At 43.6% G+C, this 60,948-nt stretch overlaps 2 protein-coding genes across 2 annotated transcripts; one reads left to right on the top strand and one right to left on the bottom strand.

Annotated features, from left to right (window-relative positions):
- Positions 1 to 233: 233 nt before the first annotated feature.
- On the top strand, positions 234 to 15,793 carry LOC142466614 (protein-glutamine gamma-glutamyltransferase E-like). Its single transcript, XM_075571833.1, has 13 exons — positions 234 to 393; positions 1,579 to 1,767; positions 2,156 to 2,371; positions 4,393 to 4,511; positions 5,275 to 5,403; positions 9,409 to 9,583; positions 9,963 to 10,098; positions 10,648 to 10,751; positions 12,077 to 12,319; positions 12,400 to 12,714; positions 13,614 to 13,771; positions 14,530 to 14,663; positions 15,255 to 15,793. Exons 1-13 carry the CDS (start codon positions 387 to 389, stop codon positions 15,409 to 15,411), a joined length of 2,082 nt encoding a protein of 693 aa, XP_075427948.1. The 5' UTR covers positions 234 to 386; the 3' UTR covers positions 15,412 to 15,793.
- A 9,445-nt stretch (positions 15,794 to 25,238) lies between these two features.
- LOC142466613 (protein-glutamine gamma-glutamyltransferase E-like) lies at positions 25,239 to 45,638 on the bottom strand. Its single transcript, XM_075571832.1, has 13 exons — positions 45,526 to 45,638; positions 38,484 to 38,657; positions 37,222 to 37,470; positions 36,986 to 37,104; positions 36,625 to 36,753; positions 33,979 to 34,156; positions 33,302 to 33,437; positions 32,079 to 32,182; positions 31,389 to 31,631; positions 30,652 to 30,978; positions 30,195 to 30,355; positions 29,618 to 29,751; positions 25,239 to 28,193 (listed from the first exon to the last, which is right to left on the bottom strand). The coding sequence occupies exons 1-13, from the start codon at positions 45,530 to 45,532 to the stop codon at positions 28,043 to 28,045; spliced, it is 2,112 nt and encodes a 703-aa protein (XP_075427947.1). The 5' UTR covers positions 45,533 to 45,638; the 3' UTR covers positions 25,239 to 28,042.
- Positions 45,639 to 60,948: the final 15,310 nt, after the last annotated feature.

Raw genomic sequence — 60,948 nt, 5'->3', positions numbered from 1 at the left:
TCTACTGTAAGAACAGCGAACAGCCCGGCATGTAATGTGCTCTCATGGCTGTGATTTACTAATCCCAACCCTCTCTATTGAAGCCCTGGCAGTTAACCCTTCCAGAGCCAGAAGCTCTGAAGAAGAGCTGACAGCTTTCTAAAATCACCTACTCCCTGTTTTGTGCAAGGCTGTTGCTGGCCACAGCAGGTGTGAGAAACCTCCTCAGACGCTCTGGAAGAATAGTCTAAAGTCAATAAAAGTGGAATGGATCCACCCAACTCATTAAGAGTAACAGTAATTAAAACGCTAGGGGAGGCCACTTCCCTATAAATGCTGCCTGCAAATTACTGCAGGTCTCACTGAGAGCGGTCAGAAGCACGGAAACCCCACGGCAGGCAGAAATCATGGCAGGTGAGTATGAGAGACCCTGTGGCATAGTCCACATGGTGTCGGGTTAACACTTTATGTGCTGGGTAGTGCGTTTCAGGCACTGCAGGGGTTGGGTTGTGAATGAGTGCTTTAGGCTTACGTCTGTACACACTGCCCTTTAACAGAACGATAACAGCCAATCAGCAACGGAGATTCAGCATACAGTCATTTTTTAGTGATTCACTCATACTTGTTTTAAACAAACCTTGTATATATAAGCCCTCGCAGTGCAGCAGCTGGCTACACACCCCTCCAGGTTTATGGTTCCTGTAGTTACACTGACCTCTGGGGGGTGATGCCTCTCCTATCCTTGCCAGTGAGGTCTTGATCCTCCTAAGTGTGACCTCTTACTGGGCATCATCTTTCTCTCATGTAAATCTTTGCTCAGGGTGAGTAGTGTGACGCCTAAAAACATGTCCTAGCAGCTCCTCTATATATAATATAATATGCACATTCGCCCCGGTCAGATCTGCGTAAACATTAGCATGCACTCCCAGCAAGGTCCACTCCTACAGATCCCCAAATGGCATGAGATGTCTCACGTTAGTCCTTACGGAAGTGCGGAAATTGGGCTGTGAGAATCGGATTACGGTATGGGGGTCTCTGAGACACATCATGGTATGCCACGACTGACCTGGTGACGAAAGGGTTAATCGGCGTCTGTGAACAGGTTGCAAGGAATGTCTGGGGAGGATGGGGAAAGGGAGATACTGTAGTGAGGGATACTAGAATGTGTACCAAGAGAGAAGGGTCACTGGTAGCAACTTCAGGGTATTAGACAGAAGTAGTGGGTGAAAAGCTGTTTTTCTCTTTAGTTTGGCATCATATTTTTCCATAGTCCTTATATGGGCATTACATTAGCTTAGCTGTATAACAATTGTGTGATATATCCGGTGGCTAAGATATATGCAATCTGTTTAGTGTTGGAGGGTCAGACCAAGCCATGGAGACAGACTCATTTGGTCTGTTTGCAATTGCTTGTAATAAAGAAATCATTACTTGTTTATTCTACTCATTTTTGGGCAATGGATTTATGGTTCACACTACCACAGTCTTGAAGTGAGATGGTAATTCAGGCAGAGAGGAATGAAACCCCCGCCCCCCCGGGGGCTGTCACCTCTGGTGTCAGACACCGAGGATCCTTCACAACACCTTCCTCTGTCGCAGCTCTGCAAGTCACTTCCTCGGATCTCCAACTGAACGCCAATAAGACGGCCCACAACTGTAGCTCGTACCTGGGCCGGGACCTCATTCTGCGCCGGGGTCAAGAGTTCACCATCACGCTGACCTTCAACACATCTGTGACGGCCGGAGACAAGTTGCAGTTCGCCGTTAAACTCGTAACAGCAAGTGCAGGTAAAATGATGTACAGGTAAAAATTCACCTGGGGTAACACTCATCAAACGAAACTTACACACTGATAACGGGGTCAACCTGGTCTGTAACTGCTACATACATCTATAATATATATTATCTCTAACTGTGCATGCTATGTCTTGTATATAATGTATACCCTGTTCACTTATGTAACGGTATTTGTAACCATGTATTATTTGTCATCATAACTCTGTGCCCAGGACATACTTGAAAACGAGAGGTAACTCTCAGTGTATTACTTCCTGGTAAAACATGTAATAAATAAATACATAAACAGAATGTCACACACACGTACAGCTGTCACCGAAATTTACACAATCCCAAACTGTGAGCCTGACACAAATATAACACTTTGTCATACTGTCAGGTTCTTCCCTCCTGGAGTATAACTTCTCAGATTCCTCCGCTCTGCCAAGTAACAGCTGGGCAGCCAAGAGGGGGGAAAACGGATCCAACTCCATGACTGTGACCTTCACCACCCCGTCCAATGCGGTGATCGGACGTTATAACCTTCAGGTGCAGACGAGCGGAGGCAGCAGACGCATCGGGGATTTCTACCTGCTCTTTAACCCTTGGGCCAGAGGTACAACACACAAGTGACAAAGCACTACTCGCAACAACGTGCACATACAGTGTGTGCAAACTGGAATACAGCCGTGTGCACCGTATGTAAACCTGTCATTGATTAAAACCCCTCACATGAGGTGTGTATGTGCGTTTTAAACGTGTATACTGCCATGATGCACTACTCATCCCCAATACTTACAAAAAAAGAGGAGTGGGGATAGGGAGTGATCAAGCTAAACCATACTAATTAAGAAATAAATAAATGCATCCGATAATTATAAAGTGGGTGCAAACTTTGAACTGAAAGTGAATCAGTAAAGTGAGAAATACAGAGATGATTGTATCCCAAAGAAAATTCACTTAAATGCACACCACTAATTTAAAATATAACCGTTATTATTATTACTTAAAACATATATTACCGAGTGTTTATGTAACGGTGTTTAAAAAGAAATTAAACAGTGCACCAAATATCCCCTCATATATATAACCACTCAAACACATGGATAGTTGTATGGTGGTGGGGACTAACGGTACAGATCAGCAAAGGTGGAGTAACCCACCAAAGCCAGTGAGTTAACACAGTCAATCTGGTTATAGTAATAATAGGAGAGGAACTAGTTAATAAATCACAGTTGGTAGTTGCCTACTCACAAATGAACCACTGTACCGCAGTATAAAGAATACTTAGTGTATAGTTCAATAGTGCCTGGAGGGAATGCTAGTAGATGCATAGGGTATCAAATTGATCTAGCATTACCCACACCTCACTCTATATAAATACAGTAGTATGTATGTATATATATATTATTATTTATTATAGTAGAGTAGGATAGCACAGCACAAAGTGCCACAGAAACCCACTGCAGTGGGCCTCCAATAACACAGAGTTGATATATACAGGCAGTCCTCGGTTACCCAACACAATGCGTTACTCAAAATGGCGTTGTAAAGCGAAACGTTGTAAAGCGAAACACGTTTTCCCATAGGAACACTGTTTAAATGAAAGGTTCCGTTCCTGAAGGCATTTTTAATGCTAAAATACACAAAATATCTTATGCAGGCAATAAGATATGCAGCACACACATAAATTATATAGTGTATATACTGTATTATAAATATAATATAACATAATAAATAATATATTATATAGTATAATATAATATTATATAGTATAATATTATATATATACACGCTCTTACGACGCTTTGCAACGTTGTTTATGTGAATGTGTATATATATATATATATACACACACATACACACACACATAAACAACGTTGCAAAGCATCGTAAGAGTGTTGGATAAGCCATTTTGGCGTTGTAAAAATGAATATAGGTATGCATTGCATAGCGTTGGATAAGCCATTCGTTGTAAAGCGAAGTGTTGTAAAACGAGGACTGCCTGTACTATGGTCAGTTGACAATATACACTGAGTGTGGTATCAGCACAACGAGCCCCAAGAAGGCACGATATTAGACTACAGTAGCACTTGGGAGAGACCAGGTATATTCCCCTCACTATTAGAATACCTAAGAGTACTTAATTAAATACATATATAGACTGTGTCACTGATATTGCTGATAAGAACACTAAACTAAAACAGCTCCATAACGGAGACTGATGACATCATCACGTGCCCAACGCACGGTTCCCTCCAGCTACAGAGCTTCTTCAGGGACAATTTTCCCCCCATACTTACACACAAGGTAAAGAGCCATAAATTACATCGCATTATACAGATATTGTCAATTTGGTTTGTATGAAAATTATGCCATTTGGATTTTTGCTGGTAATTTCCATCAACCTTTGTCACTTTGTTGTTTAGCCCATTTTAAGATTACGTTAAGTATATCACAAAGGAGCATCTTCCTTTTAGTAACATAGACATTGTGGCAGCATTTAAGTGGTGGAGTTTCTGGGGATGTGTCGTTGGCCGCAGGCTCAGTGGGGGTGCATGTCATCCCGGGGGGGGGGGGGAGGGGGGGAGAGCCCTGGTTGTTTTGCTAACACTCAGCTCTGCTTTTGGATTACAGGGGACGTTGTATACTTAGAAGACAAGGCACAGAGAGAAGAATATGTGCTTTCAGAATTTGGTCTCATCTACTTGGGAGAAGAGTATAATCCAGGAGCCACACCCTGGGACTATGGCCAGGTAACTAAATAAAGAGACTAAAGTGATGAAAACTCTTCCACTGGGATTCCCCAAAGTGCGATACGGCTTATTGCACCGTCAACCCACATTAACTGCAATGCAATAACCCGTCTAGAAGGTTAGTGAATCTCTCCATGGTGCCATTGTAAAGAAGTACCATAAACCCCATAAACCCCATGGGGAACACAACTTGCACACGCATCAAAACATAACGGCACTCAATATCGGGTCATGGGAAACGGTCCAGGAATCCCGTCTCTAACAGTGATACTGTAGCTCTGGAAGCTTCTTGTAATGCAGAGAACAGGCTATTTATAAGTGACGCAGAGATGGTGTACCAATTATCCTCTGCTCCCTGCATTAGGAGGTGGGAACCCCAACTTTCCCTCCATATATGTTTTATCATTTAATCTCATTAATAATCTGTCGCATCTTTAACAATCCCTGATCATGTCTGTATTTTGAATTATTTCATTATTTTGTTAAGGTTTTAACCCCCAGTTTGGTTCTATTGGGGGCTACTGTACAACATTATCAAATTAGGATACTGTATGTGTACTAAACTGTGCTATGCCACAAGACAACTTGTGATGCTGTAACACCTTTGCACTCGTCAATGGGCTCTAAGGTGTCTTTCAGTATCGGAATTGGTTCTTTGGCAATAACAAGGTTGGGATTCATATTGTCCTACATCTAAGTGCCGCGGACTCCCCTATGGACTGACCTCTGCATCCCACACTTCTTTCTGCTCTTCCTCTTGCAGTTTCAAGACAACATCCTTAATATTAGCCTTGCCCTCCTGGATTCAACCCTGAGCTTCCGACGTAACCCATCCGAGGACGTGAGGAGACGGAACGACCCTATACATGTGTGCAGAGTCCTGAGTGCCATAGTGAGTGCCCGTGGGGAAGACATGGTCAGAGTTTCAGAGCTGTACAGTTTGAGCACACAAGGGGCGGGGTGGGAGAGTGAGCTACTGGAGAAAGGAGCTGATGGATAAAAAGTAACACGGGTCTTAGTCCTCTGATATAACCCCAAAGTTCACTGAGAAATGTTGTAGATCAGAGCAGGGCGGCTAAAGTTCAGTCCTCAAAAAAAAAAAATAGGAGAAATATGTATATGTATATGTATATGTATATGTCACCACTATTAAGGTTATGGTGGGTAAAAAAAGTGACTAAAACCCTCCACAGTAAAGCATAAAACAACTGTAAATATTCCTGTATATTCATTTGCATGTCTTAGACAGGTCTGCAACCCTGTCTTTCACCATTATGACCCAGCAAACAGCACTTCCAGTGCAGCAAGGGATTCTGGGAAATGACATGCAAATGAGCACACAGTGCCACTTTTTATCTAATGCTCACATTACATGAGCAACCCTTAGCCAATGCATGCTGCTTTAAACACAGCTTTTAAGCAAGGACTTGGGAGATGCAAAGTCAGTTAACCAACTCACAGACATGTTTCAACCTTGATGGGTATCATCAGTGTGAGGTTGGCTTGCTGACATTTGCTCAAATGAGATAAGAGTAGGTAATCACCACCACTATTAAGGTTATGGTGGGTAAAAAAAGTGACTAAAACCCTCCACAGTAAAGCATAAAGCAACTGTAAATATTCCTGTATAAGTGGCACTGTGTGCTCATTTGCATGTCATTTCCCAGAATCCCTTGCTGCAGTGGAAGTGCTGTTTGCTGGGTGATAATGGTGAAAGACATGCAAATGAATATACAGGAATATTTACAGTTGCTATATATATATATATATATATATATATATATATATATATATATATATATATATATATATATATATTTATTTATTTATCACTAGACCTAATGAGACACAGAGTTACTTTTGTGTCTTTTAGTGGAGTTACTATGCATTGATTAGAGGCACAGGTGTAGTGTATATATGTGAGATGGGGTTGTGTTGGATACAGGGTGAGAAAGCTTGGTAGAAAAGGTAGCATGTGCAGTGTGTGCTGTGTGTGCTGCATGGGCAGTGTGTGCAGTGTGTGCTGCGAAATAAAATTACACATAAATAGTAGCATTCTTCATTACATGGGATATAGGAACTGTCACTGACACAGGAAAGAGAAAAGTTTGTGTGTAATGATTATTTAGTCTCTGTGGCATATTAGTGTAATATGCTTATCTGATTGGGTGTATGTAAACATTAATTATAGACAAGTAACAGAGAAATGTACTATTAATTATAGACATACTGTATCTAGCAAACCCTATTAATTTATGTGTCATTCTGCTGGCACTATTTCAGCACATACTAAGTATGGGAATTAGGATCGAGATAAGAATTGCGCAAGCAAAATGATTTTCTTGACTCCAAATTACCACCACTTAAATACAGCAGCAGCAGCAACAGCCATGCACCTGTGCAGTTATGCTCCCCATGGTGCCTGCTGGGTAATATTAGTGTAAACACGCCTGCTTGCTTATTTAATGCAACACATCTCTGCCATGATGCACAATCGAGTTTTCGTGCTGCTGAACTTCTGGGAAATTGTTAATAATAAGGAGGGAAAGAAGTATAGTGTAGTAACAAAGAAGGTCAAGGGTGGAGGTGGTATGTTACCTTTTATTGGACCAACATATAGTTGATATGTTACATGGCTAGGGTGACCAGACGTCCTGTTTTAGCCGGGACAGTCCAGGTTTTAAGCCCTGTGTCCTGACTTTTTGGGCCACTCTCTCGGTTTTCTATTGGCACCAGTCGCGCATGCGTGATGGGCACTTGCTGGCTGCTCATGCACATACGCGACTGACAAGTGCAGATCACGCATGCGCATAAGCGACCAGCAAACACTCATCACGCATGCGCAGTTGGTGCTCACCGTTTTCACATGCGCTGTCGGCGCTCGCAACGGCGTGAAATGTGTCCCGGTTTTTGCCAGGACAAATAATATGGTCACCCTATACATGGCAGAAATACAGAAACCCAATATTATATACAGTGTGTGTAAGAGGGATACCTGGTTGCAATGGATGTAGAGAGGAAGTGGGAAATAAGATAAGGTAGAAACTGGTGGCCTGGTGGTGCTGCCTTAATAATAAGGTTATCCTAAGGCCCAAATCTCAGACTGCCTTGTAATGGTCCTCGTGTCTCTGTCTCACAAGGTTGAGTTACCCAGACATGAACATGCAACCATCAGCTGTACACAGAGGCCGAGCCACCTCCCAGGATAGTATTAGTACACTTCCCACATACTCCTGTGTGTGCACACTACTTGGGGCCTTGATAATTTCCCGTGTACAGTACTTCCTGATAAACAGGCAATAAGAGCAATCAGTGACCGTGTTACCTGTCACAATGTAGCCACGAGAAGGTAACATTGTGTCTGGAGTATGGCCACCAGGAGGTTATGCTTTTTGTTCGGTGCTGTGGTTTTATATCCTGCCTTGATCTGGGAGTTTGTGTCGTGAAAGTTATGGTCTCATTTGCAGGACCAGGTGATGAAGAGATTAAATTAACAATGCATGCTGGCAAATTGTGTAACATTTTTTTAAAAATATATACAGTATAAAGCAATGAAGCAGGGGGGTCTCTGGAGCTAAACCCCATTCATTTCAGCTCCGGGGACCCCCTACGCCCGGAGATACTTACCTCCGTAGTAAGTGCCGGTAGTCGCTTTGCTTGGCTAGCTGGGCTTGCAAGTTTGAGAGCGGCTAGCGGCACCTACTACGGAGATAAGTATCGCCGGAAGCCTAAAGCCCACGGAGCTGAAATTACCAGGGTCCGGCTCCGGTGATCCCTTGTTTCAATGCTATATTTAAAAAAAATTCAAATTCGCAAAGAAATTCAACAGCATGGATAACTGCTTTAAGGAAATAATAATATGTTCTTCTATAGCGCTGCTGGTTTTACGTAGCGCTTTACATAGACATTTTGCAGGCACAGGTCCCTGCCCCGTGGAGCTTACAATCTATGTTTTTGGTGCCTGGGGCACAGGGAGATAGGGTGACTTGCCCAAGGTCACAAGGAGCCGACACCGGGAATTGTACCAGGTTCTCCTGCTTGAAACTCAGTGCCACTCAGTGCCAGTCAGTGTCTTTACTCACTGAGCCACTCACTCTCCTGCTTCACACTCAATGCCACTCAGTGCCAGTCAGTGTCTTTACTCACTGAGCCGCTCCTTCTCCCACAGATAGATTTTGTATTCTCTGGAACAACTCGCTCTAACTGTTTATACTGGAATGACGGCAGGAACACGGATGTGTTATTGTGGGGGAGGTAATGTGATGCTCTGCAAACTTCCAAGAGTAGTCCGACAAGTTCCCCATGTTCCTATTATTATTATTAATTTAGGCATCCTATTATGATATTTGTCACCACAGGAATTAAACTAATTGGCATATATTATTAGTTATGTACAACCTGCAGCAGTGTGACTGATCAGTATGTATTCTGGCATCAATGAATAGGTGTACAAAGGTGGCAGATAGTATAGTTGACCCAAAGGTTACAAAGGAGTTTGTTACATTTGATATGTGTACGGTTCGGGAGTTTGCGGTGCTTTGATAGATTCAATCCGATAGGTGCTGGTCGACAGTTATTGCATATTTTAGAATTCCTGATTAACCTGCGAATGAAATAATTCCCCTCTCCCAGACCCCAGGTCTTACAACTGTCACTGGACAGTGACGCGTGACTCTCAGGATACAGGACTGTTGCACGGCACATTGAGGGCCTCCTTGGGTATAAGACCTTACATAAATTCAGGTGGTTTGCTGTGTAATTTGGGTGGCTGTGAGTATTTATGGACGACCGTGGTACGTGACATTGTCATCTAACTTCAGATTGTAATGCCTGTCGATCTTGTGTCTCTCTCTTCCATCTCTCTCTCTCTCGCTCACTCTCTCTCGCTCTCTCTCAGATAAACAGTAAAGATGATCGCGGTGTGGTGCTGGGGAGCTGGATTGGAGAATACTCTGAAGGCACCAACCCAAACGCCTGGACGGGCAGCGCCAAAATCCTGAGGAGTTGGTTTGAGCAGAAGCAGCCGGTGAAATACGGACAGTGCTGGGTCTTTGCGGGTGTTGTCTGCACAGGTGATTGGGAAGTTCTAGCTAAGCGTTGCTCTCCATGTGGCTATAGCTCTCTCTAAACCATGGATGTGCAACTCCAGTCCTCAAGAGCCACCAGCAGGGCAGGTCCGTAGGATATCCCTGCTTCAGCACAGGTGGCTCAGCCTTTGACTGCACCACCTGTGCTGAAGCAGGGATATCCTGAAGACCTGACCTGCTCGTGGCCCTGGAGGACCGGAGTTGCCCACCCCTGCTTTGAGCCCTGGTGGTCTTCTTATACGATGGTCTCTTCCCTTTTTGTAGACACGCCTTTGGGTTTCATTGATCTTAATTCTCCTCGTTTCACTTTAAATGCATCTAACCAAACAACAAAATGGGAAGTTGAACTCCTCTCTCCCTTCAGTTGGCCGAGCGCTGGGGTTACCTTGTCGAGTGATTACTAACTTCCACTCTGCCCACGACACGGACCGCAACCTGAGCATCGAGAGTTACTATGATGAGTCGGGAGAGACCGTGAACAGAAGTGATGACAGCGTCTGGTAACTATGGAAAGCTTGTGAAATGATGAGTTAATATGGCATTTCAGCATTTAACTACAAAGCTATGTAGCCTCTCCCTTCTCACCTGTCACTCAGGCTCACCTGTTTATCATGATTACAAAGCCCATAAAGCACTCATCCCGGTGGGTGTGGATGAATCCTGTTGTATGATGATTATTTTCACGGACCGGCTGACAGTGACATCTAGTGGTGAAATAAGTCTGGGGCACATCACTCGGCCATCTTTAATGGTGCAACCAACCTCTAAAAACACCACCCCAGAGTTCGAACAGAAAAAGAGGTCTCTGGTCACCCAGAAACGGTATACTTATTATACCTGTCTCACTAACTATAATATTCAGGGATTTTATAGGACCCATTAAAAAATAGGGGATTAACGTGAAATAGCTACTATTATACAAACTCCTAAATATGCACTGGTCCGGTACGCGCTACTCATCACGTAATGGGCTTCCACCAGACAGACATAGAGGACGTTCCCATAGACACATTATATTTATTAAGCCGGCATTATCTTACCCAACGCAGGAATTTCCATTGCTGGAATGAGAGCTGGTTCCTCCGGCCTGATCTTGGAGATTTGTATAATGGATGGCAGATCTGGGACGCAACCCCACAGGAGATGAGTGATGGTAACAGACGAAACCCAAACTGAAGGCATCACATGATCAGATCAGTTCTTGACCCTTGTCCCTTCGACTCTTAACCCTTCCGCTTAATAACCCCACCCGCCCCCAAATAAACACAGACCCCTTTGTCGGGTATAAATGGCCACAGCCTAGACCGGGTCAGCAAGAAGCCCCCAACCAGTGACCCGACTCATGTTTTGTCGGGTCTCCCTTATGATTAAACCCCTAGGCCCACCACCCCTGGCCCTGACCCAAGAGCGCATCCCGTGGGACTCCTCACATCCCACCAGATTAACCACCTGGGCATAACTGACCAGTCCGCACCCCTCTAGCTGTGGCAACCATATTACACCACTGACACCTTTAACCCGACCCCTTCTTTCTTTTCATCTTATCAAAAATTATAACATGTTGCAAGACAATCATAATCCTAATCCTAAACATAACATTACACATCGACCTGAAACCCTAAAAGGGGGTGTGCGGCTGGGCGAGATCCTTTTGGGAAGGTGGTCAGGAGATGAGAGAGGTTAGTCACAAGGCAACAGCCCCTCACATTAACCTCTCCCTCCTCCTCCCCTCTCCCCAACGCATCACTCCATGGCCTATTGGGCCAAGGGTCATGCTTCCCTCTTTCCCTAATAGGTCAGAGTTTTCTTATAGAGTATTAGGCACAAGTCTAACACTGAGATAATGCAGCATTGCAATGTAACATATGTAGACCAGTTATACACACACACACATATATATATATACATCTCAACCACGTTATAGCGCGATCCGTTACAGCGCGAAACAGCTTATAACGCGATGCAAGCGTGGCGCCCAATTTTCATATTTATGAATACTTTACAACACGATTATCGGTATCTTAAATACTTTATTGTACAATGTATACAATTGTACATTATTTCTAACGCGATCCGCTTATAACGCGATTTGATTCTTTGGACCCCAAGCACAGCGTTATAAGGGGGGTGAGATATATATATATATATATAAAACCAGAGCAGATGTGTACAATATATAAATAGATATACTGCATGTATACATATGTATTCCATGTCCCAAATATCCTGTCACTCACAGTTTGACCGATATCTCCACACCATGTTTCCAGAGAAAGTTTCTTGGAAGAGCAATAATCTATTGTTTTTATATATTCTTACTTCTGGTGCGTGCATTAAACTATGGGATTCAATATATATTACGCACGCCCATATATACGCACACACAGTGTATTCACGTACATATACACGTACACACAAATACTGTATATTTACATACGTGCTACATGCCGACATACAAACTCTATTTTGTCCTGTTAGGTATCTTCCAGCTAGGCCCCACCTCCCAGCGCGCCGTAAAGGAAGGAGACATTAATAAATTATACGATACTCAGTTTGTGTACTCGGAGGTGAACGCGGATGTCATCAATTTAATTGAGCACCCTGACGGAAGGACCACGAGAGGAGCCACTTATAGTGGGACTGTCGGCAAACTGCTCTGCACAAAGGCGGTGGGCAGCAACACTATGAACGACGTCACATTGGAATACAAGTATGAAGAAGGTAACGCCTTGGGCGCCAGTGGGGAGCATGTGTGACGAATACTTAACTTGTGGTTGAATTCCATGTCACCTCTTCCTCAGGTACATCCAGAGAGAGAGAGATGTATAACAAGGCTCTGCGGTTTACGAGTGGAAGTACTGGCTTTGTGTCCATGTCAGCTGCTGCTCGATCAGCCACGACTCCAAGCCGTGCCCCTGATGTGTCTGGGAAGATAGCAGTCGTTGGAACCCCCACAGTTGGTAAAGATATCAGTGTGATACTGACCCTCGAGAACCTGACCTCACAGGACAAGAACGTCACGGCCAATCTGAACGCATCCGCCATCGTGTACAACAGAGCTGTGAGGCGACCCATTCTGACCCAGTCCCTGTCTGTGGCTCTAGGTCCCAAGAAAGGTATCTGTCCATGTACTAAGCATAACGATTCCCAAATCGGACACAACATATTACTGGGGCAATGAGGGCCTGTTAGGAATATTATTCACGGTTGCAGCCACTATGATCACAAAATTTAAAAAAATATCATCTCGAGCTGCAATGCATTGCATACAATATTAGCACACGCGGTATAAGCACACGCGGTATAAGCACACGCGGTATAAGCACACGTGGTATAAGCACACACAGTATAAGCACACATGGTATTAGTACATACAGTATTAGCGCATACATTATTAGTACATACAATATCAGTACATGCGGTATAAGCACACGCGGTATTAGTACATACAGTATTAGCACACAAAGTATTAGCGCATACAATATTAGTACATACAGTATTAGTACATACAGTATTAGTACATACAGTATTAGTACATACAGTATTAGTACACAATACACAGTATTAGTACACAGTGATTTGTTGACATACTCATCTACTAATTGAGCCAACTCCAGTCCTCAAAGGTGGCAAAATTAGTGGCTCAGTCTTGAACTGCGCCACCTGTGCTGAAGCAGGGATATCCTGAAAAACTCACCAGTTGGTGGCCCTTGAGGACTAGAGTTGTCCCCCCTCCCCCTCTCTTTACATTCTTGTAAAGCTGCCCACATGTTACGCCCCACAGTCCTATACAAGTAATGCGTCCTCCGGGGAGACTTCCGGCCCGGCCGCAATGGCAAAGCCTGTGTTAGGCAAAGTACTGCGAGTTACAGTAGATGGTTTGCACAGCTCTCCGTGAGATGTTTCTTCATGGGAAGGAGGGAGGATTACTTTAGCAAAGGTTACTTTTGGCCCCGCTGCTTTGTATCCTATCACAAGCTCTCAGTTTCTCTTATCATATGTGTGTTCTTTCCAGCAAAACAGGTCCCACTTCAGATTACTTATTCGCAGTATGAAAAGGCATTGACCACTGACAACCTGATCCACGTGACCAGTGTGTGCCACGTGGAGAATTGGGGGGAGCTGTTCGTGGAAACAAACATCACTCTGCAGAAACCACCCATCCAAATCCAGGTCACCATCTCTCTAACCTGTCACTTCTGCACGACACGCGTTGGGTCTTCTCTTAGTCTTCAGATGGGTGTGGTCCTCTTCCATCCCCTGCAGATCTCAACCTTTCTGTGGGAGATAGGCAGCCTTGTTAGGATTACATTGATTTCATTAATGTTCTCTGAATCTCTGCATGACCTGACCTTCTTCCAATCCCATCCTGCTTCTGTTCTAGGTCTCCCTTTTATTCTTCCAATCCTATCCTCCTTCTGTTCTAGGTCTCGCCTTTATTCTTCTAATCCCATTCTGCTTCTGTTCTAGGTCTCGCTTTTAATCCTCCAATCCCATTCTGCTTCTGTTCTAGGTATCACTTTTATTCGTTCACGCACACCTGCTTCTGTTCTAGGTCTCTGTGTTATTGTTTCACGCACAGCTGCTTCTGTTCTAGATCTCTGTTTTATTCTTTCACGCACACACCTGCTTCTGATCTAGGTCTCAGTTTTATTCTTTCACACGCACCTGCTTCTGTTCTATGTCTCGGTTTAATACTTTCACACACACCGGTTTCTTTTCTAGGTCTCAGTTTTATTCTTTCACGCACACCGGCTTCTGTTCTAGGTATCAGTTTTATTCTTTCACGCACTGCTGCTTCTGTTCTAGGTCTCAGTTTTATTCTTTTACACACACACCTGCTTGTGTCCGACTCTCTCCTTACACTATTAGTTTTCTTTTTTCTCATTCCATTCTCGTGATTTCCCCCACATATTGTTTTAATCTCTCAGGCTCTCGGACCAGCTGTCCTAGGAAAGCCGGTCACCGTGGTAGTCATATTCACCAATCCTCTGTCTGAACCTGTGACCAATTGTTTCCTGACCGCAGAGGGCAGCGGTTTAACGAAGGAAGGAATCCACAAAGAGTAAGTGTGATAATCACTCGATGTGCACACGGCATCATATACACGTGACTTATAATCACCATATGTGCACATGGCATCATATACATGTGACTTATAATCACCTGATGTGCACACGGCATCATATACACGTGCCTTATAATCACCCGATGTGCACACGACATCATATACACGTGACTTATAATCACCCGATGTGCACACGGCATCATATACACGTGAGTTATAATCACCCTATGTGCACACGGCATCATTTACACGTGACTCATAATCACCCGATGTGCACACGGTATCATATACACGTGAGTTATAATCACACGATGTGCACATGCGACTTATAATCATCCGATGTGCACATGGCATCATATACACGTTGTTTATAATCACTCGATGTGCACACAGCATCATGTACACGTGACTCATAATCACCCGATGTGCATAAGAGACTTATAATCATCCGATGTGCACACAGCATCATATACACGTGACTTATAAGCACCCAATATGCACACGCATCATATACACTCTGATCCGCGACTGCCCCGTTGCCATACAATTATGTATACTCGCATAATAACCGTTTCTATATTCCTGCAGTGTGGGAGCCCTACAACCTCAGCAGAAGATCAGTGTTACCTTGGACATCCTGCCCTATGTCACGGGGGTGAAATACTTGTTGGTCAACCTCACGTGCAACAAGTTCAATGACATCAAGGGATTTCTGGTTGTCACCGTGGGCAAGGCGTCCTCCTAACTCCTTATTAGTTCTTGTATAAACTGAGCTCTGGGAGGTTGTATTGGGGCAGCCACTGGAAGGAACATTTAAAGTCAGGTGTTAATAAATAAATCAAAAGAGGTTACTGTATGTAGTCGAGTTCACTTTGCAGCAGGAAGATGCTCACATGAGCAATTCCTAATTAGCTCTAACTGTCTGCTCAAGGTCAGAGACCAAAGGTCAGAGACCCAAGGTCAGAGACTCAACGTCTCTCTCTCCAGTGGCTGCTCTGATGGCCCAACTTCCCGAGCGCTCAGTCCGAAACACAGCATGTTTAACAAGGAGCAGGCACTTCGGAGAGTGCAAGCGCTCGCTAGGGTAGCGATCAAACAGCGCGCCAATAAAAGGATTTATTTTCCAATCTGTCGCGGTCTTTTTCAAGGGCTGAGCAGGTTATTTACTGATGTTTTCAAGATGCAAAACTAGACCAAACCCCCAAAAGAAAGTAACATTTAATGCTGTTCCGTTTGATCGCGGTGGCGGGACTCTTACCTGTGTTCTTATTGTAGTTCCTCAAGTGCCCACCGCGCTGTAGCGCGTCGACACTGCTACATTTTGGCCTGAAAAGTACATTTGAGATTTCGGACTGCAGTCACGCGACGTCAGCTGGTTCAGCCAATGAGGGCGAACCAACTTCGTGACATGTCCGTGACGCGTTCGCCACGCCCCCGATTCACCTCCCCAATCTCCTGCCGCCTAGTGCACACCTCGCGGGGGCTGCAGGAGTGCGCGCGGTGGTGCTCACGGTAGCCCGCGCTCACGATGTCACCATGAGTTCGGCCTAAGAAGTCAAACCAGTATTTAGTACTTATGATCACAGAAATGGTCCAAAGAGGAAGGTGGGGCTCAAAAAGTACATTTCAACATTTAAAAAAAGGCTTTCTCCAATATCAAGGCAAAAATAGAAGGTCTCCCATAGGATTATCATATGTACTGTATAGATAGTGGTAATTTGTCATAAGAGTAGAAGACAGCGCCTACCTTGTTCCTTCAACTGTAAAAAGACACAGCAGCCAAAAAAAACCAGTGTCATATATTTCTTCCAAGTCTTCAAATAATCCACTTTGCCCTTATAGGAATATATAGTGAAAGATCCAACAGTTTCTGTGATGAGCAGAGATTCTTTCTTTCTTATTCCATCCATCCAGGGCAGATCCTCCAGCGTGCGAATCTGCAGAGGGAAGAGTGCCAGGAGGGCCCCCTTTACTCACGGGACAGGACTCCCAGCTGCTTCCCCCCCCGCCCCCCATCAGCGGGCCAGGATCTGATCATAAGTAAAAAATAAAAAGAGGTTGCGGTGCACCACAAATAAATAAAGCAGAGAAAGGGTGACTACCAAAAAGATGTTATTTACTGGTAGGTGATGGCAAAAAGGTACAAAAATAGGACCACCTACGCGTTTCGTACCTTTAAAGCGCTTTATCAAGGTGCAGTCCTAAACAATGCATTTGGGGCAAATCTAACACGTGGCCAGATCCGCAGAGGGGGACTACAGGAGGGTGTCTGTGGAGGCAAGTGGAAGGGAGTTCCCACTGACAGGCACTTCCGCGGGCACCCTCCACAGGCCTCTAAGAGGCTCCCATAATTCTCCAAGGCGGCAGGTAGGCACAGGGCTTCTCTCTCCTTCCCTGCTCTAAATCCCTTCCTCTCTCTTTCCTCCCCTCTCTTCCCCCCTCTCCTTCCTCCCTCTCTCCTTTCTCCCCTCTCCCTCTCCTCACACTCCTCTCTCCCCCCTCCCAGGTCCATAACTACCCCCTCCAGGCTCTTATCTCATTCGCCCACCCTCAGGAATCCCCCAGTGCGCCATGGTGTAGGATGATTAATGAGGTGGGGGGATAACCAGCGGGGCAAGATATTAATTGGGGGGGGGGGGGCAGGGAGCGGGCTGCTCCTTTAATTTGTCCTGGGTCATAAGATTTCTGTTTGCACCCTTTATCACATCAATACATTTAACTGAAGACCAGACAGCTTTATAGGAGGATTTCTGACTCCTTGACTACAAAGTGGGAAATCTACCTGGCAATATGGTATTAAATGTTTCAGTGTAGCAGATGGCAGTGGCGATTAAACCCAATCAAAATACAAATACCAGGAAGCATATAGGGGATGTGTCTCCCGAGATCACCAATCAACAAAACATCCTTCATCCTAATTGTTAGAGATGTGTGCAGAGGTACATATAATGGAGACCGATTTGGGTCAAATTGTATCTTGGCTTTATTGCGCCTGTTCCTTTATCCGGGCAAAACATACAAAACCCACAAAATAACAACCCCCCCCCCCCCCCCTTTGTAAGGGCTAATTACTTCCCCAGAACCTATCTGCAAGACTGGGGGGATATTCCCATTACTAGCCTATCACCCCAAAGTCTCAGGAAGTACCTTAAGCAGGTGGCACTCCATGTCAGTCTCTGGCAGGTTCCTGGGAACTCTGTGTCCAGGAAATATAGGTCTCTGGGTGTCTTGATCTCAGCACTGCCTTTGTGCTCAAGACAGTGTCTGTGTGCAGGCTTCTCTGCTTTCCGGTGTCAGCCCAAATGTAAGCTAAGGAATCTCTCTCCTGTTTCTCACATCAGGCTTTTTCTAAGAGTCCTAATCAGCCAAGTGGAGCCTGGTTGATTGCCTGTGTGCAATTAACCAGCACATTGCTGGATTTAGAGGCAGTTTCTCTCAAACAGTGATAAGTCCCCGTTACACTAATCTCTTTATTACCTCCGCAAAAACCACCACAAATGTAAATCAGCTGGTGCGATAATGTGTCATATCAATGTGAAGTAATGGACATCTATAACTGATTTAAGGCACATGCGTCTAGCAGTCAATGTATACAACAAAAATGCCAAACGCTACATCCAATGTGACAAAATACAAACTGCAATACTTCAGTGCTGATATTCTCATGAGTAAGGGTCATTTAGTGAAACCCTTAGGCCAAAGCTTTATAAGCCTGCGGCCACGTCACGGCATGACCACTCTGCAGGTCCTAACACTACCTGGTCAAATCCTCATGTGCCTCTCTGTGAGGGAAGTGTCCACATTGGGTCTGTCATAACAGGAACATGAAAAATAACTGCAACTTGGAAAGTGGGGCGAGTGAGCTTAAACCCTGGGGAGGTGGGAGAGCGGCCACAAACCTCCAAGCAACTGGTGCCAGTTGCAAATCAATTTCAATAAACACAAAATATCCCAGCAAGTTCAAGAACCCCAAAACCCACCACATCATTTATAAAGCATATGTATTGTGTCAGACAGGAGAGCTACTGGGCGTGGCCAAATGCATACAACAAAAAACAAAAATGCCCAACGCTACATGAAATGTGACAAAATACATGCGGCAATTCTTCAGTGCAGATATATGTGTGGAGGATCGTAATTTCAGATTTCAGACCCTTGCTCAGTGCAGAAGGGGATTGTGGGTAAGAAAGGCCTTTAGCACAATAAGATATGCATTTCATTATTGTTGGTTAACCGTAGAAACTGCTGTATAGTCAGTTCACTTATCTAATTATAAACTGTCTTTCTTATGCTAGTTGCATTACTGTTATGCTTTCCCATTGTAATGACGATGAACGGGATGACGTCAGGCAGGGCATATGCCCTTGGAATGAGAATAAACATTTGCTCCTGTTAGATTGTTTAATTTTGTATAGCTCCACTTGCAAAACATACTGTATACCAATCTGTATAGGGAATAACAGTTTAATTGCTGGAACCCGAAGTATACGTCACATGTTGTAAGACATTGTGAAATCATGCATGCACGCCTCTTTGCGAATTTTTAAAAGTAGATGTTTAAGAATAAAGCTGCAGTGCTGGTTTGTATTCAAGTGTTTGACTATTCTATGTACTCTTGTTGTAGCTGCACAATATGTAATAAAAGTCTCCTGGACAGGTTGTCACCCATAAGTCTTAGGTCGAGTCCATGGCGCAGGCGTGCACGCATGTGTGTGACGGAACGCATGGCATCACGTGACTGTCAGTTGAATGATCTGTGGACTACAGATCCTCGCAACGGGGAGGCGTGTCGGAGGCATGGCTGATGACGTCACAGAGCTGGTTCCTCCTCATTGGGCGAAGCGCTCACCTCACCCGGCCGTCACGAGACAAATTTAAAAAAATCTTGTCTCACGAAAAACGTGCACGTGCGTGCGCTCTATTAATGTTCCCATAGACTCAATGTGTTTGATCGCGCCACTCGCGCTGTCTCGAAGCATGGACACAGCCTTAGAGTGGGGTTTTTTTTCTTCCACGGATGTTTGGGGTAACCTAAGTATCGCTGACCTTGCATGTTTTTCCCCACAGCTTTATCTATATAGTAGGGTCAGGGCTTACACAAGGAATTGACAAGGGGAAAAAATGCAAATGAACACGATGAAACCCCCACACAAAAATTAAACTAGGAGGTCTCTGAAGATCAGATTTTGTTGCAAATCGCTCCACGTATTCGTTTTTAACAGGGGATTATATTTCATTCAGAAAAAAAATGATAAAGATGTGCGCTCCGTAACCATACACTGGTTTGGTGATGGGTTACCCTGTAAATGTGGGATGAGTGTTAGACACAACTTGTGTGCTTGATAACAGTTCCTAGAGTTAAACCTTAATAGATAATGATCTATCTAAACACAATTATGGCTGTGTGACATGAACAATATAAACCGTGCGGTGTTATTGCAATGTGTATCTAACACAGCGGCTTCTTAAAAATTTGTGGATTCGAAAGACACAGTTGATTAAACAGGGGTTGTATTAATGCCCCAGAGTGTCCAATGTAGCAGTACTTGTGTGTGTACTGCTGGATAGTGAGTCCAGTCCATGGTGAATAATTTGCTGTGTAAGGCTGCTCCAAGATGAAGGATAATTAATCCTATAGTGAAAATAGCAAAAACGAACTGGAAATGGGGCGCTTTTGAAGCAAATAATGTATGTTATTTACTGTATGTCTGGATATAATTTGACATGCTGAATAATAACATGGAAAACAAAAAAACGGCCTAAAGGGCAGAACATGGAAATATCCCAACTATTGTTTTAATAAGATTTTAAAAAAACTGTGTGAATCTAAAATAAAAATAGTCCCAAACCTAACACAAACAGAGAAAACAGCCTTGGATGAACTCAAGAACAACTAAAGTCTAGGTATAAGGCAGGCAGACAAAGGCGGAGGTGTTGTGGTACATGACAACAGGCTATATGAAGGAAGCAATCATCTAGAGATTAATGAAAATCCAATTTTTGATTACCAGGATACCCTCAAAAAACTACTCAAGGACGGTCTAGACAAAAATATTTTAAATAAATCAGAATTTCTATTTTTAAATATCCCTCATCCCTGAATGCCAATTTTCTATCATGTGCCAAAAATACACAAAAGTCTGATAGATCCACCAGGGAGACAGATTGTCTCCGGCATTGGCTCCATCAAAGCAAACCTATCTGAATTTATAGATTCATTCCTACAAACCCATGTAAAATGTTTTAAATCATATCTGAGAGACACAGGACACATTAGAATTGGTTCAAAACTTTCCATGGTCAGAAGACCTAATTTGGGTAACCTGTGATGTGTAGGCCCTGTACACATGTATAGAGCATGAAAACGGGATCACAGCTGTAAGATACTTTCTAGAAAAATACTTTTTAATGTGCCCAGACCAGATTAGTTTTATCATAAACTGCATTAGATTCATTTTAACCCACAACTATTTAAACTTTGAAGGCAAAATTTTATCTACAAGTGTGCGCGTCAGCAATGGGTACAAAATTCGCTCCCAGCTTTGCACATTTGTTTATGGGATACTGGGAGGAATACAACTTAGGGCACAATAACATATTTTTAGAGAAAATATTATTTTATCGAAGGTTCATAGACGATCTCATTTTTATCTGGAAGGGAGGTGAGGAACTTTTAAAGAAATGTATTTTATTTTTAAACACCAATGAGATGAATCTCAAATTTGCAGTTAAATATGAAGCCAAAACAATAGATTATCTAGATCTAATTAATTTTAATGAGGATGTAAACATTTGCACCAAAACATATTTTTGTGTATATATTAAATATATATATATTAATATATTATTAACTGTGGATGCAAATAGCTATTTACATTCTAAGAGTAACCATCCCAAACGTTGGAAAAACAACATCCCGTACGGACAGTTACTGAGACTACGTAGGAACTGCACGAAAGATCAGGACTTTGAGCAGCAGTCACTTTTACTGAAGAAAAAGGGTACACCGATGACGAAGTTGAGGAAGCATTAAGTAGAGTATGCAAACTAAATAGAGGTGCACTGATCAATAAAGACAAGAGAGGAGAAGAAACTAAGGGAGAAAGGTTAGGAAGGAATTGTCTATTTATAACAAAATATAATAGGTCAGCTAATAGTATCAAAAAAATGATCCAAACACATAGGGGAATACTACTAAATTACACAATCCTAAAGGAGGAGCTAGAAGATAGAACCTCAATACATTTTAGTAGAGCTAGATCCCTCAAAAATGTCATTGCACCCAGCGCACTTCGGAAAGAACGAGCTAGTTTAGAAACCAAAAATGGCACAAGGGAGACGTGGCTCCCTGTTCGTCCGATAGGCTGCTACAAATGTGGAAGAGATGGATGCCTCACATGTAAGCACATTTGGAACAGGGTGATCGAATTCAGATCTAAGGTTGCAGAGGAGACATTTAATTTGAAACATTTCATAAACTGCAACACGACACATGTGGTATATCTCCTTACATTTACGTTGCGGCCTACGATACTGTATGTAGGTCGCACAAAAAAGATGCTCCAAGAAAGGTTTCTGGAGCACCGACGGGTTATTGTAAAAGGGTTCATGGGACACGCAGTGTCTAGACACGTTGCCCTCAAACACAATCAAAAGCCAGAAGGTTTGGTGGTAATAGGAATAGAAAGTATAAACATGGGTACAGCAAGAGGGGACAGATTTCTAAAATTGAGACTTGATATTTAAACTTCAGACCACGCAATTGGGAGGTCTCCATGAGGAATTAGACTTGCTAGCATTTCAGTAGATCACTTGTTCCACCTGCTCCGAACATTAGAAAGAATCCTACGTTTTTATTACGATACCAAAATTGGAAAAAGCTGTACATGAGCATATAGTATCCCATACATTTTAAGATTAATAAGGGTTTTAAAATGTATATGTATACAATTTTAAACATCTTAGAATATATTTACACATATGTATAAACCTTCAATTTTATCGGTACCTTTCTTGAAGAAGTTTTAATGATAACTGATGAATTAGAATAAGCACATAGCCATGTAAAGAATCAGTTATTAAGGTTACGTTGATACGCTATGTTTTAATATATACCAATTAGCTGAGAGACCCGGCGTTGCCCGTGAGTTAAATTTCCCGCTAGGAGGGGGGGAGGGCAGTGGACAGGAGGGGAGGTGGACAGGAGGGGGGGGGACAGTGGACAGGAGGGGGGGGACAGTGACACAGTGTCACACACAAACACAGTGTCACACACACAGTGTCACACACACACACACACACACACACAGTGTCCCACACACACACACTCACACACACAGATATGTCACCTCTCCTTCCGGGCGCCGCCATCTTATGCACTCGGCGCCGCGAGGCAGCTGCAGGCTGCCTGCCCACTGCCTGTCCCCCCGCCGGGGAGGGAGGTGAGTGAGCGCCGGGGTGGGAGGTGAGTGAGCATTGGGGAGGGAGGTGACTGAGCGCCGGGGACAGTGGCGGGTCTTTGGGCGGGAAAACAAGCACCTGACAGGAGCCGGGCAGGAACAGACTGCCTCAGTATTGCCAACGCCACCATCTTGTCTGACCTTAGCGAGTGCCCAGCACACGATTTATATATACAGTATCCTGTTGTAAATCATGTGTATAAATAGCCTTAGGAAACGGAGAGCGATATCTGGTGGGACCAGCTGCAGGAGGAAGGGGGTCCTTCCGGAGGCTGCCTGCCCACTGCCTGTCCCCCCACCGGGGAGAGAGGTGAGTGAGCACCGGGGAGGGAGGTGAGTGTGATGGGGGGGTGGGGGAGAGGAGAGAGTGTGTGTGTGTGTGTGTGTGTGTGTGTGTGTGTGTGTGTGTGTGTGTGTGTGTGTGTGTGTGTGTGTGTGTGTGTGTGTGTGTGTGTGTGTGTGTGTGTGTGTGTGTGGCCGAGGGGGAAGAGATTGGCAGTTGGGTGACGTCAGAGCCACCAATCTGATTGGCCAGAGGCTGAGGACCAATCAGATTCACCGCAGCTAGCACCAACCTTTCGATTTTATATATTAAGATAAACAGTGGTTGACAAATCACCCAAAAATCTACTCGCCGAACCAAAAAATCTACTCGCCACCTAGTCCCACCCCCAATCCCGCCCTGCTTGGTGTCGGCCATGAGGAGGTCGCCACGGGGTCAAATCCAGTCGCCACGGGCCTGTATTTTAATGGATTTGTCGAACACTGCCAATAAAAATGTATTTATTATTGTATTTTTAATGACATTTATATTATGCTATACATATGATACAGATAAGCAAATTATTATGACATGAACCACATTACATTTGTGGAACACTGTTGGCAATCAACCTAAAGTATGCAAACGGAGAGTTAAACATGAGGATATCAATAAACCAATTAATTAATTAACCAATTAGAAATCAGGCCAGTAGCTCTCGGATGTGTATATAGCAGGGATCCAACAGTGCAACACAATATCCCTGAGGAAGGCGCAGTGGCACCGAAACGCGTAGGATCATTTTACAGAACTAGCTGACTTGTTCCAGTCTCTGATCCTGACTGTTGGTCAGCAAAGTTTTGAACCAAACACAGACGTCCAAACAACAGCGGAGTCCGTCTCCACAGCACAGAGCAGTGAGTAGCGCCTGGCTCAGGGAAAACCCCAGCCACAGAAACCGGAAACACGCAGCCACGACGTCACTTCCGGTATAACAGAGGACGAGCCAGAGAGACCCAGGAAGCCAACCGCAACGCAGACAAGCTCCAGGCAGGAGCACGACACCCCCTGAGTAAAGCAACCCAGAGGACAAGCGCTACAGCAGGAGAAAAAGTGCAGCGGTACAACATCGGCTCCAGAGGCGGCTCCCACTCTGGGGACCCAGAGGAGGGCACCAGACAGACCTTCAGAGGGGGGCGGACATCATCCCCAAAATCGGGGACCGCAGCTTTAACAGCTCACAGGCAAAAAAAAAATTTCCATGTTATTATTCAGCAGGTCAAATTATATCCAGATATAAATAACATACATTATTTGCTAAAAAAGCGACTCTTTTCTTGTTTATTTTTTTCCCGATTATATTTCATTCACAGCTGCTGTGCGATTGCTTCATGAGATTCCTAAACCACTACACACAGTTTGAGAGAGTAGAGTAGGGGTGGTCAACACCAGTTCTCAAGGGCCACCAACAGGCCAGGTATATGGGATATCCCTGCTTCAGCACAGGTGACACGATCAGTGGTTCAGTCATTGGCCAACACCAGTCCTCAAGGGCCACCATCAGATCAGGTTTTCAGGATCCCTGCTTCAGCACAGGGGGTGCAGTCTTTGACTGAGCCACTGATTGCACAACCGCTGCTGGAGCAGGGACTGGAGTTGGCCACCCTTTCACAGAAGTCTACATCCCAGATTTCATTTATAAGGTCTAAACAATACAGTACTGGACTGGTTCACTCACCCCATTACAGCTCTGTGAGAGAGACAGGCATGGGGGGAGGGAGGAAGAGTGGTAGGCTAGGTGAGGTGAGACAGGCTGGGAGAGAGAGAAGGCTGGGGGGGGAACAAAGACACTGGGGGGTGGAGTGGAGAGGGAAAAACATGAGGGGGAGACAAAGACATGACGGGTCAAAGTAAGCCCAATGTGATTTCATGAATCAACCATGACACACGTATGTGTTTTGGGGACACTTGACAGTATCCTCTCTCTCTGAGAACTTATTCTGTATGGAATCTAATCTTTCGGGGACTTGTGGGCAGGTACTAATAATACGCTTTGCGCTAAGAAATTGGCTCTAGGGTAAGCCTTTGATGGTTCCTGGTCTTTGGGTTTAGTGTAAAGGTCAGACTCTAGTCTTTCATTCCGTATTAAAATGGTTGTGTCCAAGAAATTAATACCCTTTCTACTAACAGATGAAGTGAAAACAATTATTTCTTTGGCACTATTCAGGTGCCCGATAAAGTTGTGAAGTGTCTTCTCACTACCTGCCCTTATGAGAAATATATTGTCGATATATTGCACCCACATATGCCCATGTGTCATAAATGATTGATGATGAAAGACAAAATTAGTCTCAAATTTAGTCATGAAAATGTTGGCGTATGTGGGTGCCGATATTAAACCCCATTAGCACGTCTTGCTTTTGTATGAAGTATGTGCCCTCAAAGAGGAAGAAATTCTCACTCCGAATTACAGTATGTCAATTTTGAACATCCGCTCCTTTCGTGTAAAAGAACCATCAGTTGGGTGGGAGACCAATGTGGTATGGTTTGAAGGGAAGTACCACACGTTCCTTTTTTGGGGACCTGTGGGAACGGGTCTGAGGAAGAGGCACAACACCCCGAAATGTTGCCCCCCTTAACTCTATCACAATCGCTCTATCTGGCTTTTTGCCAACATGGCATTGTGTCACTCCCATTTTTTGTTTTCCCTTGCTGTTTCCCTTGTCTTTTCCTTCTTCCAGCCACCCCCCTCCCTTCCCACCATGCCATTTGAACATTTGTTTGTACGCATAGACCTCTTTACATATAGTCTAAGCATTCCCCATATTTTATACTACTGTATATATGTTTATTCCAATACAACAAATTATTTTGGCATATTTCAGAGTTGTTTCGTTATATTTACATTGAGTGCTGGGAACACCACCCATTTGTGTACTATAGTTTTGGGAGGGCCTAGGGTCCCTGCTGCCGTTCCCTGGCACCAAACACTCAATATCTTGAATTGTATTTGGGAGTGCTGCCTGTAACACCATACTTTTTGGAGGATTTTTAGGGTGTGGTTCTGATACTGATTTGATATGTGGACCTGAGAATCCACGCAGAATTTCCCCTGTTCATTAGATCATTGCCCCATTCATTAGATTGTTGTCCCATTCAGTAGATCGCTGCCCCATTCATTAGATCACTGTCCTATATCTGCAGAAATATCAGTTGAGTGAGGAAAGATTATCTGATTGCTGGTGACCCATTCTTCTGGAATTACTAGCACACTCATTTGATTCTGATGAATAACAATGGAAGATAATGCCTTTATTTCGTCACATCCATTCTGAGATTACATACAGGAATAACAACATCAAGTTGTCCGATTATTGTTCTACTGCTCTACAGAGTTAGGAATGAGCATGTTTTCTTTGTCACTGTTTGAGCAAAGCGAAATGCGTGTGGTGGGCATTTTATTTTGATGTTTAAGTCTCCTACAACATACACACACTACATCCCCAAATCCTTTATTTCCAATTAACTGAATATAATAAAATATTGCCATTTAGACGTATTAACCCTTTTCCTCCTGCTGCCATGTTAAATAGTTCAGCACCAAGCCAGATACGGAATGGGGGTGATGTTGAATGCCTGTAAATGGCTCCATGTGACACACTGTAGATCAGGGGGCTCAACTTCAGTCCTCAACACCTCCCCAAAAGGTCAGGGGTTAAGGATATCCATGCTTCAACACAGGTGGCTCAATCAGTGGCTCAGCGTTTGATTGCACCACCTGCACTGAAGCTGGGATATCCTTAAAACCTGACCTGTTGGAGGGGTCTTGAGGACTGGCGTTGTGCACCCCTGCTGTAGATGACACCGCAATCTTAACACAGTAGTAATTCATTGTTGAAATATTCTTCTTTGTATAATGCTGCCAACTACATTAGAAATGGACGAACCTGTCAAAATCCAATCCGCACACAGAAATCCGACTATGGATTGGGCGGTAAAAACATTCGGTGCAGGTGCATCCTAACCCGCCATCAGTTCCACCTCGGATTTTGTGAAATCCACCATTGAATTATATATTAAATCCACTTGTGGATTTGGAGAGCGAGAGAGAAGGAGAGAGACTTGTGTTGTGTGTAAGTATGCTGTGATTGTGGCGCTACCCAGCAGCTGGTTAAGCTCACCCTGCTAGATCTGCTGCCCAGAATAGCCAAACTTGTGGGTTCTGATCCTGTTGGGTCTGACTTCAGGCCTTAGCCTGGTCAATATAACCATTATGGAAATCATTTTAGAAAGTGTGGGGTGTGAGTAATTTAAATATACTTTGCATATCTCTCAGGTATCTAAGGTGTGCTCCTCTTTGAATATAACTGTCCATACTGTATGTTATTTGGAGGAGATATAGTGCAATAGGTCCTTCTCCCCCCCCCCCCCCACCCCCCTCTGTGGCTTTTCAGTGATAGGAAAAAAAATTGCCTTTGTGAGACTGATCCACGGATGAAAGGAACTTGCAAACTCGCAACGGATTCGAATTTCAGCAAAATTTTTCCCATCTCTACTGCTAACACAACATATGGAAACTATTATTACGGAGTTACCCTAGCACTGCCTTTCGGGCATGGGCAGTGATCAACAAATCGGCACTGATCATGAAATCACTAAGCACCAACGACCAGAATCCTGCGGGACCCTTTCACGTTCCGTATTTCGTCACATGTGAAGGTCACTAGCAGCTGTCTTGATCCGGTCTTGAAAGGCGTGACGACAAAGATTGCTGTGCATTTTTCCCCGGGCTTTAATGTTGGCAGACTGAAATGAGAAATAAAAACAATGATGTTGTCAGAACACAACACACACGCACACACAGGGAACAGTGCTCAATCCATAAAACAATTAACTGTTATTTTACAGGAAACAACAAATTACATTTGGGTGAATTATGGACTCCTATCTAAAGATGACCATCTTCAAGAATTGGCCAACTTGCTGCAGCCAAATCACCTCCGGCCGTCTCTCCAAAGCCAGCTCGCCGCTAAGGTAAGTTATTAAAGGGTTAACTTTAAGGGTTTTAGGGTAAGGAGGTTAAGATTTTTATGGTAAGAGTTAAAGTTACGGGGTTAGGGTAAGGAGCTATGGTTAGGGATTTTATGGTAAGGGCTCCGATTATTGGTTTTAGGGTTTTGTGCTAAGGTTTAGCTTTTTAGGGTAAGGGGTTAAGGCTAAGGGTTCCAGGGTAACAGGTTAATGGGTTAAGGTAAGGACATAACGTTAGGGACTTTTGGGGTAAGGGGTAAGGTTAGGGTGTTACCTTCGTGGCAAGATGACCGGCGGCGAGCTGCCCTCCGCGGTTGATCGGCTGCGGCAAGTTGTCCTATGCCGCTTTAAGATGCTTAGAAGTATCACTAAGTGTCCTTTCCCTCTCCTTGACCTTAGTTATTCTCATTAAGCTGGTACATTTTGTAGCGAAAATGTCACGATTGGATAATATTAAGTACGTTTGTGCCACTAGGATACATAGCAAAACTTTCATTTGTAATTCTAACTATGTATTGTGTATCACAAAACCACCTGGTACCAAAACCACCATCAATTAGGAGATGGGAGAAGGAGTGGCTCAGTGAGTAAAGACAATTACTGGCACTGAGGCTCCTTGTGACCTTGGGCAAGTCATTTTATCTCTCCTGTGCCCTAGGCACCAAAATCATAGATTGAACGCTCCCCGGGGCAGGGACTTGTGCCTGCAACATGTCTCTGTAAAGCACTACGTGTACGTAAAACTAGCAGCGCTATACAAGAACATGCTATTATTATTATTAAAGTTACCATATGCTCCTCCCATTACTTTATAAAACATTGAATTCCCTAAAACAAATGTAAAGCGATTCTATTTAACAAGGGACAGGCCAAATTTCACCGGGATGCAACTCTTCTTTTCTCAGTTACCCTTAGATTAAAAAATTATTATTCATTGTGTCGACATGCCCAGAGTTTTCTAATTACCCTGACACAACGAGGCTCTAAAGCACTGAAGCCTATTTTTTCTTCATTTCAAGACACCCACGTGTGAGTGAGGTGCCAATATGGTTTGAATCCTGTGATTATAAGAAGCCAGGTTAGTCTGTGATGAGATTTGAAGGCATCAAGGAATTGGCACTTCGGGTGAGAGGTGGTTTCATGTGTCTGCTAGCACACAGTGCACCAGCAAAAGATAAGGAGGATGTGTTCAGACTTACTCTCTTTGGAGAAGTCCATCAATCAGGCCGTTTCCTTCCACCAGCAAAGAGCACGAGTTCAGTGTCTCTGTGAAAGGGTTGGACACCACGATCACTGCGTTGATGGCGGTATTTATAACAACCGGACTGGGAAGCTGAGAAGTACATTAAGAACATGCCCTCATCACCAACATACACTAATTCTTTGGGTTATGTTTTTAAAGATCACCCTATATACACAACAGGGTTGGCAACCTATAGCCCAAGTGTGACACGTACTGCAAAAAAGTGACAAGCAGCCATCTTCATGCTGGTCTCTGGGTCTTAACCAGAAGAAATAGAAATATGGCAATGAATAAGTAATGATAACAGTATGACGAGTCACATTTTATATTTAGATATTTAGAATTAACTTTGTTGAAGTAAAATGTTCAAAATATACATCAGATGCCTCCTACTTCTTCATATTCAGAATTTTGTCTGTAGACTCTGGTCTTTGGAGATATTTGGGATGGCACTCCCACCTTTGGCATCGGGGTGGGTGATCCCTCTATGTACAGAAGGCTGAGACAAATGTGATTTTTATTCATCTTCTTACCGTGATGGTTATGGGGGGCTTCTCCAGGGTGATGTCCCTCTCCACCAAGATCCGTTCCTCTGACCCCTCCACCTCGCACAAAGCCGTCACACGGATCATGTTGTCTCCGGTCAAATGTCTCTTGTACTGGGCGTACGTTATTGGGATGGAAATGTGTTTTTCTTGAGGGGGTTAAATAAATAGGAATAGTGAGAGCATGTACAGGTCCTCGGTCCTCTAGCTACTGTGTGCAACGCTATTGTAATATTGCTGAATGGTGCTTTTTAATCTCATTCTGACCACTACAAGTTTAAACAATTTGGAGCTGTCATCTCAATAAACAGAACAGAAACATACAAACCAAGGCAAATAAGGAACATGTATTTGAATCCTTAGTATGTCTGAATACTAAGGATTCAGATTGGCCTGCATTGCTGAGCCAATATTGAAATGCTTTCTGCACATAAAAATCACGTACCTTCCCCAGGTCCCAGAGGGGCAGATTTTGCATCCATCCAGATCACATGCCTACGTCTCCCGGTGTATAGAATGGTGGCAGACGTCATGTTCACCATTACACTAATGCTCTTAGGCATCAGGTTTTTCAGGCTCAGTATTAGGTGTATATCCTGGCCAACAGTATTAATATGTGCCAGTGTAAACCGTCCCAACAGGAGCTGTCCCTGTTTTGGTTTTTCCTCAACTCTTCTATTGAAATCGAGTAAGTGCTTCTCAAGCTCGACCATGGGATATTCATACAGCTTGTTAATCGCCTTCTCAAATACTTCTCTTTCCTCTCTGGAGCCTGGGGGGAAGACAGATATGCGTATATTGTGTGAAGAAGAAGTGACGCTGAGCTGAAGATCTTTTGAAATGGAAACACGTTCAACGCCCAGTTTCAGGTCATTATCTACGTGGTCAGTGCACTTATATTAACCCCAACTGTCTCTACATGTCTCCAAACATAACAAGTTGACTGCAAGCTCTCCGGGGAAGGCAGGACATTTGGGGATTTATACATCAAGCCAAAAGTGTAGCAATTCTGTGGCAAGAAAGGTCAACATATTTATCAAAGAAAAAATTCAGTTGATAGCGTTTGGGGTTTTTGGTTTGATAAACCTGGTGCAGTTTTTGTCCCGGAATTGCTCCACTTTTGCACTGATGCAGACCCTTCCTAAGCTAATACAATGATAACCAGAAGATGCCTGTCTTTACCTTCCGGATATTTGTAGGTGTGTGTGACATCTACTCGTTCATCGCTCCCAACCGCTTTGGTGCTGATGAATTTGCCGATGGACTTGGTATCGTTGGAGGTCCTTTTCTTGGTCCCATCACTGTAGTAGACCCAATAGGCAAGGTCAGCGTTCACAGCGGCGAACATGAAGCGCACGTCATAGTTAAGATCAACATCTCCTTCCTTAATGGCGGTAAGAGGAGCAGGCCCACAACGATAAATCCCTGAGGCATCAAAATGCTGGAGTTAATCTATGAAGAGTGAAGGCAAAGCTAACTACTTGCTCACTTCTAATATAAGGAGCAGGCAACTCCTTATAACCCCTTCATTAAAGAGAGATCATTTTCACTCATCTTAAGATGTCACTGCTGTTTTAAACATGGACTGAGTAAGATCTACAAAATACAGGATGTATTGCATTCAGTCGTGTAGCTGATTCTAAAAAGACCAACAAAAATTGTACATTGTCACATGGTGGACTGACAATGTATGGGTTTTATATTGAGTAGAATTTAAATATCCCAACTTGCAAAATCAATCTTAAGTTTCTTCAGTGCCGCCGGCATGAGACAAGAAAGCTGCCTTTTTTGCATCCTTCACTAGAAGATATGCACTGAGTTGGGGAGACAAAGCCTTCCTATGTGACATCCAATGCATAGAACCTCTCGTACCAACACTTGTTTCCAATGGAGTTGCATCCATCACCTGCCAGCCATTGAAAGATGACCCCAGGTCTTTTCGAATGAACCAGGCTTCATTCCAGACATGGAAATTCCTGTAAAAGGAGAACACTTGGTCAGCTTGACCTGGAATTCTCTCACATTATGGAAGATTATGAATAGGGAAATATATATATATTAATATATATATATATATTATCTCCAAGACTTCACAACTATTAGAAATCTCTATTGATGGCTGAAATATTCAAAATACCAGCAGTGTGATCCCAAATGTAGAAGTAATAATCTGCGATTTGACTACTACACAGGGAACACTGACAAATGAAGCGTAATAGGGGTTGCAAACCCTGATCCCCACAGTCTGATGTCAAGCAGGATACCGGAAGTGCTTCCCATCGGGGAAGAATTAGGCGGCGCACTGCTCAAACACATGACGGAGGCTGGATTGTACAATAAAAATGTATTGGGTCATCAGCAACATTCCAAAAAGAAGTAGTGGGACAGTCTCTAACGTGTTTCGCACAATACTGTGCTTTGTCAAAGAGCAGTATTGGACGAAACGCATTAGAGACTGTCCCACTACTTCTTTTTAGAATGTTGCTGATGACCTAATACATTTTTATTCTATGATCCAGCCTCCGTCATTTTTTTGAGCAGTGCTCCACCTAATTCTTCCCCATGGGAAGCACTTACGGTATTCGACTTCAACGAAAGGCTGGAAGCACGCCAATCCACGGGACACATGGACACACGGAATGGAGGGTCGTAAGTAAAATCTTTATGTGATTCATCACACTATATTCTCAAGATCTGTTGTTGTGATATCTATATGTATTTAGTCTAACTTCAGTTACTTTATCCCACAAGCAGTGGGGGATGGGGGGGAGGTCTGCTGGAGTTTCCACTTTGTTGCATCACCGACATCCCCTCTGGACATGTTCTGGAGTGTAAATCTGACTATTTTACGATTATGATCATGTCTTAACAAGCAGACAACATTGATGTGTCCTGGACATTTATCTTCTTATTCTAAACTCTCATATGGTCCATGCATGGAATTATATAATAATCTGGACCAGGATTACACAGTCTGAGCACTGATTTGGAACTATTGTTCCTCCTTTCTCAAATGATGTCAAGCAGGAGACCTCTTACATCTATCCACATCTCTCCCACCCAACCCAAAAACTAATGAAGAGATCGGTATTCACCACATCAGATCCTGCTGAGTCTCATCGCTGCTTCCGTTGCTGTTGTAATATAAATCAATGAACAGGTTTCCATTCCTGTCCTGGGCGGAATTGAAGTTTGTAATGACACGTGTTGGAATCCCCAAGCACCTGAGTACTAGGGTAAAAAAAAAACACACTAAGATCTCTGTACCTCTTTCTTTGCGTTCTATGATCAATGCAGTGTAAGAAAACAAAATCCCATGTAATGGTGGACAGCATGTGGACAAGGAGGGTGCATTTGATTAGAAGAACAGGATGCCGCCACCCTACAGAGGCATTTTGCTCTGGGTACAAGCTGCAGGCATTGGGAGATGCCCGGGCGCTACCACCAGACCGAATAAAGTGGAAAAATTACTGAAATTCTTTTCAGAACGTAACAACCTTATGGGTTATACTGTATAAGGTTCCCATCTGCTTCGAAGTCTCTTCCTGTGACTCAAAACCCCAGTAGGATCTATTAAGGACCTTGATGTGACAGAATTTACACAAGGCCGTGTAAGTGTTTATGTTATTTCACACTTCACCATCCTCACTTTTATTAGTTCGGGAAACATTTGTCCTCAAACTTAATTACTATATATTTGTTATCCCCATCATTCCTCAACCTGTGCTCCCCCTTTTCTCTTGTATCTCTGTACAAGCTGCAGGCGTCTTACCTGTGCAGAGCACACCTCCATACACCCAGCACTGCCCGTACTTAACAGGCTGGCATCCCCTGTTGTACCATTCTTTCAAGATGGTGACACTGCTGTTCCAGCTGGTTGGGCTCACCCCATCTGCGTAGTCCCCGCTCCAGTTATCCACCAGCACGCCATTGTCATCTTTACTGTTTACCTTGTAAAATAAAAATGGCATCAGGTCCAGAGAAGAGACATCACGTCAAATCAGACCAAAGATCAAACCAAACTAAAGGTTTGCGTGAAGAAACCTCCTATGGCGCTGAGGAAAGAATGGAAGTGGATTCTTGTGCAAAAGTTCTTTTCTTATGCTGTGAACCTCAGAAAAGGAAGACAAAGAAAGGCAAAAGACACTGCAATAGTGTATTACCCAGGGACATAATATGGTGTATATATTGAGAGCATTTATTTAATAAAACAATTAATAAAACAATTAATATAAAACAATTAATATAAAACAGGTGATCAATCAGATGTATAAGTATAAAACTTCCAAGCGCTTGTGCTTGAGGAAGATATACTGCTCCGCCATGGTAAAATTGAAATCCTACTCACCGGACATGAGTAGGACATGCGCAAGGGTTTAGGGTCTTTATCTTCAGAAGACACCGCTCACCGTGGGGTGCAACCGTCTGTTGATGCGGGGGGACCGCCTTCAATACTCGTGGACTCCATGCTGACAGAGTTCGTTCGATCGTCTCCTCCGCTGACGTCACCGCCTGGATAACACTGCTACGGTGTCCCTGAGTGGCCAAAAACCTTTCCAAAGCGTTTCGAAACTCCAATTGGGAAGGAACCCATCAATAGGAGTTTCGAAACGCGTTGGAAAGGTTTTTGGCCACTCAGGGACACCGTAGCAGTGTTATCCAGGTGGTGACGTCAGCGGAGGAGACGATCGAATGAACTCTGTCGGCAAGGAGTCCACGAGCATTGCAGGCGATCCCCCTGCATCAACAGACGGTTGCACCCCACGGCGAGCGGTGTCTTCTGAAGATAAAGACCCTAAACCCTTGCGCATGTCCTACTCATGTCCGGTGAGTAGGATTTCAATTTTACCACGGCGGAGCAGCATATCTTCCTCAAGCACAAGCGCTTGGAAGTTTTATACTTATACATCTGATTGATCACCTGTTTTATATTAATTGTTTTATATTAATTGTTTTATTAATTGTTTTATTAAATAAATGCTCTCAATATATACACCATATTATGTCCCTGGGTAATACACTATTGCAGTGTCTTTTGCCTTTCTTTGTCTTCCTTTTCTGAGGTTCACAGCATAAGAAAAGAACTTTTGCACAAGAATCCACTTCCATTCTTTCCTCAGCGCCATAGGAGGTTTCTTCACGCAGACTCCATATCTGGTTGGGAGATACCAGATCAACCTTTCAGGCAGCTCAAGGACTACCTTCACCATACTCTGTATCACAGGTTCCATATTGTATATCACTGTATTTTGTTTGCATGAGCGCTATTTGCACTTATTATTTCACCACAAACTAAAGGTTTGCTCAGTTCCTCTTAACAGGCCCTGTGAAACGCTATCATTTTGATTATAACGATTGTCCACCATATGTGATTGGGCATCTCTGTAGAGGGAGAGGGGGTTGGCCCGGTATTAAAGGGGTTGCACCCCATATGGCCACCCCCTGACCTCACCAGGGAGGCAAGGGGTTAAATGGACTGCGGTCCAGGAATGTGGCTTACACCTTGTCATGTCAGGAAAATGTATGTTCCCCTGTTCCCATGTTTCATTATAAGCCTGTATTTTAATGTTTAAAAGTGCATTTCTGTATCTCCAGTTCTGGAGGTCGCAGAGAGTTGATATTTGGCCAATGTGTGGAGTCACTGTTGGCATTAAGAACTGGCAAATTTTGACCCACTGAGCCCACCAGAATGGAACTTATTAATATGTGTAGATATTAAAGTGTATATGTATGGTATTTTGGATCTGCTTTGAAAATGCAGACCCCATCTCCTATGCTAATTGGTCATGAAGGGCAGCCGGCTGATTGAGCCTAAGCACTGTGATCAAAAGTTAACTGCCTGATTGTTTACACTAAGTACTAATCAACAGACCAAGTACTAATCAACAGACTCTGCCTGAGGGTGGAGAATCATCAAACTGGAGTGGTTTGTAAGTGTTATGTCTACACCTACAAACAATGCAGATACTTCATTTGGTAGACTGGTCGTTGCCCCTGATTTAATTATGGGGCTACCCATAGAGTCCCAGTACACATGGGCTAATTAGCTGGGGGGCATTGGGTTAATCTGTGTCTCCACGTTAGGGATTGGATACAGATAATTGTTCACCAATAGTCTGTATTGAATGTTAAGAATAGGGTTACACAGGTATATAAACTGTGTCAACCCTACAGTTTTTAGCTGTTCTTCTGATACCATCTTGAATGTCACTGGATTGCTGGAGAATTGCTAGCTGATACTTCTCCATCCCCCAACCCTAAGTAAGTGTTACCTTCTTGCCTGTTAATTGTACTATATTGCTGTGTTCACCTTTTTAAGGAATAAATTATATTTTATTATATCTAAGCCTCGTTCAGTTCAACCCAGATATTTGATGTTCATTATATCTTGTCATAAGCTACCGTGACAGTCTCTCACCATAGCATTGAGCACTCGGCACACGTAGAGTGGGTCATTCCTTTTGGAGACGTCCAGAGCAGGGTCCTTTAGATAGTTTATGTTTCGGTCCAGCAAACATAAGCAGATTTCCAGCACATTTTTTTCAAACTGAGGAAAGACAATTACAGAGTAAAGTACCACTTTTCAGCATCATCGATGGCTTTACAATTGTTTCCATGACATAATCCAATTTATGGTAAAATTGGTAATTTTACGCTAAAAAATATTTTTCTTGGTATTGCCTGTCCTTGATAATTGTTGTTCTGTCAAACAGACAAATAACGTGCATGATAATATCTGTGTGTGTAAACCCCACCCAACCCCACACTCTCCGGGGTACCTGGTTATATTCCCAGCTTCTGCCCAGGATCTCATATTCACTTCCCACAAACTGGACTCCATATTCATTCAGAATGTATTCCTTCCTCTGATCCTCATCAGCCAGGAAGACATCATCCTCTGGAATATGAGAGCAGGAGAGAGGTGAAAGAAATCGTGCAAGTGCCCACGACACATAGAGTAGGCACTGACAGGGGATAAAAGTCTTGCGGGATTCTCAGCGGGCTGTTTCTGTACCTGGGACCCAAGGGTTGAAGAGCAGATATAGTCCTCCGAGCTGTTGAAGATATGCCTTGTCCGAGCCACTGGTAGATACTGCCACACCCAGGGTGTATTGTCCAATGACAGCAGTGGGAGGACTGCTCATGGTCAGAGTCAGGGTGTTGGAGGAGCTGGATAAGAGGGCAGCACTCCACGTGTCCTTACCCTGAGCCCCAAACAGGGGGAATATTGTCTTTGTTTTCGATGCCTCAGTTGGGGATGGACCTTTTAATGTAGAATACAAAGCAAACCATGTTGATGTGAGTCTACTGTGTGTGAGTTCAGTGTCAAGTATGTAAGCATGTGTGAAGTCAATGTGTTCTATGTCGCTGTGTGTGAGGTTAATGTGCTGTGTGAGAGGTCATTGTGTTGTATTTGGCTGTGAGTGAGGTTAGTGCATTGTGTTTGACTGCATGTGTGAGGTCAGCGTGCTGTGTGTGAGGTCATTGCGTTCTGTTTAGCTGTGTGTGTGAGGTCCGTGCCCTTTATTTGGCTGTGTGTGATGTCAGTGTGTGGTGGTTGTCTGTGTGTGTGAGGTCACTGTACAGCTGCGTGTAATGTCAGTGTGTTGTGTTTGGCCGAGTGTGTGAGGTCAGTCTTCTGTGTCTAGTGTAATGTCAGTGTGTTGTTCTTAACTGTGTGTAAGGTCACCGTGTTATGCTTGGCTGGGTGTGTGGTCAGTGCGCTGTATTTGGCAGTGTGTGTGAGGTCACCATGTTGTGTTTGGCTGTGTGTGTGAGGTCACATTGTTATGCTTGGCTGTGTGTGAGGTCAGTGTGCTGTATATGGATGTGTGACATCACAGTGTTGCACTTGACTGTGTGTGAGGTCATAGTGTGGTGCATGGCTGTGTGTGAGGTCAGTGTGTGATTTTTGGCTGTGTGTGAGGTCACAGTGTTGTGTTTGGCTATGTGTGTGAGGTCAGTGTACTATATTTGGTTGTGTGTGAGGTCACCATGTTGTGCTTTGCTGGGTGTGTGAGGTCAGTGCACTGTATTTGGCTGGATGTCTGCGAGGTGACAGTGTTGTGATTGGCTGTGTGTGAGGTCACAGTGTTGTGATTGGCTGTGGTGAGGTCACTGCACTGTATTTGGCTGTTTGTGAGGTCACTGCACTGTATTTGGCTATGTGTGAGGTCAGTGTGTTGTGTTTGGCTGTGTGTGAGGTCACTGCGCTGTATTTGGCTGTGTGTGAAGTCACTGCGCTGTATTTAGCTGTGTTTGAGGTCACAGTGTTACCTGTTTCACAGTTGAATATCACGTTCTCCCCTGCCTGCAGGGCCCTGTTTAAGGTCAGGGAGATAATGAAAGGTTGTCCTCTCCTGAGGATCAGATTGCTGCTGTCAAAGGCATCCGTATGATGGGCGGTTTTATTATACGCTAGGTGCCAGTCATAGCTGGTGACCTGGGGGTCTGTCGAATAAAGAAGATGTGAGCACCAAAAAGCCAGAACCACGTGTAAAGAGAACATACATGATGTAGTCACGCCATTGCCTTATGTGGGCATTGTGTCTATACTGTACAAACAATCAGTTGTATACTGTTTTTGCAAAATACATACAGGTAATAATGCCATCACTACTGATCTCCCAGCCTCTGTGGTGCCTCAAGTCTTCCCAAAGTGATCATTATCCTCATTTATATATTATATAGTATCTGTAAAAGGACCCAGTGTTCCACAGGTAATTGGGGGAGACATTATTCACCATTGAATTAGTATTCCCATAAAGACCGAGAAATAATATACTGTATGTCTCATGAAATCGGAGGTTTCATGTGTAATCCTAAGAGGGCATTAAAAGCTTATCTGAAATAATAATAGTGTCTTTTCAGCATGACTGAGCATGCATCATTCAATCCGCATTCATACAGACACAATGTAACCCCAAACAGCTTACCTTCTAATTCTGGGTCCCTGCAACTTCAGGGCCTGGGCAAAGCTACTCATCGTTTCATTACTCCTCCTTTAATACCTAAAGTTGTGCTTCTGTCCCTGAAGTGCTTTATATTTAGTTTAACAATGAATCTGAACAGTAGGAAGAGAAGGGCGGGGAGCCATGCTGCTCCATGTAGTACCAAAAGAGGGAGAGGGAGTAGGGTGTTACAAGCTTTCCAACCTCTCAGGGTCCTTCATCAGGTTTACACTGTACTTGTTGGTCCAATAAAAGGTATCATACCCCCTACTCCCTCTCCCTCCAGTGTTACTCTATACTGTAGGTACATTAATAGTCATACTGTATGTTATTAATTCCCAGTTGTCACATACGTTTTAGACACGTAATGACACTGGATTGTTCTGTGGCGTAGGACGGAATCTCCTGCCCGAAAGAGGACTCATCCTGGCCGAAATTCACGAAGCTGCGTTCTCCTATATAATGGGACGTTAACCTAATATAACGTCCGTTAATCACAACGCAGTATTCACTAAAGGACTGACTGTGGTTAAACACGTTGCGTCGATATACAGTAAGATTCCAATCGTGATATTCACCAAGCTCCATTTCGGCTAACGCTGAGAAGTAATGCTACAGTCTCTCATTTATCGAGAGGCGGGGCATTACCCGGCCATTAATGCCCAGGGTGGACAAGCTGAAGGCCGAAGCGAAGCTGTGCCCTTTATCCTACCCAGGGACTTAATGGGTGGGTAATGCGCTCTCCTTCAGGGGGAGGGGGGGGCTTAATAATCATAATAAGTAATATCCCCCCGAGAGGCAGGGCACTACCCGACCATTAATGCCCAGGGTGGACAAGCTGAAGGCCGAAGCGAAGCCGGGGAATTTATCCTACCAAGGGCCTTAATGGGTGGGTAATGTGCTCTCCTTCTGGGAGGGGAGGGGTACACACTCTATATGAGGGTCTGGGTAGGAGGAGTAAGGCCAAGACTTCAAAAACATCACGTTATTTAAAGACAATGCAGAGTATGCTAAAATAATGGGACATTAGTGCTATTACAGCCATTATTTATGCATATAATTGTCTTACTGAACAAGGCGTTAACTCAGTGAAATTAACATCCGATCCTGGTTCAGGTAATGCCACGTTAGGTGCCCTAATTAAGCAGAGGTTATTGAACCTGGGCCTTTGATGACTCCTTGGAAGGCAAAATTGTGCAATTAAGAAAATTAACACATCAGTTGAGTAACAGGAGGATTGTGGGAATAAGGCTGCAGATTATCTCTGCGACACCGGGGTGTCTTTTAATTAAATGAAAGAAGTGAGCATACATTTTCTTCCATATTGAATGGACTTGTTTTTGCAGCAGACACAGGCTGGAGGGTGTAAGGCAGGTTTGGCCGACTCCAGGCCTCAATACAGATGGGCCAATTTGTTTGGGTCAGTTTGGATCGGACGGTTCCTTTGGATTTCAGCAGATCAATCTCAAAAGGGGCGATTCGCGGCTGGCGAACTTTTAATTATGATTACCCATAGACCCCGCGGATTCTGCAAACCCGTGGACGGATTCTTATGATCCACGGGTTGTGTCCAATGGCGGATTTTTGATGAATCCGCTCAGATTAAAACCGACCAAATCCGTTTGCGGATTTTACACTGCGAAACGGATTTTGGGGAAAAAAATACGAGAACGTCAAGGGAAACGGATTTGGGGCGTCTTCACCCATCTTCAGTCCTCAAGGGCCACCGCCAGGTTAGGATTTAAGGATATCTCTGCTTCAGCACAGGTGGTCCAGTGATTTTGCCTTGAGGACTGGAGTTGGCAACTGATTGAGCTACCTGTGCTGAAGCAGGGATATCCTCAACAACTGACCTGTTGGAGGCCCTTGAGGACAAGAGTTCTCCACCCCTGTTGTAAAGTCTTGTTTTGTTTTGGCAACATCTTATTTCTTATTCTTTACCGATGTCGTAGCCCCGGATACTCAGGGTCACAAAAAGTCTTTAATCTGATATGAATGTCCCCCACCTCCATGAGAAGCTCCGAGCGTGCAACATACATGGAAAGTCAACCATGAGAACAAACATATTTTCCAAGTTCCCCAATTAAAAAATACTGCCCCTCATTACAGATGTATATTATTATTATTGTATGCAGGTGCGATCCTACTGAGGTTATGGGGGCAACCATATAGGCACAAAATTAATGCGTTCTTACTCTGGGGGCCCCAGCTACTGATGAAGGGTTTCGAGAGTGCAAGACCCATACCCCTACTATGTGAAAGTCGCCTTGGGTGAACATTTTGGGGGGGCGGTGGAGGATTGGGGGTAGCGGAAGCGCCACTTGCGGGAGGCTCGGAGCAGAGCAGCCACAGAGCGGAGGAGGGCGGGGTCCGGGTGGCCCGACCTCTGCGACCTGGATGAAAGAGACAACTTATGGTGCAAGGGAGGACCTCCGTGGCCAGGTGAGGGAATTTAACTGGGGGACGGGGGGGGGGGGTGAGAGGAAGAGGGGGGTGAGATAATCATGGGGGGATGAGAGGATGAGGGGGGGGATGAGTGAATCAAGGGGGGGTGAGAGAATGAAGGGGGATGAAAGGATGAGGGGGATGAGAGGATGAAGGGGGGTGAGAGGATGAGGGGGTGAGATAATCAAGGGGGGGTGAGAGGATGAAGGGGGGTGAGAGGGAATGAAGGGGGCGAGATAATCAAGGGGGGGTGAGAGGATGAAGGGGGGTGAGAGAATCAAGGGGGGGTGAGAGGATGAAGGGGTGTTGAGAGGATGGGGGGTGAGAGGATGAAGGGGGGTTGAGAGAATGAGGGGGGTTAGAGGATGAAAGGGGGTGAGAGGATGAAGGGGGGGTGAGAGGATGAGGGGGTGAGAAAATCAAGGGGGGGGTGAGAGGATGAAGGGGGGTGAGAGAATTAAGGGGGGTGAGCGGATGAAGGAAGGTTGAGAGGATGGGGGGTGAGAGGGTGAAGGGGGGTGAGAGGATGAAGGGGTGTGAGAGGATGAAGGGGGTGAACGAATCAAGGGGGGGTGAAAGGATGAAGGGGGGTGAGAGAATGAAGTGGGGTTACAGGATGAGGGGCAGGTAGGATGAGGGGGGTGAGAGGAGGATGAGTGGGTGAGGGAGAGAGAATGGGGGGGTGGATAGAGAGGGGAGTGTGTGAGAGAGAGAGGCCTGTGTGACTGGGGCAAGTCCCACCAAATTAGAAAATAAATCTGTAATTCTTAATGCAGAATTTTTATTTTTGGGTGGGGAGGTGCACACGTTTGAAGGTTCACCTAAGGTGCCAATTACCCTGGCCCTGCGTGTGAGTGACCTGCAATGCACTTTTCATGTACCCCACCGGGGTAAGAATGCACTTGCCTTGCCTATATGGTTTATGAAAAAACGTTTTCTTGAAACTTGAAATCTCTGGATGGACAGCGCTTAACAGTAATATTCTGTAATGTAATATACAGACCCTGATCATTCCCCATTTCCGCGTCTGGATGTGAATATCGCCACTTCTACGTATTCCTTCACTAACGTAACGCTAAACTCACCAGTCTACGTTCTTTCAAAACTAAAGCTGTCTCACATTTTAATCTGGTCTGCAACTGTTACATACGCCTATAATATATATTATCTCTTACTGTGAATGCTACGTCTTGTATATTATGTATGCCCTGTTACTTAATGTAACTATGTATTTGTAACTATGTATCTGTCATCATAACTCTGTGCCCAGGACATGCTTGAAAACGAGAGGTTCCTCTCAATGTGTCACTTCCTGGTAACACATTTTTATAAATATATAAGTCCCTGCGTTAACAGATTTGTCGGTACGTGATGTTGAGATAACGCCTCATTTGCTTGGAATTTGCATGTCATTATCACTAACAGCCACTTTAGTTTACGCTCTGCGCGTTGCGGAAGAAAACGTGGCTTCTCGACCTTTGTGCTAACGTGATGTTAGGTCACCACCACGATACGTCACTTGACGGAGCTTTGTGGATCAGGGCCTGTTGGTGACCCTTGAGGACTGGTGCTGCCGACTCGGGGTTTACATGCCGATGGATGTGCAGCAAGTCTCAGGTTCCCCCTCCCCCCAAAGCTTTGGACTTCCCACCCCAAGTAAGAAAACCTAGGAACACCACTGATTGTATTTAACATTGAATAAATACACTGGGATCCATAATCAACCTCAAATCCTCCAACTTGGCTTCCACCAGCAGAACAAAGGATTATATACACCCCCTTTACCAAGTGTAAAGGTCACAGCTATCACAAGACAATAAGAGCACAAATATACAATAATTTGGCTGTGCAGCCATTTAGGGCCTTATTCCGCATATATAGAATGAGCCCGTTATTGTGCTGTTGCAGGCAGAGAAGGTACGATACGCAGTGCGTGGCGGTCACAGGAAATGCACGGCAGATCGTTGTTCCCCGACCCGTCCATGGTATGCACAAGGATGACATTATATCACGCCGGGACGTGGGGACGTGTCCTTGTTCCTCTTCCACAAGCGGAGTGAGGTTGTACATTTCAACCATGTCATATTCTGGTGCATATACTACAAGCCATCAGCGTGACCTGACAGTATATGCCAGGACTGGCAGCCAGTGACCCCCGAGAAGTGGCCGTGACGTGGACCTGCTAATCTTATACCAGTTGCTTAAAGTGGTAATACAGTTTATTTTTTTTGCTTTTCATAGATGCAGCAGCTTCTCGGCTTTAAGAAGATATCATTCCCTAAGCTGCCGATCCATCCGTTCTCCCGAGATCGATAGGCAAAATCGCCCGGGTTCACAATATGGCCGCCTATTTCAAAGGACGAAGTGCTGGGCCTTTGTACATGGTTGCTCTATTAACCTGAGGAAGCTTAGTACAGTCAAACTCATTTAAAAAGGGCGTGATGAGTGGGGAATTATTTGACAACAATGCAGTATGTATTATTTAATACTACACTACTGATGTATGCAGAAAATCATATAGGATTTTAAATGTACGCTTAATACATTAAAACTCATTAAAAAAAGGCGTAAAGGGAGGGGGGAGGGAATAAAACTAAATGTAGTAAGTATTATCTAGTAAAGCACAACTGATTCATTTATAAAACACACCTAGGATTTTCAATGTATTGCTGCTAAAGAAGGATCCCAAGCGGCATTTCAAAAAAATGATCTTTTTTTTTTGTTTTTAATGTATGCCTCATTTAATTACCTTTATTGAAAACTAATTAGCTAAGCTGTCGATCGATTAGTTCTCCCGTGATCGATCAGCAAAGACCCTGCTTCCCAGGGTTCACTTAATGGCTGCCTTTCCGTTTCAATCAATGCTTCAGTCAGTGTAACTCAGCAGCTACAATGTATTCGTATATATCACTAAGATAACATTATCTATTGTTACAGTTTGCAGCTCAAACTGCTGGGAACATTGGCAACAAATGATCGCAAACAGGAAAGGGTTGCAATGATCTTGCACTGCTGTTGAGGTGGGCTAAAGCCTGCTATAGAAATCAAAGAATGCTCAGCATATTAAAACTCAAAAATGGCATTTGCAGTGTTATCTAATACTGCAGAACTGATTTATTAAATACAACGCACGTAGGATATTGCATGGATTGCCTTTTTAAGTAGCTAGGTGACACTTTTCACACTGAAACTCACTTGTAACTTAAGATATTGGAAATGTATATAGGGCTGGTGTTACAAATAATAAGTTCTTGTATAGTGCTTTACAGAGACATTTTGCCGACACAGGTCCCTGCCCCGTGGAGCTTACAATCTATGTTTTTGATGCCTGAAGCACAGGGAGATAAGGTGACTTGCCCAAGGTCACAAGGAGCCGACACCGGGAATTGAACCAGGCTCCCCTGCTTCAAACTCAGTGCCAGCCAGTGTCTTTACTCACTGAGCCTCTCCATCTCCCTACATACCCTACAAATGATCCATATAATGTTGAAATACACGTAGGATGATGTTGAAGTCTTTCAATGCATCAATGTAAGCTTGGGGCACTTCTCACGCTGTTCTGATCCAGCCCCCTTGGGAGATTATATTCTGGTATATACGACCCCTGATCCATGCAATGGTGTGAGCTGGGAATTGTGCACTTGTACCGCAGCTTGGGATACATGGTCACACTTACACCACTTCTCCCAATCAGGTATTACTTTTTCCCCATCACTTGATAATACTACTGTAGTAACAGATACTAACTAGTACCCTGCACGAGGACTGCAATAAATCATTTCACTCACGAACCCCCCCAATCTTCACCCTGCCTCCCCAATCTTCACCCTGCCCCCCCAATCTTCACCCTGCCCCCCCAATCTTCACCCTGCCCCCCCTATCTTCACCCTGCCCCCCCTATCTTCACCCTGCCCCTCACTTACCTGCCATGGCTTCCTCTCCCTTCTCCAAAGTGATTCAGATGGTGTACAGGACATGAAGAATCTGACGGCAGCAAAGACACCGGCTGTATTTATAACAGCCGCCCGCTCCTCTCCTCCTATTCATGGCAATTACAATTTAAATGAGTTGGGTGAGGCTGAAGGCACTTTCTGCAGATTTCCAGCTCCCATTACTAAACCGTCTGCCTTGGTGGGGAGAAGTTAGAGGAGCTGGAGCTCTTAGATCTGCTACGATAACAATAACCTGGGAATAAAGGTGCAAAGCGATGATCTTGACCCTATATATTGGGAAGAGCCTTTTGGGGGGGTATTTTAGGCCCTGAGAAAGTTACAGAAACTGCAAATAAAGGGTGCTTTGGAAATTGAGAATGTATATACAGCTCAACCCCGTTATAGCGCGATCCGTTACAACGCGAATCCGCTTATAACGCGATGCAAGTGTGGCTACCAATTCTCGTATTTATGAATACTTTACAACACGATTATTGGTGTCTTGAATACAGTACTTTATTGTACAATGCATACAATTGTACATTAGTTCTAACGCAATTCGCTTATAACGCTTATAGCGTGATGTGATTCTTTGGACCCCAAGTATTGCGTTATAAGGGGGTTGAGCTGTATATATATATATATATATATATATATATATATATATATATATATATATATATATATATATAGCAAACAGAAATATTACTGTGTGCTCATTTGCATGTCTTAGACAGGTCTGCAACCCTGCCTTTCACCATTTCACCATTCCACTGCAGCAAGGGATTCTGGGAAATGGCATGCAAATGAGCGCACAGTGCCACCTTTTGCTTCAAAACCATATAACATGGTCCCCTGTAAGCTTATGCTTGCTGCATTTCACAGACATGCAAATGAGCATACAGTAATATTTCCATTTGCTATATGCTTTACTTTGAAGGGTTTTTGTCACTTTTTTTTACCCACCATAACTTAACTAAGTGTGTATGTGTACAATAACATATGTCAGAAGGGGGGAAAAGGGTAGAAAAAATACATGAAAAAAGCATACCCAAATCAAACCCAAATCAAACAATAACAGGTCAAAAAAAATTATATCAGTTGTGCCAAAGGTAATATACAAGCACTGCACAGAGAATTGCCATTAATCTAGCTCAGGCAGCCTCAAAAATGTCTGTATAACTGTGTCTGTCTCACACTGATGATACCCAAAACATAGAAATAGCTGTCTGTGAGTAGGGTTTACCGGCTCTGCCCTTCTTTAACCCAGGCTCTGCTGACAAGCTGTATAATGTGGCAGGAGTAAGGTTGCAAAAAGTCAAAAGTGACACTTTCTGCTCATTTGCATGTCATTACCCAGAATCCCTGGCGGCAGTGGAAGCACTGCATGCTAAGAGATAATGGAGACGGGCAGCGCTGCGGACCGGTCTGAAGCGCGTGAATGTGCGCACAATGCAGGATTTAATTTGATATATTTTACTAAAACATTAACATTTAATGATTCTGCCCCAGTGCATATTACAGAGTATATTAATTAGTGCACAGAGAGTTTGATGTGGGTATTAATACCCTAGCTGGAGGCATTACTAACCAGATAATGCCTCACCCTACATCCTTATACTATATAACCCTACCGGTTCTGTACAGGCATACCCCGCATTAACGTACGCAATGGGACCGGAGCATGTATGTAAAGCGAAAATGTACTTAAAGTGAAGCACTACCTTTTTCCTACTTATCGATGCATGTACTGTACTGCAATCGTCATATACGTGCATAGCTGGTGTAAATAACGCATTTGTAACAGACTCTATAGTCTCCCCGCTTGCGCACACCTTCGGTACAGGTAGGGCGGTATTGCTGTTCAGGACGTGCTGACAGGCGCATGCGTGAGCTGCAGTTTGCCTATTGAGCGATATGTACTTACTCACGAGTGTACTTAAAGTGAGTGTCCTTAAACCGGGGTATGCCTGTACCCGGGCAGAGCACAAAATAACTCACCATTTAGCAGAAGAAAAATGGATTATTTTCTTGCGCTATTTCTGTGACCTATTCTGCATGCAAGAGCCTGATACTCATCTGGACCATTTATACAGCTAGAAATCCAACTAAAGACTTAAACATAAATCTATGACATGGGAACAATACCAGCGGGGGGCAATGGAAAGGTTTGGGGGGGGGGGATGATGGAGAAGCGCCTTATAAATCTCCTTTATGGGTCTATCAAGTAATCAGCACCCTTCCCATGTCGTGCTCCGAATGCCCAGCTCCGTCCTACGATTGGTTAATAAGGTGACACGTGCGAGGGGGTTACCCCACAGATGCACCACCAGGGAGTGACAGGTCTCCCGGAGAGCGCTTCCCACCGCACAGTGTTTGCACTGCAAGTGTTGCGTGATATAATGAGCCCAGTAATAAGTCTGTCAGTGCTCTGCAATAAGGAAATCCCAGCAGTGAAAGCACCTGTAATAATGTCATATGAATAGGGACATTTGGTTAACCCTTACTCTCCCAGAGCTGGAAGGTGGCCCGGCTGATGTAAGAGACAGGCGATGGGGCACCTCTTAGTTATAGCATCCTACTGCAGATTTAGTGCAGCATTGCCACAGGATATTGGCTGCTTCTGTTGCTGGGTGCAACACAAACGGCCCATGATATGAAAGATTGATACCGGTTGAATGCTCCTCGTGCTAATGCACTATGAGATCTATTTTGTCAGCCATGTGTCCTACACCCCAAACCAGACCATAGAGAAGCCCCCATACGGGGTCTCTGCGGATTGGATACAAAGAACCCTGTAAGGCTGACCAGTGCAGTCGTTGAGTCCTTGAGTCGTTGCCGTGAGAGGATAAGGATGACCTTAGGGGTACGTAGGGGGATGTATGTGTTACGCTGCTGTACAACTGAGGAGGGGTTTCAATGGGTCGTTCAGAAGGCGAGCGCTTTCACCGAAACGCCGCTGCGCAGAATAGGGGACGTGGAGTGACAGCAGCCGGGGGGAGGCCAGGACCAAGATATAAACACCAAAGCGACACCTTTCTTTGAGGGTATATTATTATTATTATCGTTTTGTTTGTAGAAGCGCCAACATACACCTGTGCGTGGTACAACAGGGGAACAGAGATTTGATCAGCACATACACAGAGAAGGACAAACACGCCCAAACAGCCTCACAGGGGTAATGATGCTATATGTTCCTGAGCCTAACACGCGCCTGGGACCTGACCATCCGTCAGCGCAGCTCTAATATCCTGTGCTTGCGAAATGTGACAAGTTATCACGCCACGTCTTTCTGCGCTGGTATTATAGTCCCTTTCTTTTTTTCTTCCTCCCTCTTGTCAGTTTTCTATCCCTGTAATGGATTAGATCATTGTCTTGCTTTTTTTTGTTGCATTGCTATTGTATTCTGACATTTGTCTGTGTTGGCGTTCTGCAGCGTCCCGTCCGACGTCTGTGTCCCTGCTTTATGCACACGAACCATAGATCCGGGTGGGGGAGGGTGGGGTGGGGGCAAGGCCAGTCTTCAAGGGCCACCAACAGGCCAGGTATTCAGGATATCCCTGCTTCAGCACAGGTGACTCGCTCATTGGCGGTCAATGAAGTGACCAACTCCAACCAACAGGCCAAGTATTAGGGATATCCCTGCTTCAGCACAGGGAGCTCAATCAGTGGCTCTGTCTTTGACTGCACTACTGATTAAGCCCCCTGTGCTGAAGCAATGATATCCTGAAAACCTGGGCCTTGAGGACGGGAGTTGGTGTCCCCCTGCCATAGATCTACTAATCTATTTGCTAATTACCCTAGAAGGGTTGTCTGATACTTCCCCTTATTCACATTATAAAAGATACATTATCAGACTTTCTACGCAGCTAAGGAATGATGCAACAGAGCAGCGCAGAACGACTGTGCAAAGGTTGGAATTGGCACGCAGAATAAACATCATCTTTCTGGAATTTAACAAACCGCAAAGACAACAAACTCGGCTAATCTCTTTTGACATTTTATGAAATGTGTCGGAGACAAAAGGAGACGGAAGTAGTGACAATGGGAATGTAATCACTGGAGTGCCTCATGGGCTCTAGGGGGGTCTATAACTCACACCCTGCAGCCAAAATCTTTTTCACATCAGCGTTGGCAGCATCCCTACAAAACTCTTGAGATGATCGACACGGGAGGGATTGGACGCCCACACAGATTGCGTGATCTGTGGGTGGGGCCTGCCAAACGGCATTGAGTAAAATGAAATATATTTCTTTACAGTTGCAATTAGACATCAGCGTAATACGATAATAACTGCATACACTGTCAAATTAGCCTTTGTCTCACTTGTTTTTATTGGACAGGCATTTGCTGAAACATCAAAATATCCCGGGCTGGCAAGCGGAGTGTCGGGGAAGTGGAAATGTAAGCCACTTTTTAGGATATACCGGTGCGTATGTTTCTGCCGCTGTGTGATGTGAAACGCGTTTCCTGTTTGTGGTTTCTAGAATCTGTTAGATTGTAAATATTCCACACTTTTACTCTTTGGGGGATGTTCTAGTTGCCGCGAGAAGTGTGTATCCGTAGCGGGGGAAGAACCATTTCCGATCGGATATGTAGGTTCCCATATCGTGTGACTCAGGGCAGGCTGGGAGGATGGCGGGCCCGGGGCTCAGTGTGCCGAGACGGTATGTCCTCCTGCTACCACGCGATGATGTGTCGGCTTGTTTAAGTGATGGCGCATGATGATGTCACGTGAGACGAGGGGTGTCTTGTGCCTTTAACTCAAAACCGCTTCAAATAACCGGATGGTTTTGTCTCGCCAACTTAACCTTGGTTGCCTTAATAGATGCGGAATTGCATCATTACAAACCACACAGCCTATCTCATGCACTTGATTAATAATTCAATATTTATCTGTTAATCTTCTCGTAAGCAGTGGTCATTAAGTTACATTCTTTGGCCAAAGTACTGTACAGATGCAGCCACCAGTATTAGAACACTTACCTGGGAAATTCGGTGGAGAATCTGGGGCAGTCTCTCAGTAAATGCCTCAACATTTCTGTGAGATTCGTAATGGCCCATCGGATTAACACAGAGGGTGGTCCATGCAGTCCCATTCAAACTGAATGGGACTGCAGAGACCCCCGCTGTGTTAATCCGATGGGCCATTAAGAATCTCACAGAAATGTTGAGGCATTTACTGTGAGACTACCCCAGAATTTCCCAGGCAAGAATTCTAATACTGGTGGCTGCATCTGTACTTTAAGCCTATACCCACATCGCGGCCTGGCCCATCTGTAGGTCCAAACACTGCTCTAACTCCACAAAGCTCTCATAACCTCTCTAATGAACTGAGAGCTGTCTTTAATAGACTGCTAATTCACAGGTGCTTAGCAAGAACTGCCATTAAAATACTTTGCCCAAAGAATTGCACTAAATGACCCTTGTTTATGAGAAGATACACAGATAAGTATTTAATTATACAATATGTCCAGTTGGGTGTAACACTGGGGCTTTTATGTCTTTTGTCCTATATATGAGGTCACAATCCCAGTAACACTCCTTTTGACACAAATATATAGGATGTGGTGGATTGGGGTTCTGAGTTTGCTAATTAATTAATAATGCCTAATTAACTATTCTATTTTAATTTCTAGTAGAGAAGGAGAAAACTGGAAGAGCACTACTGTAGGTATCAAAAAAGTAGAATGGAGGGTGCGTATCCCATAACTGAGGAGGGGTTACTGCGCATGCGCGTACTACTGAGGGTTGCTAGACCATGCATGCCTCCGGATTGGTAGTTGGGGGCGGAGTTAGTCACTGTCGTTTCTGTGTCTCAATATACTGATTAGGTTATACACATCAGAAGACCATTAGCAATCAAAGTGGGTGGATCGCATGTGAGTATTGGCTGGTTATGTCAGTTTGTATCTATATATATGTTAATAAAGTTGTGATATGTATACCTTGAGAAAGCGCTCTGTGAAGCGTGAAACGTTGGTAGGGCTCTCCATTGCCCTGTTTTCCATGACCAATAAATGATCTTTTTATGGGATACGCGCCCTCCTTTCTACTTTTTTGATACATACAGTAGTGCTCTTCCAGTTTTTCTCCTTCTCTACTAGCCTACCCCTTGGACGGAAGCACACCTGGGGACCCCTCACCTTTGGATCGCATGGACAGAGCAGCACTCAGAGTGAGTCAATCGCTTGCTACATGTTTTCCTGTTCAGGACTTTATTTAGACAATTGGTACGTTATAGGGTGTTATTATGCTCAATCTTCCTGGTGTTATTGTTAACAACAGTGTCACTTATTGAGCTTACCATCCGGGACTGCAACCCAGTACCTGTCTTCTATCAAGTTTATATTTAGGGGTCCCCCCTACAAGTATATGGTTATTCATTCATTCATTTATCCTACTGTTGGGGTCTTTAGCATTATGCAGTCACATGGTCTATTTTAATTTCTACCCTTCTACACTACTTTTCTAACTTATTGTGTAGTTTGCTGAATTATTTTGTCGCCTTTTTAGGTAACAATGCCATTTTGAGTTATCTTGAATACTTCTGTAGCTAGTAATCTTTTCAAAACAGATTAGGTTCCATTATTTGTCCACATACAGCTGAACCCCGTTATAACGCGGTCCTTGGGGGCCACAGAATGAGACCGCGTTATAACTGCAGAGAGGAGAGCACGCGGACACAGTCCTATGAAGTGAGGAGAGAACTGACAGCAAAGAGGAGATTGATCTAGATGCCGGTAAGTCCTCGCGCGGCAAAATGGAGGTTTTCAAATCTCGGGAGCCACGCTCAGACCGTGTTTTAAGCGGATTTGCGTTGTAACGGATCGCGCTATAATGGGCTTGAGCTGTATTGAGCATACTGTACATGTATATGTAGTTATTATATATTGCAGGTAGCAGATTTTCTATGCCGAATCTACAAAGCACGCTGGACTTCAAAAACAGTTTGAAGGCTCTGATTAAACGTACTCAAAAATAATAGTGCTATTTCAGTTCATATTGTTAACAAGTTATTATTTAATGTTATTGGACATGGCAGCAATTTTTTCAGTGCAATGTCATATTTTGGGACCATGGGGGTGGAAATAACTAATGACTTCAATGATCTATTTCAGTTTAATTGTCATGTTGGGTTGTTTAATAGAATTTAGGGCTCATGATGAATGTTATTTTAGGAGTTTTATTGTTGTGTCAAAATATAAAGCACTTTATGTTGTGGAAAATAGGAATTAAAAAATAATAAAACCTGTTTAGAGAAATATAATACAAACTCCAATTCTTTTAAGTAATATTTAATGTTGCTTCCAATATTGAGATGTATAATATATCACGGTGTAATTGAGACAGAATATGGCGTCACATCACTCCATCCACATGGGTCCATTCATCTAGGTTTGGATTGTTTGATCAGAGGAGTCTCCCATGCGGTCGCCACCGGGAAGTCTTCGCGTCCCGAGATTCAGCTGAGCATGGCCTCCAACAGGAAGCTGCCAATGGATTCATCACTGAGCAGTTGGGAAGATAACTAGTGGTCACCTTAGTAGAAGGTACATATCCTCTTCTCAAATCTGACGTTGTACACTAGAAGAACCCCAGCCAAGTAGGAATAGTGCTAATGTTTTGCTATAAAGAAACCAGCGGCAGTTACGGCTGAGACAGACAATAAAACTAATATGGGGCTTAGGAGAGTAGAAGCAATAAAACGTACGTCGGGCTTAGAATAAAGAGCTGGACAATAACAATAATCTGGGGCTTGGGAAAAAGACGAGAGGAGTGTCCAAGAGAATTGGTATTTTACTCTGGTGATGACCATGGAATATCATGGGAGTATACAAAAAATATGTAGGGGCCTTGTTAGTAATATCATTAAAATAACCAAACACGGACAGAAACCCCAAAGAAGAGACTTACGAGCTCTCACTTTAACATAAGAAGAATTTCTCTCGATCACAAAGGAAAAGGCGGAAGACGAACAATTATTACATTCAAATGAACCTAGTGACACCTTCCAGTGAAACTTACACCGTGTCATATTTTATATTTTATTGTAACCTCTGCTCATCAATACTTTTCAATTAGAGTAATCGTTGTAAGCGTTACACAATAAGTATTGATTGAGAAGTGAATATAATAGTGCATCTAATTAAACTCCCCACTAATTAATTATGGGGAAGGGCCCTGGGGATGCTGAATCACAAAGGAAAGTTACACCCAGACAAAGAACTCTAGTGTTACAATGTAGCAGATTTGAAGGCACCATGCAGGACATACAGTAATAATAATCATTAGAATAATACTAAACCTTATATTTCATACAAACTCCCTCGTTTACATTTTCTTCTGAAGTTGATGTATTCTGCTATTCATTCAAAAATACAACAAGATGTGAAAGGAAGATACATGGACTGTGGTGTTATTTATCAAAATTAGGTTCCCTATAGGAAAACGATTCCAGTGTGTCCCGGGAGACCGGGTTATTTACACCGTTTTACCGGGATCATTCATTGAGCAAAACAAGGTAGAGAAATAAATTGTAATTTATTCGGCATAAATTCGTTTACACACAATGAATTACAAAATACAGATGAAAAGACACACTTACTTTGGGGCTGGGGTAGGAAACTAGACTTTCCTAGGTGCAGGGAACTCTTTGGGGTAGTTTTACCCTGACCGAGACTTAGCCCGGGATCTCCTGGAACCCAAATTGGCATAAAATTCTATACGCCACCGCTATGTCCGCTTCTGAGAACTTGGTCCCTCCTCACCGCGAGCTACTCCTAATCTCCAGGAACTCAAATCGGCATAAGATCCCAGCCGCGACTGCTACGTTCGATTCCGAGAACTTGGGCACAAAAGTCGGAACTTAGTCTCTGGTGGGCAGGCTTTTCAGGCTCGAAATCAAAGCCGGTAGCTCTGCTATTACAAACAAATAATCTTTGAAAAGCCCGCGCTCTTCCGGCTCTGACTCAAGGGGAACACACAATCTGATTGGCTCACGGCTTCTTATAGTATTCTCTGATTCATTCATAAAATAGAAGCAGAGCGGACAGCCAATCAGCACGTGGGAACTTTCTCAAGCAGCCAATCAGAGCCAAGCCGAGTAGAAAATCCGAATCTGCATGAAATTTGAAATAACCAAGAGACATGCGCAAGCCTGCCACATCTCCCCCCAGCTATCCCAATGCCACCCGCTGGGCAGGCGACCCTAGGTCTGGCAGAACAAGTGGCATACCGGAGGATTGCCATTGATCTCTGGACTTAGTACTCCGCCTTTCCCCTCTGACCAAATGCTGTTCACACATCACATTCTGGCCATCCTCTGGCTTCTTTGAACTCCGGTGTCCAGAAGACTTACCGGCGCCTATGGGTTTGCACGGGCTGCCTGTTTGGACATCGGTACCGAATGTTTAAACATATTAAAACTATATTTTAATACACACTGAGTCTCGGGATCCCCTTCAGCTATGTGGGACTTTAGGTGAAGTCTTGGGGGTCCAGGGAACAGTAAAGGAAAAATGTTGTTGTTTTATTTCTGCCTGCCTTATTCCTCACACACTTTCCCTCTGACTCAGTTTGGACTCTCAGTCATCTCAACCTTATATACGGTTGGGGCCCCCACAAACCCTATGCTGGCTGTGGGTCACCTTGGCAATAGCTGGGGTACCCCCATTAACCTAGGGATTCCCTCAGCTACCGGGATACATATGTATCCCTGTGCCTCATTCTCCTTTCTGGGCTGTGCTGAAGCAGGCTACCCTAGTGGTGAGTCGCGCTTATGTTTTCATGGGGAAGTATTGCTGGGACAATGTGCCTACATGTATCCGAGAATAAGGCATGATTCCCACGTACATTTATAGGGGAACCGACAACTCCGGAACCCAACCTCCCAGGACATTCTGTCAACAGTTCCTTTGCCAAAAAAATAAAACCCTTGAAACGCATACACTAGCAATCCCAGCTTGATGGCATGTCCGGAAATGGTAAAAACACACAAATGGTTTCATTACACAAAGTACAATGTGATCATACAATGTTACTGGGTCCAAGAGCTAACTCTCTGGGACCTATTTGTATGGAGCCTAATGATAATCACAGTGTGGAAATGACTGCGGTGTGAGTGACGGGTCCCTCATGCGGAGCTCGTTAGGGACTTTACAGAACGAGTCTGTGACAGGGACAGGGGAACGTGTGACGGGATTGCGCTGCTCTTCACCAATTAGACCCGCAGCCTGAAGTTCTGACTGTTCCTTAAAGATTCAATCTCAGCGCGCGGGATAGGCTGTCTGGAGCTCGGCGCCGTGTCCCTTGCGATCACTAATGGGGCAGCATGGATTTCACCTTTTAAGAATTTACTGGATATCAGATTTATTACATATAAGTTGCTACTTGTCATTTTTTATTCGGTGCGCTTTGTATCCATTTTTTTTCCTTTTAACTCTCTGGGAGCCTTATACACGGAGCAGGGGTAACCAAACGGGCTTGACCTTTATTATAGAGCCTGGTTACCCCCTCCCGTCACACATTGTCCTTATAAATTAATAACAAATACGGAGATGTAGTTTGTAGCAGAGCACAGCCAAAATGACATCCAATCTTGGTAAGTCTTGGTAAGAATGAAAGAATTCCCAAGCAAGCTCCAAATAGACAGATCAGTTTTATTTGGAGGCTCCCAGCAATAGGACTAATATAACGCACCTACGCGTTTCGTGCCAAGGCACTTTATCAAGGTATGAGTTCAAACTGAACTACATACATTTTTATACATACCTAGCTGATCAACCACGCCGCCGAGCGTGACGTCACAAGCGCTCGACCGCACAGTAAGTCGCACGCACGTGACGTAGACCCTAATTAGAACAGCGGACCAGGTGGTATGTCTATACAATAAAATAAACTTTCTTCATAAGAACATGAAAAACAAAAACAAACAAACTATATATAATGAATAAAAACGAATATTAAAACAATTACGTAAACAATATGCAAATCCCCTGTATTGATATTGCAGATGGCTATCATATAACAATAAAGTTGTATAAATGTACTAGCAGCAAGTGATAAGAATATATATATCACCCATTAAATCAACAAAATACATGTATTCATATTATAATGTCTGAGTTAGATGTAAACTTTATGAAAACAACCCAGCTTTTGTATATATTAATTACATACTACTATCTGCAAAAACAACAGGGGAAGGTTCAAACCTTAATTTCAATTTTAGCTATACACAAATATATACACAGTATAAAAACTGGATGCACTGAGCTAATAATGGTGTATGAATCTATTCTTCATGTACCATGTACACTGGTGTATAATAAACAGAATATGATAGAATTATGACCTGAGTTAACATTGTAGAGTAGATCATATATATATATATATATATATATATATATATATATATATATATATATATATATATATATATATATATATATATATATATATATATATATATATATATATATATATGGAAACCAAAGTGAAAACAGGTTACAGATGAGATGGTAAAATCTAAGGTCAGGACATCAAAAGAAGTAAGCATATCTTAAGTGATATTATATCAATAACAATAATGCATATATATTCCACTATAAGAGAGACAGAACAACATAATCTCTGAAGGACCAGGACACATTATATCATAAATGTTTACATGAGTGAAGGATATATTAAAGGAAACGTCCTAGGTCCCAATCAATATTTATCCCTAATGGTGTCCTAGTCCTAAGGGTGAATATCCAAAAGGCTTCACGCCTATCTAACGCTTTTGTTCTGTCACCTCCTCTCGGTAGAGAGGGGACCTGTTCAATGCCCTGGAATTTAAAAAAGATCAATACTGCCCCTACGGCAGGTTGAAAAATGTTTTGGAACAGGATGATTCTGATCCCCTTTAGCAATTAACCGAAGATGTTCCATAATTCTAACTTTCAAACACCTAGCGGTCCTGCCGACCATATTGTTGCCCGCAGCCACACGTTAAAAGATAGATGATGAAAGTTGAGTTACAGTTGATCAATGTCCTAACCTTATGGGTTTCTCTTGTAACTGAAGAAGGAGAAGTCTGCATTGGATTCATTTTGTCACATATCTTGCAATGATTGCATTTAAACGAGCCCATTGGTAGTGCAGACCTTTTGTCAGTTTTAAGTCTGAAAAGACTTGGCGAGAGTGTATTGGCTATAGTTTTAGCTCTTTTGAAAACTATATTAGGGCCCAAAGAAATATAGGGTTTTAAGATGGGATCCAATGATAGGAAACCCCAATGCTTGTTAAATATAGACTTGATGCATTGTGCGTGTCAACTATAAGGAGTGATAAATAAAGGACTATCATTGAATGATGTCCTCTTAGGAGAACGTTTAAGAAGTGAAGTTCTATCCATAGAACCTCCTTCATTGATCTATCCAGATCCATCTGATTATATCCCCTATCAAGGAAGCGCTGATAAAGATCTTTTGATTGAATTCTAAAGTCCTCCTCGTTGGAGCATTTGCGACGTACCCTCATGAATTGTTCCTTTGGTATCCCCCTGAACAGGGCTTTGGGATGACAACTGCTTGCTCTAAGGAAAGTGTTCCGTGAATACGCTTCATAGACAAACTTCTTTACATTTGGGAAGGTGACATTTCCATTCTTTTAGAATGTATTGATTCTCTTAATCACTATAGCTATAATCTTTCTTTCACACACACACATATCACTTACATCACATACAGTTAGGTCCGGAAATAATTGGACACTGATACAATTTTCATACAGCAATTTTGGCTCTGTACGCCACTACAATGGATTTGAAATGAAACAACCGAGATGCAATAGAAGTGCAGACTTTCAGCTTTAATTCAAGAGGTTGAACATAAATATCGTATGAAACGTTTAGGAATTGTAACCATTTTCATACACCGTCCCCTTATTTCAGGGGCTCAATGTTATTGGACAAATTAACACAATCATAAATAAAATGTTCATTTTTAATACTTTGTTGAGAATCCTTTGCAGGCAATGACGGCTTGAAGTAGAAAAAATGATCAGCAGTCCTGCTGCTCCTGACCAAGATACAGACTCACCAGTGGAAAAAGTTAAAAATGCTTTATTAATCTACATAAAACGTATACAATCCACAAACAAAAAAGAACCTCCTCCCACGCATTTCAACCAAACTGGTCTTTCTCAAGGAATGACTGCTTGAAGTCTGGAATGCATGGACATCACCAAATGCTTGGTTTCCTACTTTGTGATGCTTTGCCGGGACTTTACTTCAGCTGTCTTCAGTTGTTGTTTGTTCGTGGGTCTTTCTGCCTTAAGTTTTGTCTTCAGCAAGTGAAATGCATGCTCGACCAGGTTGAGATCACGTTATTGACTCGGCCATTGCAGAATATTCCACTTCTTTGCCTTAAAAAACTCCTGGGTTGCTTTCGCAGTATGTTTTGGGTCATTGTCCAATCAACTTCGCTGAATTTGGCTGAATCTGAGCAGGCAAAATATCCCTATACAATTCAGAATGCATCCGGCTGCTTCTGTCTTCTGTCACAACATCAATAAACACTAGTGACCTATGCCATTGGAAGCCATGCATGCCCATGCCATCACACTGACTTAACCGTGTTTTACAGATGATGTGGTATGCTTTGGATCATGAGTTGTTCCAAGCCTTCTCCATACTTTTTTCTTCCCATCATTCTGGTACAGGTTGATCTTAGTTTCATCTGTCCAAAGAATGCTGTTCCAGAACTGGGCTGGCTTTTTTAGATATTGTTTGGCAAAGTCTAATCTGGACTTTCTATTCTTGAGGCTTATGAATAGTTTGCACCTTGTGGTGAACCCTCTGTATTTGCTCTCGTGAAGTCTTCTCTTTATGGTAGACTTGGATAATGATATGCCTACCTCCTGGAGAGTGTTCTTCACTTGGCTGGATGTTGTGAAGGGGTTTTTCTTTACCATGGAAAGGATCCTATGATCATCCACCACTTTTGTCGTCTGTGGACATCCAGGTCTTTTTGTGTTGCAGAGCTCACCAGTACATTCTTTTTTTCTCAGAATGTACCAAACTGTTGATTTGGCCGCTCCTAATGTCCTATCTCTCTGATGGATTTTATTTATTTTTTTGCAGCCTAAGGATGCCCTGTTTCACTTGCATTGAGTGCTCCTTTGACCGCATATTGTGGGTTCACAGCAACAGCTTCCAAATGTGAATGCCACACCTGGAATCAACTCCAAACCTTTTACTTGCTTAATTGATGATGAAATAACGAAGGAATAGCCCACACCTGTCCATGAAACAGCTTTTGAGTCAATTGTCCAATTACTTTTGGTCCCTTGAAAAAGAGGGGGCTACATATTAAAGAGATGTAATTCCTAAACCCTTCCTCCAATTTGGATGTGAATACCCTCAAATTATAGCTGATAGACTGTACTTTACGCCCATATTAATTATTTAACTAGCAGTTGCTGTTTGGAGAGGGCGGTTCTGTTTAAACTTATTATGAATGTTATTTGAGCATATTACTCTGTATATCATCAGCATGTGCACTTCTACGATATATTCACTAAGTGTTTTATTGTGAGGATTATAAAGTAATTACCGATACTAGCATTGATTTACATGTGTTGTGATCCTACCATACCATCAGGAATACACTTGCTCTCATATTATAGTGAAGGTTCATGAGGTTTATGTGTTAAGAGGCTATAACTGGATATGGTCAGTGAATCGTGCCTCTGGCCTATACGGATGCACATTTTGTGCTAGCCCTATTTAGGATCTTATACTTCTACCAATTTTTCCTCTCATTGTACTATGCTGATCATACAGATTGATTTTATTGTGTTTTGTATAGTGACTACACGCTGATTATTTACCTACACTATCACACCAGATTAGTCTGGCAGTTTACTTTTGCCAGCTTGTTGGTATTCTATTTTCTGTTATTTGGTATTTTCTTCCTCCAGATTTAGTATCGGCAGCCTTACAATATTATAGACTGCCGTTTTTTTAGATAATAGTACTGCCTTACTTCATGCTAGTATTTTTTCTGCAGGAATTTACCCATACAGACTGTAGCCATTATACCGTGTGATTTTGAGAAGTGTTTCTCACAGTTTTCTTCCCCATTTACTCAAATGTGGAAGTTCTTTTGGTATGTAATCAGGGGGTGGCCCTGGACTTCTTTACCACACCCCCCTGTACAACTATTATTTTATCATTGAATAAATTGATTAAAATAGACTACATCACTTCTACCAGGTCTATCTGAGTGCATTCATGAGGGAATCTTTTGTGTGTTTGTCTTACTATCCTGTCATGGAACAGGAATACTCCTGTCTACACTTCTGTTTCACCCCCCCCCCTTTTTTTCCTCGCAGCCCTGCTTGTCAGCTTATTAGTGCCAGCTGTAT

Source organism: Ascaphus truei, chromosome 15, assembly GCF_040206685.1.
Source record: "Ascaphus truei isolate aAscTru1 chromosome 15, aAscTru1.hap1, whole genome shotgun sequence".
NCBI classification, from domain to species: Eukaryota; Metazoa; Chordata; class Amphibia; order Anura; family Ascaphidae; genus Ascaphus; species Ascaphus truei.
Note: the sequence above shows the minus strand (reverse complement) of the source record. Positions and strands in the feature narration are given on the sequence as shown.

What these genes read in the sequence shown, in the direction of transcription:
- LOC142466613 (XM_075571832.1), bottom strand. An exon ending in GATATTCAACTGTGAAACAG is followed by an intron (nt 37,471 to 38,483) that starts GTAACACTGTGA and finishes CTACATTAAAAG; the next exon opens with GTCCATCCCCAACTGAGGCA. An exon ending in TGGAGGTGTGCTCTGCACAG is followed by an intron (nt 33,438 to 33,978) that starts GTAAGACGCCTG and finishes TTTTTACCCTAG; the next exon opens with TACTCAGGTGCTTGGGGATT.
- LOC142466614 (XM_075571833.1), top strand. An exon ending in TGCGGGTGTTGTCTGCACAG is followed by an intron (nt 9,584 to 9,962) that starts GTGATTGGGAAG and finishes CTCTCCCTTCAG; the next exon opens with TTGGCCGAGCGCTGGGGTTA. An exon ending in GGCTCTAGGTCCCAAGAAAG is followed by an intron (nt 12,715 to 13,613) that starts GTATCTGTCCAT and finishes TGTTCTTTCCAG; the next exon opens with CAAAACAGGTCCCACTTCAG.